Raw genomic sequence first — 72,089 nt, forward strand, 5'->3', positions numbered from 1 at the left:
ACAGTTGGGCAATTCCATTTCCTCTACTACTGGCTTCTCTCTGAATAATCCAAAAGAAGGAAATGTGGCAGAGACTCTGAGCCAGGGACAGCTGTTGACCTGATGTCCCTAAATGTTCAAAATTCTACTTAGGCTGCCTCAAGTATACAATTGCAGCAGAATTCCAGAGCCCTGGGGGGAACCTGAAAGGAGATAGAAAGTTAGCAAGGAAACGAAAGCACTTGTGTCACTGGAGCAATTGGTGTCAGACATGGCCAACAAGATGCCCAACTGACAGAAGAACAGAAAGGAAACTAACCCATATGGAAGACATCTGTCTCAGAGGCCCCCAGTGTCTGCCCTTGAAAATCTACCTAGCTGCTCCTTGGGCTCATTTCTCCCCTTGTGCCACGTGCAACACCACCCTCTGTGAATCAGTGCCATCACATTTTTGGGTTCCAGGTATCACATTACTTTGTCACACTCTATTGTAGAGATGCCAGAAATTAATCCACAACCAACTATTCTGACAAATTAGCTAGAATCAGTCCTTGGAGGAAAGACAGTCTTAAGCAAACGGTGTTGGGAAAATTGGATCTCTGCATGCAGAAGTATGATTTAAAAAACTCACAGTGGATCAGGGATATAAACCTAAGTCATGAAACCATTAAATAACTATCAGAAAACAAAGGGGAAACACTGCAAGCCATTGACATAGGCAAAGACTTCTTGGAAGAGACCCCAGAAGCACAAGCAATAAATGTAAAAATAGACAAGTTTGATTACATCAAGCTAAGAAACTCCTGCACAGCAAAGGAAACAATGAACAAAGAGGTAACCAATAGAATGGGGCAAAATTAGACATCAGACAAAGGATTAATATCTGATATATAAGTAACTTAATAAACTCAACAACAAAACAAGCAATCCAGTTAAGAAATGGGCTAAGGATATGAACAGGTATTTCTTTTCTTTTTTAAAGATTTATTTATTTACTTATTTGAAAGAGTTACAGAGAAGGAGAGAAATAGAGAGATCTTCCATCTGCTGATTCACTCCCCAAGTGGCTGCAACAGTCAGGGCTGGGTCAGGCTGAAGCCAGGAGCTTTATCCAGTTATCTCATGTGGGTGCAGGGGCACAAGTACTTGGGCCATCTTCTGCTGCTTTCCCAGGTGTATTAGTAGGGAGCTAGATTGGAAGTGGAGCAGCCAGGACTCAGATCAGTGCCCAGATGGGATGCCAGCATTGCAGATGGTAGCTTAACTCTATACACCACAGCACTGACCCCATGAATAGGCATTTTTCAAGGGATAAAATACAAATGGCCAAAAGACATAAGGAAGATGGTCAGGATCACTAGCCATCATGGAAATGCAAATAAAAACCACAGTGAGGTTTCACTTCAGCCCAGTTAGAATGGCTGTCATCCAAAAACCAAAAAATGACAAATGCTGGGAAGATGTGAGGGAAAAGGCACTCACTGTTGGTGGGAATGTAAATTAGTACAACCATTATGGAAGACAGTATGGAGATTCCACAGAAATCTGAAAATAGATGTATCATATGATCCAGTCATTCCACTCCTGGGAATTTACCCAAATTAATTGAAATCAGCAAATGAAAGAGTTATCTGTACCCCATGTTTATAGTAGCTCAATTCACAATGGCTAAGATATGAAATCAAGCCAGATGTCCATCAGCTAATGACCAGGTAAAGAAATTGTGGTTTATATACACCATGGAATACTACTCAGTCATAAAAAAGAATGAAATTCTGCCTTTCACAATAAAATGGATGCAACTGGAGACCATTATGCTTAGTGAAATAAGCCAGTCCCAAAAAGGCAAATAACACATTTTCCTGATTTGTGGTACCTAATATACAGAGTACCAAAAAATGCAATATATATGAGAGAAACTGACATTTTCAGATTTAATTATTGTTTATATTCCTTTCTAAACTACTAAGGAAGAACAGTTTTTCTACTTACTACTTGTTGAATTCTTTATTTAGTGGAGGGTTAAGCTTGTGATTATCAAATAAACTGGCATCCCATATGGGTCCCTGGTTCTAGTCCTGGTTGCTCCTCTTCCAGTCCAGCTCTCTGCTATGGCCCAGGAAGGCAGTGGAGAATGGCCCAAGTGCTTGGGCACCTGCACCTGTATGGGAAACCAGGAAGAAGCACCTGGCTCCTGGCTTCAGATCAGCGCAGCACCGGCCATTGTGGCCATTTGGGGAGTGACCAATGGAAGGAAGACCTTTCTCTCTCTCTCTGACTAACTCTACTTGTCAAATAAAAAAAAAAACTGTACATATGAAATATATGATATTTGTTCCCTTTATATAAATTCTTAAAAATCTGTTAAGAAAAATCAGAAAGTTCATAGAAAATCCACATTGTCTTTGGCACTTCCTGAAAAATTTCTGAGGCTCCCTTTTACAAAATGGGTCCACTTTATAGAACCACTTAATTAAAAAAATTATTTATCTGAAAGAGTGACAGGGAGTGGGGGGAGGGGACAGAGAGATATCTCACATATGTTGGTTCGCTTTTCAAATGCTGAAGCCAGTTTCCAGGAATTGTACCTGACTTTCCCATGTGATTGGCAGGAATCCAAGTATTTGAGCTACCATCTGCTTCCTCTCATACTCATGAGCGGAAAGCTGGATCAGAATCATGGAGAAACTGGGACTAGAACCAGGCACCCCAATATGGGATATGCACCACAACAGCCTACACCAGGCTGAAGCCAGGAACCTGGAACTCCTTCCAGGTCTCCCACATGGTGACTGGGACCAAACTACTTGGGCCACCACCTGCTGCCTCCTACGTGCATTAGAAGGAAGCTGGGGGGACCGGCGCTGTGGCACAGCAGGTTAAAGCCATAGCCTGAAGTGCCGGCATCCCATATGGGCACCAGTTCTAGTCCCGGCTGCTCCTTTTCCGATCCAGTTCTCTGCTATGGCTTGGCATAGCAGCAGATAGACAGATAAACAGTAGTAGTCCTTGGGCCTCTGCACCCGTGTGGGAAACCCGGAAGAAGCTCCTGGCTCCTGGTTCGGTTTGGCGCAGCTCCTGCCATTGCAGCCATCTGGGGAGTGAACCAGCGGATGGAAGACCTGTCTCTGTCTCTACCTCTCTCTGTAACTCTATCTTTCAAATAATTAAAATAAATATTAAAAAAAAAAAGAAGGAAGCTGGATCAGAAACAGAGTGGTTTCTGGGATTTGAACTAGGCACTCCCATATGGTAGAGGGAATCCCAAGTGGCAACTTAACCCTCTGCACCCCATGCCTGCCCCTTCCATTATTTTTGCCTCATTTACTTGAATTTCCTCTATTTTTAGAAGTAATAAAGTAAAACGATGACTCATTTCCCAAATATTGAAATGTCTCTCAATTCCCTCTCCTTCTGTGCCCTTCCACTTCCTTCCTTTTTCTGTAATAAATTTGTGATGAACACAGATTGTCCTACGTAAGTCAGTGAATAACTCCATAACACAGAAATTTACATTTTCCCAGTTCTCAGAGATCTGAGTTGTCCATGTGTCAAAAAGAGCATTTACTTTTAGAGCTGTAGGAGCCTTTTGAAATGGATAGATTTATTTCCTGGAAATGGATCAAATTTTCTCTACATAAAAGGGTTTATATGTCATCTGAATGTATTAATTCCTAGAAATATATACTACCATATCAAAGCCTGATGTTCTAGAACTGCTCATGATGAGAGAAGCTAAGACATCACGAGACTTCAGGTAACTGGTACACTTGGGCCAGGATTGGGAGCCAGGGCTTGGGGTACTGGAGCCATAATACAAACTCACTGAAGAGAAAGTAAAGTTTTCCTTTAAAAGCAGCTGAGAACATTGGGGTAAAAGGGATGGGAGAAGAGGATGAAAAAGAGCAAACACTCTACCTGGAACAGTGTATTGTAGAGGAACAGCCATAAGAAATGGTTGATTGCAGTCCCAACTGGGAAGCCTGGGAATGCTATTTCATCCAGTGCCTCTGCAAGGAGAGTTGGCTACTCAGTATACCTCCTATCCTGGGGAAAGCTTAGCTATCATGGAATTGGAGCTTGTTTTTGACTCAAGGATCTTCTATTTTCAGAACTCTGAGAAGTTCAGAATGAAAAAGTTAACCAACAGAACTCATGTTTATGAACCAAAGTCAGATGATTTGTTTTTGCTGGAAAGAGGGTTTTACACGGAGGTGTTGAAGGATTTATCAATTCTACCAGAGGGGAGAACAGCATCCCATCATCTTTGGAGGGAAGAACTGGAGGGGCACTGAGGACAATAATAGAAGCCCTGGCAAAATACCAGCAAAGAAGTCTACAAAAGAACACAGAGGGCAAATGCAGTAGCCAAGAAACAAGCTTGGCAGGAAAGTGGCAAGAGTTGAAAGTCAGAGATGGAAAAGCTCCAGGGTGCTGGTGTTGTTGAAGAATCTGCCTACTAGGTCTGTACTTGCAGAGGCGGCAGCAGCCCTTCCAGGAGAAGGCGCCTGCGATTGTCAGACCAGATGCTGCAAAGAACAGCATCAAGCATGGCACAGATTCTGAAAAAAAAAAAAAAAGTCCCAGAAGTGCAGAACTTAAGGAAGAAAAAGCCCAGGCAAGCATTTACTTTTGTTCTGGGTATAGCAGTCTTTCATACTGCTTACTGCATTAAAGTGGGCCCTTTATTTTTCTCCTTAAAATAATGTGAAGAACCAGTTTGGACCCTCTCCACTTTCCATTTAGTTCTCTGATAAAATTCTGAATTTGGTCATCTGGAATTCTATTACATGTTCCATATTTTCTCTATACTTGTATTTAATGGAATGATAGTATTAAGCTGTCTTAACAATTTGTTCACTTTAGAATAATTTTTCCATTTTTTAATTTAAAAGAGATATGAATATTTGCTTTATTATCAATGTAACTCAGTCAATAATATTTTCTTGTGTTGGTTGGGAAGGGGGTCCCATTAGCTAGCTACAATGAAATTCTAAGGAGATACAAGGCACATGGATCTAGGTTTCTAGGGATATATATTTTCATTCAGATCAACAGAGACATTAACTAACAGAAGGAAAGAAAAAAAAGGTTTACCAGACGAAAGTGGAGTTCCAGGATATGGAGGAAGCACTGCATCTGCAGGTTCACAGGCTCGCACCTGTGAGGACAGGTGGGGAAGCAGAATAACAGAGTGAATTAACTGAACATGAGAATTAGGGGAGGAGTTGTTTCCCAAATAAGAGGAAAAGCCATCATCTCAAAATAAGGAAATAAAAGATTCTGGCAGACAGAACAGCACGGGAGCTCAATGTAGTCAAATCCAAACCTTTCCTAATTAGTCAAAATTTTGCTCTTCAATAAGCTCCTTACTTACTTTCGTAGGTATCTACACTAGATGATTTAGAAGATAAACTCAAAGGTTCTGTCCATAATAGCCCAGATTTCAAAGACAATGCTGAATAGTCATCTCCCCTAGGAGATAATAATCATCTTCTTTGGGTTGTGTCTTACTGTCAGTTGTTTTTCAGAAGCACATAATTCTATGAAAAAGTAGTCCAGGGGAGGGTAATTGGTGTAGTGACTGAGACATCCATTGGGTTGCTCATGTCCCAAACTGGAGTGTGTGGGTTCAAGTCTCAACTCTGCCGCTTGGTTCCAGCTTCCCATTCACATATACCCTGAGAGATGGTAGGTGATGGGTCCCAGTGAACTATATGGCAGATTCAGATTGAGTCCCAGCTCCCAGTTTCAGCCTGATCAAGTCACAGCTATTATGGGCATTTGAAGACTCAGCCAGTGGATGGCAGATTCCAAGTGCTCTTTCATCATCTGTCTGTCGCTGTCTCTCTTCAAAATGAAATAAAAACTGGGAGGCAGCGCTGTGGTGCAGTGAGTTAAAGCCCCAGTCGGTAGCGCTGGTATCCCATATGGGCACCAGTTCAAGTCCCAGCTGCTCCACTTACGATCCAGCTCTCTTCTATGGCCTGGGAAAGCAGTAGAAGATGCCCCAAGTCCTTGGGCCCCTGCACCCGCGTGGGAAACCAAGAAGAAGCTCCTGACTCCTGGCTTCGAATCAGCTCACCTCTGGCTGTTGTGGTCATTTGGGGAGTGAACCAGTGGATGGAAGACCTCGCTTGCTCGCTCGCTCTCTCCTCTCTCTCTCTCTCTCTCTCTCTGGCTCTGCCTCTCTCTGTAACTCTGTCTTTCAAATAAATGAAATAAATCTTTTAAAAATAAATAAATAAATAAAATGAAAAAACTTATTTTTCAAAAAGTAGTTCCGTGTACAATTACAATATTACTCCCAAAAATGTCAAATAGAGAAATAATTCCTACTTCCTTTCCCCCTAGCTACACTCTCATCCAATAACCCAGTAATATTCAACCTGGGGAAGTAAGAATCTCATCTTTTAGAACAGAGAATTTTTATATTTCCTCTCAGTCTTTTATCTCATAAATAACTATTTCTTCTTCTACAGTAAGTCTTCAACATTTACTATGAATATTTTCTGAGAAAATCGACGCAAAGAAAGAAATTTGAAGTTGTATCAATTCATTTCCACTAACCTTTGTATTCTGGTGGGGGGGATTAGTATACAAAATTGCTATAATAGATTATCTGAAATGTCCAGTTTCAACTGAAGATTATTGTAGATGTTAAACAGAAATATGTGAGCCATAAATAGGAGCAAAGGAAAGCAACAGAAACTGTCTGAGAGGGACTAAATGTCTGACTTGGCAGTATTTTTTTTAATTTTTAACTTTTTTAATAAATATAAATTTCCAAAGTACAGCTTATGGATTACAATGGCTTCCCCCCCATAAAGTCCCTCCCACCCACAACCCTCCCCTTTCCCACTCCCTCTCCCCTTCCATTCACATCAAGATTCATTTTCGATTCTCTTTATATACAGAAGATCAGTTTAGCATACATTAAGTAAAGATTTCAACAGTTTGCTCCCACACAAAAACATAAAGTGAAAAATACTGTTTGAGTACTAGTTATAGCATTAAATCACAATGTACAGCACACTAAGGACAGAGATTCTACATGAGGAGTAAGTGCACAGTGACTACTGTTGTTGACTTAACAAATTGACACTCTTGTTTGTGGCATCAGTAATCACCCTAGGCTCTTGTCATGAGTTGCCAAGGCTGTGGAACCCTTTTGAGTTTACCAACTCCGATCTTATTTAGACAAGGTCATAGTCAAAGTGGAAGTTCTCTCCTCCCTTCAGAGAAAGGTACCTCCTTCTTTGATGACCCGTTCTTTCCACTGGGATCTGGGAAGAGATGTGCAATTCGGGATATGCTCAAGCTGACTTACCTCAAACGGTAGAGTTAGAAACATACCAGGGGATTCCAATTCAATCCCATCAAGGTGGCATGTACCAATGCCATCTCACTAGTCCCAGTGATCAATTTCTGTTCACAATTGATCATAATGATAGGACTAAGAACCAAAGGGATCACATAAACAAGAATAGTGTCTGCAAATACTAGCTGATAGAATAAAAAAGGGAGAGAACGATCCAACATGGGAAGTGACTTGGCAGTATTTTAAAGCAACTGTTATGAATATGTTCAAAGAACAAAAGGAGGTCATATGTAAAGAATGAAAGAAAGGCATGTTGACAATATTATCAAATATTGAATATCAATAGGAGATAGAAAACAAAAAAAATGATCCAATGGTAATCACAGATTAACACAGTATGATAATAGAAATTTAAAAAAATTTTTAAAAATTTTAGAGGGGCTAAACCCTATATTTGAAAGGGCAGAAGAAAGAGTAAAAAAAAAAAACTTAAAATAGATCAATGGAGATTATTGAATCTAAAAAGAAAATGAAAAAGAAATGAAAATGAGCCTCTGATGAACACTGGCTAACATGAAGCATTCAAATATAGACAAAATGGGAATAGCATAAATAAAGGAGAGAATGGAACAGAAAGTTATTTAACAAAAGAATGGCTGAAATTTTCATAATTTTGAGGGTAAAAATGAATCAACACATCCTAAAAGCTCAATGAACTCAAAACGGGATAGAAACAGAGAGTTTCACATCAAAACACACCATAATCAAATATTCAAAGACAAAGAAGAAATCTTGAAAGCTGCAAGTGAAAAATCAACTTATTATACAGAAAGAAACCCAAACAAGACTCACAGCTGACTTCTCATCAAAAGCAGTACAACTAACTTCACAATTCACATTATTTTTAGGAGAAGATGAAACATTTAGCAAAATTAGTCATATGCTGGGTCATAAATCTTAACAAAATCCCATATATTAAAATTATAGAATGAAATGGAGCTAGAAATCAATCATGAAAGTTTACTAGAAAACCATCAAGTGTTTATAAATTAAGCAACATATGTCAAATTCATGAAAAATGATGAAATCATAGTGGAAATGTATTTTATTTATGTGAAAATGAAAACATATTACATTAAAATAAGTGTGAGGCCCAAGTCATAGTTAAAAGGTTAAGTTCAGGGGTGTGCATTTGGCCCTGTGGTTGACATGCCAGCTAGGATGCACAGGTCCTATATCAGAGCATCTGACTTTGATAGCTGGCTCCAATCCCCATTCCAGCTTCCTGCTGAAGCAGACCTTTGGGGGCAGCAGGTGATAGCTCAAGTAGCTGGGTCCCAGCCACCCATTTGAGAAGCTTGGATTAAATTTCCAGCTCCCAGTTTTGGCCCTGGCCCAGTCCCAGCTGTTGTAGTCATTTGGGGGAGTGATTCAGGGGATGGGAATGCTGTTCTTTGGCCTGCCTTTCAAATAAAACAAAAAATAAAGTACTGGTAAAAAAAAAAAAAAGTGATTCTAAGCTTAAGGTTAAATAAAGACATTTCTAGGTAACAAAAATCAAGAGAATTCATTATCAGCAGTCTTGCTTTGCAAAAAAATAAAAAGGAAGTTCTTCAGAGTGAAAGAAAGTAGTACTAGATAGTTATTTGAATCAATAGTACAGGATAAAATAGAAGAGCAACAAGATTATAGAAAATGAAGTAATACTAAAATTCACTAGACCCAAAATGCAACTATAGACCATTCTATCCAACAACAGCAGAATATGCATTTTTATAGCAACATATGGAATCATTTCCAGAATAGATCCTATGATAGGCTGTAAAACTAATCAAAATAAGTTCAAAGGGATTGAAATCATACAAAGTATGTGTTCCTACTACAATTAATAAAATTAGAAAGCAATTACAGAAGAAAATTAGAGAAATGTATAAATATGTGGGTATTAAACAAGACAATCTTATATAATGAATGGGTCAAAGAAGAAATTACAAGATAAATAAGGAAATAGTTCAAAACACATGCAAACAAAACAGAATAGGCCAAAATTTATGGGATATAGCTAATATAGTGCTTGAAGGAAATGTTATGATGATAGAAACATATTTTTAAGAACATTTAAAATCAATAGCCTAATCTTTGAATTTAAGAGATTTTAAGAGTAAACTAAGCACAGAGAAAGAAGGAAGTAATAAATTTAAGAGTGAAAATCAACGAGGTAGAAAATTAAAAATTAATAGAAAAAGATCAACAGAATGAAAAGTTGGCATTTGAACATATAAACAAAATTAAGAAAACTTTAGCTAGCTTGTACAAGAAAAAAAGATTTCCATTATAACAATAAGCAATGAAATAATACACATTTCTACAGACTTCGCCAACAACATTTCGTCTGATACTCAAAGTTAACACAATTCTATCAAACTTCCAAATGCCATCTTTACAAAAATCCAACAAACTGGTTCTAAAATTTATATGGTAATTCAGGAACCCAGAGTAACCAAAACAGTCTTGAAAAACAAGACAAAGTTGATAGCATTATAAGACGTAGCCAGTAAAACTGTCACCCGCAACAGAGGCATCTCACGCGGGTACTGGTTTGCATTCTGGTTGCTCCACTTCCAATCCAAATCCCTGCTAATGGGACAGGGAAAGCAATGGAGGATGGCTCAAGTGCCTGGGACTCTGCACCTACAAGGAAGACCCAGAATGATGGCTCCTGGCTTCAGCCTTGCACAGCCCTGGCCACTATGGCCATCTGAGGAGTGAAACTGCAGATGGAAGATCCATCTATCTCTCTCTGTCTCTCTCTCCCTTTTGTTCTGTAACTCTGATTCAAATAAATAAATCTTCTTTAAAAAAAAAAAAAGAACATAAAGTGGTACAATCACTTCATTAAATAGTTTGGCAGTTCTTCAAATTATTGAACATACAAGTTGCAACATGACCCAGCAATTCTGCTTGTAGGTATATAGACAAGAAAAATGAAAACTTAAGTTCCACACGAAGAACTTACTTGCATATGGATGTTCATTGCAGACTTATGTACAGCCAAAATGTGGAAACTGTTCAAATGCCCATCAACAAATGAATCAATAAATAAAACATATGTCCACACAATAGAACTTCATTTAGTAATAAAAATGAATGAATTATAGGCACACATTACAATGTGAATGAACCTAAAAACATTATGCCAAGTGGGGGCATAATGCAAGCGTTATGCTTCAATGGGTTAGGCTGTGGCTTTGGATACCCCTGTTGCATGTCTGAGTGCCAGTCTGAGTCCCAGCTGCTTCCCTTCCAATCCAGCTTCCTGCTAATGTACACCCTGGGAAGCAACAGGTGAGGGCTCAAGTCTTGGTCCCCTACCATTTCCATGGGAGATTTGGATGGAGTTCTGCACTTTTTGCTTCAGCCTAGCCCAGGCTTTGGCTCTTGCAAGCATATGGGGAATACCAGCAATGGAAGATAGTTCTCTCTCTCTCTCCCTCTCTCTCTCTCTCACACACACACACTGTGCCTGGTCCTCTGTCACTCTGCCTTTCAAGTAGATGAAAATAAACATTTTTAAGACACACTTGAAAATTTAAAAAATACAATCAAAAAAGACCACATATTGCATGGTTTCATTTAAATTAAGCATCCAAAATAGAACAACATACAGAACAGAAAGTACATTAGTTATTATCTAAGCTCTGCATGAGTGGAAGGAAGGAATGATGGAATGATGAAAATGTTCTAAAATTAGGTTATGTCTGTATTAGTCTGCTTTGACTGCCAAACAAAATACTATGGACTGGGTGACATAACAGAAACTTATCCTCTCACATCTCGGGATGCTAAAAGTCCAAGCTCAGGGTGTCAGCAGGTTTGGTTACTTCTGAGACTTTGATGACCTACAAACTGCCTTCCTGACATGGTCATTCTTCCATCAGCATGTGACTGTTTCCTAATATATTCTCTTATAAGTACATCAGCCATTTTCAAGGTCTTCACACAAGTGATATTCACTTTGTGTGTGTATTTACTCACATGTGTGAGGCTGTTTCTTTCTCTCTCACATACACACATGCAAGCAAGTGCAACTGTCCCAAGAACAACTGGAGGAGTAAATTTTGCCTCTGGATCCCTAGGCCTCTTTTTATCCCTGCTACCTCCTCTGTGAAGAACCCTTCTATTCCTTCTCCCTCCCCCAATACAAATTTTACATTTATTTCTATTTATTTGAAAGAGTGACAGGGGGACAGCAAGATCTCCCACCCACTGGTTAAGTTACTAAATGAATTCAGCAGCCTGGGCTGGGCCAGGCTGAAGCCAGGAACCACAGACTCAATCCAGGTTTCCTATATAGATGGGAGGGTCCCAAGTACTTCAGCCATCACCACTGCCTCCTTGGGTGTGCATTAGCGGGAAGCTGGATGGCAAACAGAGGTGCTCTGATATGGGATGCAGGCTTTCCAAGCAGTGGCTTAGCAGTCTGTGCCACATCAGAAGCTACAACACACTTCTTTAAAACTTCAGCCCAGTGTAATGAAACAGAAAGAGATTTGACCCTTGGCAGCCTGCATTTGCTCTGGCAGCTCTAGCACTGATGGAGAGCATAAACTTGGGGACCTCTCTGTTTCTGACACTGAAGATATTCATTTAAAACATGAATATAACAGAATCATATGTTTGGATCTGGTGCTGAGGCATAGCAAGTAAAGCTGCTGCTACCTGTAGTGCTGGCATCCCATATGGGAGCCGGTTTGAGTCCCAGCTGCTCCACTTTCAATCCAGCTATTTGCTACAGCCTGGGAAAGTCCTTGGGCTCCTGCACCCATGTGAGAGATCTTGAGAAAGCTCCTGGCTCCTGGCTTCGGATCAGCCCAGCTCCAGCCATTTCGGACATTTGGAGAGTGAACCAGTGGATGGAAGTTCTCTCTGTCTCTCCCTCTCTCTGTAACTCTACCTTTCAAATATATAAATATTTTTTAAAAAATCATATGCTTCACAGGGTTATTATGAAGTTTCAATGAAAAAGTATATAAGACAAACATGAGGGCTGGCGCCGCGGCTCACTAGGCTAATCCTCTGCCTTGCGGCGCCGGCACACCAGGTTCTAGTCCCGGTCGGGGCGCCGAATTCTGTCCCGGTTGCCCCTCTTCCAGGCCAGCTCTCTGCTGTGGCCAGGGAGTGCAGTGGAGGTTGGCCCTAGTGCTTGGGCCCTGCACCCCATGGGAGACCAGGAGAAGCACCTGGCTCCTGCCATCGGATCAGCGCGGTGCGCTGGCCGCAGCACGCCAGCCGCGACGGCCATTGGAGGGTGAACCAACGGCAAAGGGAAGTCCTTTCTCTCTGTCTCTCTCTCTCACCGTCCACTCTGCCTGTCAAAAAAAAAAAAAAAAAAAAAAAAAAAAAAAAGACAAACATGAGACATTATTATTACTTCTCCCTAGAGAATGGGCACTTTAACACCTCTATGATTTTGTACCATGAAAGTTAAGTCTTGAGCCAGGAGGTGGGACAATATTTGGAGTGAGGGCAGAGAGTCTCCAAGATTCCAGCAATCAAATATGGACCAGTTCCTGATTTCTGCTTCCATGTAAGAACTCTTTCTCTCTCTCCCTCTCTCCCTCTCTCCATCTCTCCTTCCCTCCCCCATCTCTCTCTCTCTCTCTCTCTCTCTCTCTCTCTCATACACACACACACACACACACACACACACAAATACACACTTTTAATCCCTAAAGTGACTCCAAACTTTCTATTCAGGTCCTGAATATACATGTGAATGTTCATACCCTCCTGGCTGAACCAAGAAGTGGAAAATTCCAGGAAGGAAAGTCCTTCCATCAGCTGTCCAATTTCAGATTTGATAAGCAGGATAGCCCACAAGGATGGGTATTTCATTTGCTTTGCACCATCTGGTGGACTGTGCTTGGAGCTACAGGGTCTGTTCTGGAATTGCCAGAGTTACAGAACAGCCAGTCACTGCCCCAAGGCAGGAGGGGAAGAGCATGCAGTCTTAGGTGGCTGTCAGGCTACTTAGCATCAAAGAGAAGGAATAGTTCCAGAGAGAGCAACAGAAAGGACCCCCAATTCACTTTTCAAAGAAAATTTCGTAAACAACAGTAATTGAATTGGCCCCACCTTGCCCCATACCACCCAAAGGTCCATAACTACGTTATAGATGATAGTTCCCACCCTGGTTATTTGATGAGAGTGTAAACCTCCTGAGGGTGAGACTTGTTTCCTAATCATCTTTACACAATCTTGTTCCCCTTCCACTCTCATCTCCACACACACACACACACCCCCAAATGGGACTGAGGACAATGCTGATAACTCCTGATAGTTCCACTGAACTGAGTAGGATATGATCTCTTAATCCTCAAAAGGAGTTAGTCTTTAGACAAGGCTCTACAGCCACCTGAGGCTGTGCAACCCAACCTTGGAATACAAGATGGTCCTCCCTCCTCTTTTCTCATCCGCAGTGAAACAGGATGGTAGCATTGACTGACAATACCATAAGGTTACAGGCATACATCCAAGGGATAAGTATTACCCAGAATCCAACTGATCCCTCCGCAGATATTTGCTAGGCATATACTCTGTGTTGGGCCTTGTGTGACTGAGATGCTGAGGGCAAATGGGTGGACAGGTAAGAAGCAGAGAAATAAGACCACTGAGGTTCATGTCTTCCAAGAGCTTATAGCTTAATGAGGAGGCAAGATTTGTTAACCAAATATAAGCAAGCCAATAGGTGGGAACAGCAAATGGGCTACTCCACCACAACTCCATATGAGTCAGGGAAGATATTGGGGTAATCAATAAAGAATTTGTGAAAGAAATATTAAAGTGATCACCTTATAGTCTAAATAAAAAATGCTGCCACGTGTGGCACCTTTCAGAGTGGCCTGAAGGTTCTTAAAGGGACTTGTTAATGATGCCCTGAGACAAAGCATGTGTTTCTTGGAGGCCCTGTTCCTTCCTCTACAGTTTCCCTGTCTGATGTCTTCCCTCTTCCCTCTAGCTTTTCAAACTCTATTCACGTCTCCAACCCTACCTCCTCCTACACCCTGGGAAAGTCTTTCCTCATCACTTTCCTCACTGATATCCTCTCCTTCTCCAGCTGCCTACAAATCCTGAAAATCCATATCACATCATAGAGCACACACTTGTAACCTTGTTGTTCCAATTTCTCAATGTATATGCTTCATCTCAACTAGACTGTGAGCCCAGGAGGGTGGGAGAGCAGCTGTCTTCTGTGGAACAGTGATGTACATGGAAGATGTACATGCAGATCCCACCTACCGTGGCCTCCAGCAGAGAGGACAGCAGTCTCCACACTAGTGAGGGCACTGACGCAGCCTGGTTCCTTGGTAATGACTCAGAAAGTCAACCAACTCCAAGAGAAGAGGAGGCTATCCTCCCAGCTATGTTGAGATATCTGTGGCTCCTGTATCCACACTGAAAGTCTTGCACTCTCTTTAAGACATACACCCCACATCCTAGACTACAGGTTTTAGGACATTTTTAGCCTTCAAGCCAAGCCTGAATATTTACTTTACTGGGTACTCAACTGGACAGCAAAAGAGGAGAGACTTCGCTTGAGACTCGATGGTTTCAAATAACCTCCCCAAAAAGTTTCTGAGATTCATTTAAGGGCAGCTCTCCTGGAGCATGTTTCACAAAATATTGGTCCTGTTGGAATGCTAAGGACAAAAGTAGTCTCAATTCAAGTTGCTGAGAAACACTGAAATAAAGACTTCAAACAGAATTTTATTTTCGTTTGTCTCACTTGCATGAACAAAGTTTCAGAGCCCTTAATTGGCATTTTAGGGTTCTAAAAAGATGTGGGACCACATTACTCCAAATGTATTGACCACAGCACTTCCCAGGATCACTTCCCCCTGAGCACTTTAGGAAGTGCTATTCCAGATTTCTCCTTCAAGCCTCTGGAAACTCCAAAAAAAAAAGTCTGACCTGCTTTCCTGAGATGCTTGATTCCTTTCAGAAATTATAATATGGCTACAGATATGCACATGTAAAAGAAATTTTTCTGAATACCAGAGTGAGACATGGCAAAATAATTTGAAGAATGAAGAATATACAAAGCAGAGAATTTTAAATATCATGGAAAAGTGAATAGTAATTCAGTCCTTCAAGGGTCTTCTATTGAAAAAAAAGAGTTAATCCTGAAGAATTTTGCTATTTGGGGAAACCAATACTGCTTTCCCAGATAAAATCTTGCCTTTTTCTCCCATGGTAACCCAGCAGTAGCTCCTCCTCGATTTCATCTGTTGAACCCTGCTGAGCAAAGAGCACTCGCTTCCCATGTAACCCAAACATTCTTAAGTTCTCACCAAGAGCAACACTCTCAGAAATAAATGCAAATATAAAATATACATAGGTGCTTTGAACATGGAGAAATGCCACTGGGCTGGAGGAGACCTCAAGTTCCTCGGTGAGGGCTGTTACATTTTACCAAGCACTCACAAATTATGCGACTAGCACAGGTTGAGTGTCACTTATCCAAAAAGCTTAGAATCAGACTTGTGTTGGATTTCAGATTATTTAAATTTCATCAGATTTTAGAATATTTTTGGATCATAATGAGATATCTTGGGGATGAGACCCAAGTCTAAACATAAAATTCATGATATTTCAGACAAATCTTGTATACATACATAGCCTGAAGGTTATTTAATACAACATTTTTAATAATGTATACATGAAACAAAGTTTCATACTGTAAACTGTCCTCTTGTAGTGTCATGTCAGCACCTAAAGTACTTCTGATTTGGGAGTATTTCAGATTTTGAGATTAGGGATGCCCAATCTGTATTAAATGAAGCTAATTTATAGAAAGCAAAAGATTTCCAGTGTGAGGAGATCAATGGGGATTAATAAAAGTGAGAGGATTCTGAATTTTGGCTTCCTTAAGGACAACATGAAGAGTCTGAACAACACAATACCTAAAGTCAGTTTCAGTGTGAATATTTAAAATGTGTTATCTTAGAAAATGTCCAAGAGAAAATAGTACCAATGATAAAGAAAGCCAAATGTACATAATTCAGTGATTAAACTCCTCCTTCCCATCTGCCCAGAGAGTCAAGGTAAGTATTTTAAAAAATAAAGAAGCTTCCAGAGGACAACATGGTACAGACTGTGCAGTCCATGGACCAGAAAACCACCACTCTGCTCCAGACTAGTTCACCCCATGCTTGTGCTATTTTCACTATTCCAGGCCCTTCTCAACTAGCATTTGCTTCCTTTTTTCTTCCTTCCTTCCTTTTTTCTTTTTTTCTTTCCTCCTATCTTCCTTTTTTTTCTTTCCCTCTTTCTTCTCACCTCCCTCCCTGCCTTCAACAGACACTGTTTCACCCCCTAAATGCCAGCCACAGTTGGCACTAGGCTGGGCTGAAGCCAGGCACTGAGAACTCAATCCAGGTCTCCTACGTGGGTGGCAGGGATCCGACTACTTGAGCAATCAGTGTTGCCACCAAGGATCTGTTGTATCTAGAAGAATCAGCTATCAAATTCAGATACTGCAATATGGGACATAGATGTCTTAAACATTAGGCTACATTAAACACTCCATCCCATCTGTAATTTTTATCTGACTATGCAACAATTTTTAGGCCAACATGGAATAAAATATTAAATTGAATAATATGTAATTGCTGAAAAAAAAAGTAGAGAAGATAGAGGTACTCAATGATGTTAGCTATTATTGTTTTCAATAAATTACAGTATTCTAACAGAAATCAAAAATGATTTTGATTTAGTAACAGGATAATAAAGTTGGCTGTTCTCTTTATTAGGAACCAGGTAGGGTCTCCTTCAAAATCTCACCCTGGAAGGGCAAGTGGCAGGGCTAAATGATTACAGAACAACAGTCTACTATTCTGTTCTTTACATCTAAAACGCCCATCTCCAAAACCAATCCATTTTCTCTGGAAACATCTCTTAAAACAGTGTTTTATTATTTTGCTCTCTCATTAGCCAACATTTATAAATTCAGTCTCAGTGCTCATTTCAGTATCATTTCAGTCCTCAGCTTCCCTCAAGCCTACCCTATGCCATCAAATTAACTGCCTTGGGGTTGGCATTTAGCCTAGTGGTTGAGACACCTGAATCCCACATCAGAGTACCTGAATTCAGTTCCTGAACCCAACTCCTGACTTCAGCCTCCTGCTGAAGACCCTAGGAGTAATCAGTCATGGCTCAAGTCATCGGGTTCCTGCCACACATGTGGGAGCCTGTGTTGAGTTGCAGCTACTGTCTTCAATGTAGGCCAAGCCCCAGATGTCGAAGGCATTCGGAGATTAACCAGAAGACAGGAGCTCTCTCATGTTCTCTCCTTTTATGTCTCCCTCTATCTCAAACTTTAAAATGATCATATTTTTAAGAAAAGATTGTCTTAATAGAACACATTAGTTTTGATCATCTTACACCTCCTCCTAAATCCCTCACTGTTTCCAACTAAGTATAGAATTAAACCCAAACTCTTCAGATAAACACTAGTCACTCTTTGAAATCTCATATTCCAGTCCCTCCCACCTTGTCTTTCACTTTCATCCATTGATTGAATCAACTAAAGACCACCAGATAAGGTATTCCCTTGGTAAAACCCATTCTTGCAATCTTTTATGGCACAGAGCAGGCTGGAAAAGGATGGGGAGTATGTGCAAAGGAGCAAATAGAATAGCCACCACACACACAAATGTAGCTTTAGAAATGCAGACATGTAGAAAATGTGACCAAAAAGCATCTGAAGCAATAGGAGCTGATATTCACATTGTCTTGGGTTAGGCTTTTCTAAGCATGACACACAAAAAATCTCAGAGCCTGGATCCTAGCCAACGAGTTTCCAGAGACTATGCTTTATAAACTTGGATATGCAAATATATGCAAATTGATATAAAGTGCTATTTTTGGGTTATGAAACCAGTCTACTGTACAAATCTAAAAACTGTTAAACTTCAGCAACAACCAGGAATATTTAATTACATATGTGATATTATTTTAACATATCAAATTGTAAATGTTTTATATATTTATAAACTACTCTTGATCCAGGTGTTATCCAGTAGGCAGACAAAAACTGATACAACTTTCTTGGTGTTAGGCAACAAATATCAAAACCCATAAAGTTTTGTTCCCTTAGACGCTTTGATCCTAAAGAATAAATTATGAGTGCACACAAAGACTTAACTACAGAGATGTTTAAGACAGAAGTGTTTAAAATAACAAAATGTTGGGTAATAGGGCCGGTGCTGCAGCTCACTAGGCTAATCCTCTGCCTACAGCACCGGCACCTTGGGTTCTAGTCCCAGTTGGGGTGCCGGATTCTGTCCTGGTTGCTCCTCTTCCAGTCTAGCTCTTTGCTGTGGCCCGGGAGTGCAGTGGAGTATGGCCTGGGTCCTTGGGCCCTGCACCCACATGGGAGACCAGGAGGAGGCACCTGGCTCCTGGCTTCGGATTGGCGCAGCGCGATAACGTGCCAGCCATAGCGGCAACTTAGGGGTGAACCAACAGAAAAAGGAAGACCTTTCTCTCTGTCTCTCTCTCACTGTCTAACTCTGCCTGTTCAAAAAAAAAAAATGTTGGGTAATAGGTGTTTGGCACAGTTGTTAAAACACTGCTTGGGATGCTTGTATCCCATGTTAGAGTACCTAAGTTTGAGTCTTGATCCCTGTTCCAGTTCTAGCTTCCTGTTGATGCACATCCTAAGAGGCAGTAGATGATGACTCAAGTAGTTGGGTACCTGTCATGCACATGGGAAGCCTAAACTGAGGTCTGCACTACTGACTTTGGCCTGACACAGCGCTGGCTATTGCAGGCATCTGAAGTGTGAACCAGGAGATGACAGTGCTATGTCTATCTGTATCTCTCTTTCTTTCAAATAAAAATAAAATAAACAAAAACTTTAAATAACAAAATGTAGGCTATAAATTAAATACCCATAAAAAGGAAAGACTTAGGGGGCTGGGTTGTGGCACAGTGGGTTAAGCCGCTGTCTGTAGCACCAGAATCACATATGGACACAGGTTTGAATCTTGGCTGCTCTGTTTCCAATCTAGCTCCCCAGTAATGCATCTGGGAAGGCAGCAGAGAATGATCCAAGTACTTGGACCCCTGCAACCACGTGGGAAACCCAGAGGAAACTCCTGGCTCCTGACTTCAGCCTGGCCATTGCAGCCATTTGGGGAGTGAACCAACAGATGGAAGAACTCTCTCTATCTCTGTGCAACTTTTTAAAATAAATAAAATAAATCTTTAAATTAAAAAAGGAGTGGCCAGAACTGTGGTATAGCAGGTGAAGCTGCAGCCTGTGGGGCTAGCATCCCATAGGGGTACCAGTTCAAGTCCCAACTGCTCCACTTCATATCAAGTTCCCTGCTAATGTGCCTGGGACAGCAGTGGAAGATGGCCCAATTTTGTGGGCCCCTGCACCCATGTGGGAGACCTAGAATAAGCACCTGGCTTCAGATTTGCCCAGCTCTGGTCGTTTAGGCCTTTTGCAGAGTAAACCAGCAGAAGGAAGATCTCTGTCTCTCCATCTGTCTTTCTCTCTCTGTAATTCTGACTTCTTTTTAATAAATAAATAAATTTTTTAAGAAAAAGAAAAGTGGGAATAAGAGAGGGAAGAGATGTGCAATTCGGGACATGCTCAAGCTAACTTGCCCTGAACGGTAGAGTTAGAAACATACCAGGGGATTCCAATTCAATCCCATCAAGGTGGCATGTACCAATGCCATCTCACTAGTCCCAGTGATCAATTTCTGTTCACAATTGATCATAATGATAGGACTAAGAGCCAAAGGGATCACATAAACAAGACTAGTGTCTGCAAATACTAGCTGATAGAATAAAAAAGGGAGAGAACGATCCAACATGGGAAGCAAGATACACAGCAGACCCATAAAATGGCAGATATCCTAAACAGCACTCTGGCCTCAGAATCAGCCCTTAAGGCTGCAGATCTGGCTGAGAAGCCCATGAGAGTATTTCAGGCATGGAAAGCCAAGACACTCTGGCAAAAAAAAAAAAAAAAAAAAAAACCCTAAATGAAAGATCTCTGCGAGTGAGATCCCAGTGGAAAGAACAGGTCATCAAAGAAGGAGGTACCTTTCTCTGAAGGGAGGAGAGAACTTCCACTTTGACTGCGACCTTGTCTAAATATGATCAGAGTCGGTGAACTCAAAAGGCTTCCATAGCCTTGGCAGCTCATGACAAGAGCCTAGGGTGATTACTGATGCCATAAACAAGAGTGTCAATTTGTTAAGTCAACAACAGGAGTCACTGTGCACTTACTCCTCATGTAGGATCTCTGTCCTTAGTGTGCTGTACATTGTGATTTAATGCTATAACTAGTACTCAAACAGTATTGTTCACTTTGTGTTTCTATGTGGGTGCAAACTGTTGAGACCTTTACTTAATATATGCTAAACTGACTTTCTGTATATAAAGAGAATCGAAAATGAATCTTGATGTGAATGGAAGGGGAGAGGGAGTGGGAAAGGGGAGGGTTGCAGGTGGGAGGGAAGTTATGGGCGGGGGAGCCATTGTAATCCATAAGCTGTACTTTGGAAATTTATATTCATTAAATAAAAGTTTAAAAAATGAAAAAGAAAAGTTTTAGATAAATGATGATATAGCTATATGACAAAATGCTATGCAATCTTTAAATACAACATTATAATAATACATTATGATGTGGAAAGATATTCTGATATATTTATGAAAGCAGAAAGAATTCAAAAATATTTTGTACAGCGTAACATTGTTTATGATAAAATATACATTTAAAAAACCAAAAGGATAATATAAAATGTTATCAGTGGATATCTTTGGGTGATAGGATTGAAGTGATTTTTATGTATTTATTTGTGCTTATCTGTACTTTTCAAATTTTCTGCATGAAATACTTTTGTAATAAGAGAAGCACAATAAAAGCATTCTAAATTAATAGGATATTGCTTCCTTTACATGCAGAGTGATTTTGCACATGATCTTGAGCTACTATGTGATGCCACCCAGGCAGTTTGCTGCACAACTCCAGTAAGGTACATTCTTTGATAAATTTGAACTTCTTTCCAAAGAAAACATAAAATAATAATGAAAACAATCTACTATAATTCAAAGCTAACTTTCCCAAGACCAAGGAAGGGACAATAAGAGATACGTGAGTTCTTCAAATCAAAAACCAACAGCTGGAAGCTAAGGACATTGACCTCTTCATTCAACCTTCTGGGCTGCAGTCTTTGGACCCTGCTGCTTTGTAACAAAACTTCCAATGCCTATGAAATCCTTTGTGAAACTAAATCACAGAAAGAAAGAACCCTTGTCTGGAAGCTAAAGGCAATCTGCCAATTTATTTCCATCTTTCATCAAATTCTCAGTTGGCCAGCTAAGTGAAAAAGGTAACCAGAGACAGGGGAGAAGGCCACTGATAAGAAGGTAAGTAAATAAAGCATTCATAAGAGTCCAAGCTATGTGTCTCGAGCCCACTTTATGCTACTCACAGTGATTAGGGCTGTTTAAAGAATCAATGCTACATGAAAAAAAAATGGACAGTGAGGCAAAAAATAATAAGATGGATTGAAGACATACATATTATTAAACATGGACGAAGATATGCAAAGTGTATTTCTAGAGAAGAGCTGCTCCATTGCTAGCCCTGAGTCTTCTAGGACCTCTTGGGGAGAACACCGTGCTTTTGTGATTGGAAGAAAATCTCCCTGGCAAAGTGGAGACCACACTGGGTGCGGGATGCTTGCGCTGCTTTCCCAATGTGATCTACACAGACCATTTCGGTTGTATTTGCTTTCCCTCAGCACTTTGTCCAGCATTTCACAACTAGTAGTCCCTTCACAGACGTGTTTTATCAATTCCTGTCCTCATTGTGAGGAAAGATCACACGAGGCTAAAAAAATGAATTCTCCCATCTGCATTTTTCTCTATGAGTAGGCCTTTCACGGTTGATTTAGGACCTAGAGCAGCCCCCATCCCAGTCTTATCACACCCAGAATCCTCTCCTTCTAGCTGGTGGTACTGTGAAAATAATCACGTCATTAGACATCATTGCATGATGACTTGAGGCAAGTTCTTTAACTTTTTGAAACTTCAGCTTCTATATCTACAAAAACAGAGGTGGGGATAGGGGAAGAGTTTAATGAATAAAGTTAACTGATGGAATCTAGCACAGTACTTAACACACAAAAATATATGGCCAGTAAGTTTAATTGTCTTTATGTTACCCTTCTTCTTTAAAATCTCTCCATTGCATCATCAAAGATATAAATACTCCTCAAGAGGTCCTGATTTGCGTTTACACTGAGTCATAAATCATTGATATTAGATCTTTTTTTAGAACATTGCTCCTCAAGGGAAGAGGGATCTGAGGGCCATCCGGAGATGGAAATTGAAAAGGAAGAATTACAGAAGGGCGAAAAATGGGGGTAGAAAAGCATTAGAAGATAAATTTAAAAATATTAACTAGTATTAGCTTGTAGAACACCAAAAGTAGGTGAAAATTGATTTAATTTTAGGAACTAGACACCCATACTGAAGTCCAGTCATTATTCAAAATATGCTTAAGGTCAACATCATAAAAGATGTTACAGGGTTACAGGACAGGGATGGGGAGCCCTGAGTCCTTGCCCAGACTCCCTCCAGGCTGTCCTGAAGCAGTGTGTTGCACTCAGGGAAGACCTTGAACATGAGCATCAGACACTTGGAACATAATCTCCATCCTGCCATGGAAGTTGTACAACTGAAGGCAAATTTCCTTATTCCAATAAGTGTCTGTTCCCTTATATTTAAATGTAGACAATAATGACTTATTAATGAATTCTTCAATAGATAAATAAGATAATAAGCATTGAACATCTAAAATGATATCTGGCAGTTTAGATCTTCAAATAGTGGAAATCTCAGCATGGACATTTGGCTCAGTAGTTAGGTCACTGCTTGTTCATCTGTATCCCATATCAGAGTGCCTGGGTTCTGCTTTCTGCTCCACTTCTGATCCAGCTTCCTGATGATGTACACTCTAAGACGTAGCAGGCAGTGGCTAAAGGTACTTGAGCCTCTGCTACGTACTTGGGAGTCTCAAATAGAATTCCTGCCTCCTGGCCCAGACCAGACAGCTGCAAAAATCCAAAGAGTAGAACAACAGTTGGAAGATCTCCATCTGTCTCTCCCCACCATCTCTATCTGCATTTCAACAAAATGAAAATTATAATTTGTAATGCGAATCTCTATTAATGATGATCTCAGGAAGGAATTTCTTCAGTGGACATGTTTCCTTATCTATTAAATAGTGTGTAGGGAATTGGATGATAACCTTTAGGTCCTTCCAGATCCAAAACTTATTCAATTCTCATGTGAAGGCTCAGCCTTTCTCAGATCACATCTTGAACTCAGGGACAGAGCCACAGCCTGAGGTCCAGCAGCTGCTTCCATCATGCAAAGCAACAGGACAATGTGGCAAAGGAGTTCGTGAGAGAAAAAGATTCCACCCAGGCCAATTTGAAGGAAAGACTTCATCAAGATCATTTTGAAAATAAACATGACTTCCTCTTTATTTTGTGTGAGTTTTTGTTTGTTTGTTTGTTTGTTTCATGTCAAGAAACAAGGATAATATCAAACTGAGTATAGTCTCTGAAGACTTCCATGAGATTGGGTGTCTGCAGAAATGCCATTTTAACTGATGTAAGTGTGAAGGAGTTGAAACCCTGGGGATTAAATTTCTGCTGACATACACATGTTTTTTGAGGGGGAAAAATGAGCTCTTAACCCAGGGAATGCAAAGTCTTTGGAAAGCAGTTGTAGGCCTGATAGGGAGGGTATCAGATGCCACTGGCCTTTCAAGGCTCCCTCATGTTGTAGGTTAGCATGAGCTCACACCTGGCCATGCAGGGCAAGGGACACCTGTCTTAGCTTGTCTCACATATGCATGTGCATTCCCAAGCCTGGGAACTTTCCTCTCTCACAAAGACGGGTTTTATGGCTAGGCTTGTATCTTTGTGAAAATTAAAGAGATCACACATTCATCCGAGAGGAACTGAGATCTAAATAGCCTGGGAGACTCAACACCTGGGCTCTTCTGGTCTCATTCTATCAGATCTCACTTTATCCATTCACCCTGCCACGATGGTGAGCTCTCTTCTCAGCAAAGTAGGTCCAGCAGTGTGCCTTTCCAGCCCTATCATTGCTAGATCATCAGTTATCATTATTAGATAAATATTATTATCGTTATATTTGACCCTCAGAAGGTCTAGTCACATGTCATGCATATCATCACTGTATTTTCAGTGATTGTAAAAGTTGTAACACCTTCTGCTCCAAGATTGCTTGTGGAAGTTCCATGACAGAAAGTGTGGAAAGGTCTTTTATGAATATGAGGGATGAAATCCTAATGATATTAATATCAGCAGCAGCAACTATTCGTTCATAGTAAAACTACTTCTGGTTCAAGGTCATGGGAGGATTTGTGTGTGTGTGTGTGTGTGTGTATGAAGCCGTTGTACAAAATAGGAGAATATGAACAAGTATAACCCAGCTATCACCATGCTCAAGATATCCACCAACCCTGTGAGACAAACGAGGGGGAACCGAATGAGATTTTAAAGACCTCTCAATGGCAAGGTGACAAGATGTGTCCCAGGCAAACACAGGGCTCAGTACCAAGGATAGTTAGAACTAAAAAGAAAACTGGAAATATGACGTGGGGTGACCAGGAAGGCTTCATGGAGGATGTGTGGGCCATCCAGGTCCTTAGAGGACTTGGAGGACAACACAGAATTAGCCGCGGACCTGCCTCCACCCACTCACTCAGTAGTCCTGAGTAGGTGTGCAAAGAGGAGCCGAAAGAAGTTCCCTGGAAGAGCTCCCATTTTAAACCCTCCTTCCTGAAGTAGGACAAGAACCTCGTACAATTCCCACAACGTGTGTTCCAATTGAAACAGGGCTGTTGCATGTTGTTGCCAAGCCTGATGGTTTTCAGGACTGATTGGGCTGTACTGACCACCAAAAAGAGATCAGCCATCCTGTTTCCTCATGTAGGGGAGAAAGACAGTCAGAAAGCCTCAGTAGCATCATCCTCTGGGGGCCAGCGTGAGGGTGAGAGAGAAAAGAGGAGAATTGGTTTAAATCCCTAGACTTCATTTCACAGCATGTACAGCCAAAATGTTGCCATCTCCAACCCTGGCAGAAGATGGAACATTTATTCACTATGCAAATTAGATAAGCAAGCTCTGGAAACAAGCATACTCAGCACTGCTACGATCAGAAGTGCGACACAGCATAGAACACAGAGGCACTCAATAGAATAGAAGTCTCTCTAATGAGTTATGGGCTCCACACCTCCACTTTGCTCTAGGTAACTCTTAGAAGTAGCAACAAGGTCTGCAGCTCTCAAGCTGGAACCCAAGGAACCCCTCTCTAAGGAAATGACAGACTCAAGGAATGGGAAAAAAACAATACCCATAGATACTGATGTTTGCTACCAGTGGATGACCCGGATTCCTACCTGGGCATTCTATAGTGAGATCCAGCAATCCAGGAGCCCTGATTATTCATAGCTGTTCTGTTCAGTCTTCAAGTACTTTGAGCATCTGAGATCTGAGGAAAGCCCATAATACAAAAGACAGACTATAATGCTAATATAGTACAAGAAAAATTCAAATTATATTTAAAAAATATAAGGACTATAAGAGAAGATAGAACACAACATCTACACAGCAAGTATAAGGTGCTATTTAAGAAAGAAGATTCAGAAGAGGGTATTGGGAATTTAAGCATATTTTAGCAGAAAAGTTTAAAGAATTGAAGGGTTAGAAGAAAAAGTTGATAAAAATTTCACAGTAAGTATAACTAGAAGGAAAGTAGACAATAAATATAAGAAAATAAAAATCCATCGAAGAGGTTAAAAAAGATATACAATAGGAAACCTAGACAGAAAAATTGAGAAAATGGAGACAAGAAAATCACCAACAAGAAGTGCAAGAAATTTTCCTAAAACTGGACACAGCTTCTACCAACTTCTCAGGATAATGACTGATAGGAAAATCTACACCAATGTACCTTGTGTGAGATTTCCCAGTCCCAAGATTACAGAGGAGATTCGTAAACTTCTAGAAACACCAGGAATTGGAAGACAACTGTGCCAGTTACTAAGCTATTGCCTTTCAGCCCCACTCCACACACAGGTGGGACTCTGCCAATCTCTTTTCTCCTCTGCTGCTCGGTTCTTGGTAAAATCTACTAATATGTGGCACAGAGGAAGGAAGAAAAGACAGGCTGCTTCCTGTCTCCTCCTATTCCTATCAGCATCACTTCAGGAGCACCCCTCCCCTGGCTTTGCCAGTTGAGCAGCATACAGTCTAGGGTAGCTTATTCTTCTAGAATTCTGAAAGTAACGTCACACTTCCCCATCAAGAATGCAGCACCAGCTGGCAGCATCTCCTCCTTGGAGGCCTCAGACTGAATTCCACAGGTTTCCCCTTCAACCTCTTGGATCACAAGTCGCCAAGTCTTTCCTTTAGTTTCCAGCTGTTCCTGCAGTTATCATCTTTGTGTCACCTCAGTGTCCTCTCTTCAGTTCTTCAACACCCAGTTAACCTTCCCTCCATGAAATTTCCTCTTTAAAATCAACATGGTGGTTTCTGTAATCCAACTTACCCTCGTTTGATAACGACAGTTTGTGCCAGGGATGATCTAAGGAACCAATCCCTGACAGAATTCTGAGATGTGTTTGCTACCATCTTGATTCTATACTCAAACAATCACTTCAAGATGAAGGTGAAATAAACATATTTTCACACAAAAAGGGTCTCCAAAATGTTATCTGGCATGCACCCGAGAAGCTGCTGCCTTATACAGTCTATGAAGATGAGGAATAAACCTGTGAAGAAATGGACATGGAAACAACACAAGCAGAAGATGCAGGAAGGCCAGGAGGATGGCGAGGGAAAAGTCTGGGATGACAGGTAAGCCACAGGACCAGAGAACATCAGTCTAGACTGGAGCTGGAGGAGGGAAGGCTTTAGGACAAGAGTATCCTATTTAAAAAGAGGAGAATGATAGATACCATGCCATACTTATCTATACTGAGAGGAGCTTCATGGATCTGTTCAAAAGATAGGGCTGAATTTAAGGAAGTGCACCTAGAAATCTAGCAAAAAACCCAAAATCAAAAACTATCAATTTCAAAAAAACACATATTGTGTAAGAAAGGAATTGTCATCATAGGGCATTCTATGGTTCAGCTGTGAACTATATTTGCATAATACTAAGAAAACCAACACTAAATACTAATTGAACAAAATCACCCCACAAATGTATAATGAATTGAAGAAGTACAGAAGGTTGAATAATGTCCCTCAAAGTTATGTCCTAATCCCTGGAATCTGTAAGTATTACCTTATGGAGAAAAAAGAAGGTTCTTAGCAGATGTGATTAAATTAAGGGTTTCTGGGTGGTGGGGTTACTCTGGATTAACAGGTGAGCCAATGCAACTACATGTCCCTTTATGAAAGGTAGCTACAGAGAGATTTGACAGACACAAGGTTCATGAAGCACAATGTGAAAACTGAGGCAGTAATCAGTGATGCAGCTGTAAACCAAGGAATGCTGGCAACCACCAGAAGCCAAAGGAGCAAGGAACAGATTCTTTCCCTAGAACCTCCAGAGGAGCACATTTCAATATCTTGATTTTGGACAATGATACCAATTGTGGACTTCTGGTCCCCATAACTGTGTGAGAGTAAATGTGTGTTTATTTGTTAGAGAAGTCATAGGAAACTAATATAGGGGTGCTTGGGAAAACAGATGAATAGAGATAAATGCACATATTCCATGTGGGAAGTCAACAGATTTTGTCTAAAATTGAAAAATAAGAAAATAGCATTACAATCCTGTATCACTTAACTATGGGGATATGTTGTCAGTTTTGTCATTGTGCAAACTCTATAGAGTGCACTTATTCAAATCCAGATGGCACAGGTCAATTGCTCAACAGAGCCTCTGGATATAATCAAGCGACAAGTTAGGCTGTGTGCATTTAGTTTAATGCTTAAGATGTCCACGCCCCAAGTTAGAGTGCCCAGGCTTGATTCCCAGCTCTGGCCTCCCACCAGTGCAGACCTCTGGAGGTAATGGTAATAACTCAGGCACTTAGTTTCCTGGTTCTCATGTGGAAGACCTGGATTGGATTTCCAGCTCTCAGCTTCAGTCTGTGGGCATTTAGGAAGTGACTCTAAGAATGGGAACTTGGTCTGTCTGATTCTCTTTATATCTCTATCTCTATCTCTTTCTCTTTGTCTCTCAAATAAATGTCATTTAAAAAAATTGTTTAAGAAACGAGGCAAACATGAGATGTATTGGGCTACTTCCAGTGCAACATGGCTACTGCTTTACAGTCATTTTTTCATATAGGATAGTGAATATAATAATGACTTGATAAGCCAAAGAAAATTTAGACTGTACTAACTATATGGGAGAAAACTTTATCCATCCTGTTTTCAACGAGTATTTGGCAAGCCTTTCTTTCTGGATGTAGTAAAAAGGAACAAAATTAGGAGAATAAAAAATGAAAAGATAAAAGAAAAAATGTCACCAGGAATAAAGGCCCCTGCTATGTGCAAGGCCCTGTAGAAGGCATGATACAAGCATTATCACCTCTGTTCTTCACAACCCTGAAAAACAGGTATGAATTTTGGAGCTCAGGCACTGAAGCTCAGGAAAATAGAGCAAGTTTCCCCATCGTCACATTGAGTCCCCAAGGTCATACTGCTCCCGTTTGCCACCAAAGCCTGTGCTCTATTCTCCATTATCTATGCTTTGTAGAATGTAGGAGGTAGCCATAAAGAGATCTCTAAGTAACTGAACAGGCAAAGAGATTCTGCCTGAGGGGAAATTAAAAAACACAAAAGTTTCATGTAGGTTGGCCTCTTGGGTTTCATAACTATTGAGAGAGGATATTGTAGGATTTTTTTTTTTTTTTTTAGTTTTAACAGTTTACTTATTTTTCATTTTATTTGATAGGCAGAGAGACACAGACAAAATCTTCTACTTGCTGATTCACTCTCAAAATTACTACAAGAGCCAAGGCTGGGCCAGGCCAAAGCCAAGAGCCAGAAACTCCATCTGGATCTCCCATGTGGCTGACAGGGACCCAAGTATTTGGGCCATCAACTACTGCTTCCCCAGATGTGCTTTAACAAGAAGCTGGATCAGAAACCGAGGAGCCAGGACTCCATCAGGCACTGCTGAGATGTGGGCAGCCCAAAAGGCAACAATCACTCCTCCAAATATCCATCTCTGTTTTTTTTTTTTTTTTTTTTGAGTTTTTATTACTTGGTTTCTTAGAAACCTGTTAAATGCATAGGTGAAAGTTCAACATACCAGATGAATATTATTTTCACAATCCCTCCATTTTACAAAAGAGGAATCTGGCCCTGGGCAGTGGGTACTTGGCAGTGGGCACTCAGGTTATTTAGGTGGCAACCAAAGCTCAGGTCTCCAGCTAGCACATCTTCTGCTCCTTCATCTCACTAGGTACCTAATAGATACTTCCTACATTGAACTCCACTACAGAAAATTTTTGCCGTTAATGACCGCACCATGTGTGGGAGGGAAGCAGCCTAGGACATTGCTGATAGCAGAAGGAAATGAGCTCAAAAGTACAAAGGGTATCCAGAGAATTCAGATCCAAAAGATGAAAGGTGTCTTAATGCGTTGCTTCTCACTTATTCAAACTCCAATGGAGCTACAGACTCACAAAAAGACAAAAAAAAAAAAATCAGAGAGGAAAAGGGAAAGCAGAAAGAAAAGAAAAGCATTTTAAGCCAAGTCCAGCTGGGAGCAGGACAGTCTGGCGATAGGAACTGAACCACAGCCAAGAGAGAACAGAATCCGTCTCTGTCAGACGATCCACTCATTTAAATCTGATCTGCCAAACCAGGGCTCCTTCTCTCCAGTTCCAATTAACAGCTATCCTCCCAGCAACCAACGTGCTGAATCACCCTCCAGTGCCACAGCTGATGGCTCATAAAGCTTTGTGCTCATCTAATCCTTTAATAGCCTGGGGCTGTATTAGTGTCACAGTAGCAAATTCGTTCCCAAATTGGAACTTTATTATTTTACTGTACAAAAGTCAGCAGGATTCTTGAAGGAACTGCAAGCCATCTGTTAACCCTTTCTCATCTCACTTCCCTTAACCAACATCGAAAAGAGGAGTTCATCTTAGGGAGGTGCCTATGGATCAATCTCCCTGCAGCCCCGACCACCTGTGCTGGGGCACAACTGTCCCTCAATATCCACACAGGACTGGTTCCAGGTGCCCCAGGGATACCAAAGTCTGTGCTGCTCAAGTCCCTTGAGTCAAATGGCATAGGAACCTATGCACATCATTTGTACGTTCCTCACAATACTAATACAAAGTAAATGCTGTGAAAATAGTTGTTACGTTATATTGTTTAGGGAATAAGAACAAGAAAACAAACTGTGTACAAGACAAACTGACATCTTGTCATTTGATAGCCCTCGCCTATATTCCTGATGAACTATGATCTCTTAACTTCTTGCTGGTTGAACTCTTTATTGAGTGGAGCACTAAGCTTTTGACTATAAAGTAAATTAAAAATGTTATTTCAAACATTTTAACAGAGAAAGAAAGGATGTTGCACAGAGAGAAGAAGGGAGGAAGAGAAGCATCATTATATTCTTAGAATTGTATCTGAGTTACATTAAATCTGTTCTTTTTATGTTAAAAGTAGATAACTGGAAAAAAGTCTATGTGTTCAGTACAGACATATTTATAAAAGTTTTTGCAATCTCCATTTGGTTAAACCTATAGGTGCAAAACTCGTGTATACAAACAGCTGATTGTATCAGCTAGTCAATGTTGCACTGGCACAATGTGAGTTGCAGCCACATCTCTGAAAAGGCCAGTTTGGGGTCTAAAATCCCCCCTATATCATTTAGTGACTGAGGAGCCTAGGAAAAGTCCCTTTATCTCAGAGGCTATAGTTTATTACCTGCAAAAATAGCCCAATGCCATTCCTTCCAGAGGCGGCCGTGCTGGTAGGCACATACAGCATTTGCTTGCTGCAGAAAAGGCACTCCCTGTATACCTCTTTCCTCTCGGTTCACTTTAGCATTGCCATTTCCTTTTGCTTCTTGTGGAAATTCTTCACAAAAAGAAAGAAGAACATACTATTTCCTGAGCATAAATGAAACTTCAGTTCATCATTTGTCCTTGATCATCAGATGACAGTACTCGAGAGGTTTAAATGAATTCAAAGATATCTGCCAAACTAAATGTGAATGCTTTCAGTGACATCTAGCTACTGCAACCTGTGCAGGGGAGGCAGAGAAAAAGTTGAGGACAAAAGACCTTGGGAAAAATCATTCCAAACTTCATCAGGTGCATAATTTTGCCTGAATACTTCTAGTTGCAAATACCAATAGCAAGTGAGTAAAAATTGGTTAATTCAATAGAGAAAGATGCTGATTGTTTTATCTTGAATGATTGGAGTAGTGTAAATGCAGCCAGGATGCAGTATGAGCGAACAGGGAAACCAGATCCCCAGGCTACTTCATCCACACGGGAGTTTTGGATGGGTAATCTGGAGCAGAAGACATCAGCAACTTATCATGAAGTAAGTATGGGCTTGTGGGAAAGCTTAGAGAAAAGGGGTCTTTCCATTCCTTACTCAACCTAGAAATTGACAGGCCGGCACTGCAGTGTAGTGGGTAAAGCCGCCACCTGCAATGCCAGCATCCCATACAGGTGCCAGTTCAAGTCCTGGCTGCTCCACTTCCAATCTAGCTCTCTGCTATGGCCTGGGAAAGAAGTAGAAGATAGCCCAAGTCCTTGGGCCCCTGCACACACATGGGAGACCTGGAAGAAGCTCCTGGTTCCTGGCTTTGGACTGGTGTAGCTCCAGCCACTGTGTCCATTTGGGAAGTGAACTAGTGGATGGAAGACCTCTCTCTGCTTCTGCCTCTGCCTCTGCCTCTCTGTAACTCTGCTATTCAAATAAATTAATAAATCTTAAAAAAAAAAAAAGAACAAGGAAGTTCTCCTTCTTAGGAGTCACAGTATTAGGTATTAGTATTATTAGTATTAAGAGCTCATATTTACTGAGACCACAATGAATGGAAAGACAAAGTATCTCATTTCTAACTACTATCCTCTAAGTTTTGATGCTATTCTTACGTTCATTTCAGAAGTGAAGTGACTGAGGTATACAGAAGTAGAATTAAGAAGAATGTCCAAGATCACAGAACACAAAATTCAAATCAAGATTGCCTGATTTCAAAGCATAATTTATCTCTCTATGATAAGTCTGAAAAGAGAATAATTGCATATATAGAGGTGATTTGAATAAAAATACTAATGGAAAGCAACATACATCCCCAGGTAGACCTATATGGGACACAGAATGTCACAAGCTCTGGAAAAGGCAAATGTTACAGAACCAAAGAAAGATAAAAAGAAAATATATTTAATGCCATTGCAAAGACATTCTTGTTGCCACATGTGAGAGGGTTTTCTTTATCCTTGTACAGAAAATTGTTAGCAATAGGAGCTCATTATATTGTTTACGGTTATATGTGCATCTCTTTATGCTGCTAACCATTGAATGTAGGTTCAATGTCCCAATAAACCATTCTTTGATGTTATCATAAAGCCATAAATTGAAAAAGAATTACAGATATAAGGAATCTTAAGACTTTTCAGGGTGCTCCTCTGTAATTACAATACATTAGCCCCAAAACTAAAACAGCATCTGGAGAATTCACAAAATACAAAGCATAATGCAAAATTTATCCTTCCTTTTGTTCCCACTGCCCCTCTAGAACAAACTTAAACAAAAGGCTTGAGCCTTTTTAGCTTTAGAGCCAAGGCTGATTTTCATGTGAGAAGGGCATGTATACAAAAATTTAGCTCACATTACCAGTCCATTCAAATCAATAGTCAAAATGTATGACTTTGACACTTACCTGTAGAAATAAGCAAATTCAGACTCCTGGACAAGACCTGTTGTCCAGGTCTTGAAGTAGAAGCGGCTGGAGCCATAAACTGGTAGGAATACTTCAACAATAATTCTGGTGAATTTCTCAAGGTGGAACACACACGAGCTTGAGAATAAGGTCTTGGAAAAATGGTCTTAAAGGGATATCCAGAGTTGTGTGGATTGTCCATCTAGGATTCTATCAGGCCCTCATGATGAAAAGCTAAGAAAGATCTCCTGGCTCTAGAACTATACAACACTGTCAAAGAATGCTTTGAATGGGCTCATCAGCAGATTGGACATGGAAAAAAGCAGTAAATTTGAAAACAGATCAAATATAAACCTTCCAAACTTCCTTTTTCTCTAAAAGTAAAATAAAAGCTGAAAATATAGGAACCGTTTCAAAAAACATATAATACTCAGATAATTGGAATACAGGGAGGAAAAGATAGAGAGAATGGAGCAGAACTGCTTGCAATAACAGTGGCTGAGATCCAGGGTTAGACATTTGTCCTGGTGGTTAACACGCCAGTTAGGACATGTGATCTGCAATCACATACCAGAGTGGCTCAGTTCAATTCATGACTTCGAATTCTAGCTTCTGAGTGATGCAGATCCTGCAAGGCAATGATGATAGCTAAGTGACTGGGTTCCTGCCACCCATGTGGGAGACTGAGATTACCATCCTGGCTCCTGGAATTGTCCCTCATATCCATTTTGGGCATTTGGGACGTGAACCAGCAGATAGGAGTCTTTCCTTTTTTTCTCTTTCTCTTCTTTCCTTCTCTCCTCTCTCTCTCCCTCACTCTCCCTCTCACTCTCTTCTCTACTTCTCTAATAAATAAATAAAATTCCTACACATCCAGGAAGCTCAGAGAATACTAAGAAGGATAAATACCAAAACACCCTATCTAGGCATACTGTGAGTAACCTGCAAAAATATTAAACACAGAGACAAAATTTTTAAAGAAGGTTATGGTGAGGGGAGGACAAAGGAAATGCCTTACTTACGCAGGAAAAGGGATAAGAATTACAGTGGATTTCTCATCAGAAACCATGCAAGCAAGAAGATAGTGGGTGAAATGTTTAAACACTGAAAGAGGCCAGCGCTGCGGCTCACTAGGCTAATCCTCCACCTGTGGCACCAGCACTCTGGGTTCTAGTCCCGGTTGGGGTGTCAGATTCTGTCCCGGCTGCTCCTCTTCCAGTCCAGCTCCCTGCTGTGGCCTGGGAGGGCAGTGGAAGATGGCCCAAGTGCTTGGGCCCTGCACCCGCATGGGAGACCAGGAGGAAGCACCTGGCTCCTGACTTCAGATTGGTGCAGCGCACGCTGGCCGTAGCGGCCATTTGGGGGGTGAACCAATGGAAGGAAGACCTTTCTGTCTCTCTCTCACTAACTCTGCCTGCCAAAATAAATAAATAAATAAACACTGAAAGAAAACATTAACCCACCCTGAACTCTATCTCCAAAGAAATTACCCTTCAAAAAGAAGGAGTAATATATACCTTCCCAAGCAAAAAAAAAAAAAAAAAAAAAAAAAACTAAGGAAATTTGTTGCTAGCGGATTTGCCCCACAAGAAATGTTAAAAGTTCCTCAAAGAGAAGAAAAATGATAGTGACCAATAGTTCAGATCTATATAACTAAGGAGAGAGTGAGAGAAGGTATAAATGAAGATTCCAGTCTTCAGCTGTATAATCTTTCAGCACCACCAAACCTGTGTCTGCACACCATAGTACAGCCAAAGAGAGTAAATTTTGGTAGCATGTCTTACTAAGAGCAGCTTTTATTTCAGGTGTCCCTATGGAGATTTTATCATCTCCCTTCATGAGACAATTGTGTTGGAGATAGTTAATCTATATCCAAAGGGAAACTACAGAATAACAAAGAAATCTCAGATGTTACTTAACTGAATGGTACTATTGGATAAATTGGCCATATGTGATATCATTTAACAACTACATACTCAGGAACAAAAGTAAAACCCTTTAGGCAACAAAATGAGAAAAGATCAGAGAGGTTGGCTGGCCTAAGTTTACATATCTGGCAAATGGCAAAACTGGAATTCAAATTCAGAATTTAATCCACATAACAATGAATTACAAAATAGTTAAAAGAATCCAGATTTTTCCCAAGCAGACAATTAATAAAGGGACCCTCTTTAATGTACAAAGACTAGATATGAGACTGACACTTTTGTGACCTTTAAAGAATTTCTATAGATTGTCAAAGGACCTAATTCACAGCCAGGAGGAGCTCAAAAAAAGAAAGAAAAAGAAATCCGTGACAGTTGTGTCAAGCTGCTGGTCATTGAATTACAACAGAGAGTCCACTTACCAATACTCTTCTAGAAAAGAAGTCAGAGTGAGACTTTCTCATAGGAGTCAGTTTCCTAACTCCCTGGAATGGTATACTTTAGCAGTGAAGGCCTCAGAAAACAGACATAGCTACCATCCCCATGGGCATCTTTATGTTGATTAATCACAACAGCTGGATCACACCAACTGGAAAACATCCCTCCCTCCTCTGAACTGGCCTAGCTCTTACTGTCTATATCCCTCATGTGATATTCAATATACATAGTATTGGATTAGTGATGATATTTAACTGCATTATTCTAATTAATTTTTTCATCAAACTTCTAAGCTATTTTAGGACAAGGACTTAACAGCAGGATGCAAGGTGCCCTAGAGATTCTCCACCAACATGGGTTGATGGGTTGAGTGACTGCCTTCTGATGAAACAGAAGTTGTCCAAATACTCCAGAGTGGAATTGCTTTAGAGTTGGTATTTCGAAGGCATCTTGGTGAGCTACGATGAGAGCTGATGTTCCAATTAGGAAATGCAGGAAGAAACTATGGTTCTATAAGACATCTATTCCTTTTTTTCACAAACAGTTTTGCTGCTGTGCAGCACCAACCAAATGGTATATTCATATTGGTAAGAATTTAACCATTAAAAGCAGAGAATTAATCACATGTCCTGATGAGCTTCATCTTCTGTTCATATTAATGTAGCATTGCAGTCATACACCCTATAATGAAGTTTTGGTCTATGATAGACTAATAAATAACAGTGATCATTTAAGATTATGTTGCCTATCTAGACTATGAACTTGCTAATGGAAGCAACTATTCATCTATGATTTTCATTTCTCTTTTATAACGTATTTTTTTTTATTTCAAAGTCAGAGTGAGCAAGCGAGAGAGAATGATTTTCCATCCTCTGATTCACTCCCTAAGTGCCCACAACAGCCAGGGTGGTGCCAGGTCAAACCCAGGAGCCCAGAACTCCATCTGGGTCTCTCACATGGTGAATAGGGATCTAAGTACTTGAGCCATCAGCTGCTGCTTCCCAGGCTGTCACATTAGCAAGGAGTTGAATCAGAATGGGAGCTGGGATTCAAACCCAGGAAACAAGATATTGGATGAGGGTGTCTTAATAGTTGTGCCGCCATACCTACACCTGTACATTTTATTTCAAAAATATCTAATTTGCATTTGCATTTTGTTCCATTTTAATTCACAAACAACAAGCACTATCTCCCATCTGATAGAAGCTATGCCTTCAGGGCAGCTCTAAGATTCCAAGTTCTCTAACAGGAATGCAGACACCCATCAAAGACAATCCTTTTATTCACAACTTTAGAACTCACATTTTATCTAGAAAATTTTCTTTGATTTTTAACTTGATTTAACACTTCAGTATTGAACCTCTGGCCTTGCTTTCATCATTACCATCACAAGGAGCTTCAGTGTTTCTGCAGTGGTTTTACAAATGTTCTGATTCTTGAACTCACCAATGAGTTTCTGGTTCTCCCTTTCACATGCTAGCATTAAATATGCCCTTCAGCCACACCTCTTGGTTTGCTCTGATAAGATATGTGTTTAGTCATTGCCAAACACCCATGGATATAACCTTGTGACACAAACACAAGCACTCTTTCTATCAGGTAACCCCCTCGGTGCTGCCCAATTGAACTCAGTGGCAATGAGGGAGATGTCCTGTATCTGTGCTATCCAATATGGTAACCACTAGCCTTTTGTGGCCATTGAATCCCTAAAATGATAAGTTCAACTGATGAGGTGAATATATTTATGTAATTACATTTTGATTAATTTAAATGTAGGTAGCCATAAGTGGGATGGCAACTGCACTGGATAGTTCAGAAGAAACATAATACAAATGCAAAAAGACAGCATGGCAAGGGCTATGTTAGTACTGTGAATAAAGCTATAAGAACATGGAGTAAGGAAGAATTAATCTTGCTTCAAATGGTGAAGAGATTTACTAAAATAGATGGTATTGAAATTATAACTTAAGAGACAAATAAGATTTTATCAGGAGCCAGCGCTATGGCATAGTAAGTTAAGCCTCTCCCTGTAGCACCAGCATCCCATGTGGGCACCTGTTCAAGTCCTGGCTGCTCCTCTTCCAATCCAGCTCTCTGCTAATGGCCTGGGAAAGCAGTGGAAGATGGTCCAAGAGCTTGGGCCCCTAAATCCATGTGGGAGACCTGAAAGAAGCTCCTGGCTCCTAGCTTTGGTATAGCCCAGCTCTGTCTGTTGTAGCCATTTGGTAAGGGAGATGGAAGATCTCTCTGTCTGTAACTCTGCCTCTCAAATAATCTTTTAAAAATATATTTTATATTTTTTGAACAGTTAAAAATAACATAAACAAATGCTACAGAGAAAAATAAGTCATTAAAACCTAGAGAGTTAAGGAATGTAGAGACAATAGATGAAACTAGAAAAACCAGTCTGTATCAATGATTTCTAGACATGTGCCATTAAATATGGTAAATAGAAACCATATGTAGTCATTTAAGTTCTATAGAAGTAATATTATAGTATTCAATTCATCAATTGCATTTCATTTCAGAGAATCAATGGCCACATGTGATTAATGGTTACCATGTTGGACAGTACAGATATGGAATATGTACACAACTACAGAGAATTCTAATGGGTTGTTATGCTTTACAGTTTTGTTTTTGGCTTTGTTTTTATTTCATTTTAAGTTCTTAAATTAAATGGAAGGGGGAAAGATGAAGAAGGATAAAGCAATGGAAATTCCAATGGGCCAGCAGAATTTGATGAGGAGAGAATGAGTCAGAAGAGCAACTATTCTTTCCAGATAATTCCATGCCTTTCAGGCAGTATCATTGGCACTGAAGACACAACACCTCATCTTAATGAACTTTAGTTCAGTCCAGATTCTGTACTATTTGATAATAAACTTTCTAAGCAATTCAATACATATGAGGAGATGATAACCAAAAACTGTAATGGAAGACAATAATAAAGAAACAAATATTGAACTTTTTACAAGAATTGATTTAAAAAGAATGACTAGGGTTGTAAAGATTCAGGAGGGGCACAATCATCCTTTCAAGTGCACTTTTTTTCCTGTTCTTTCTCACCTATCAATTTTCAAAGGCCTCACACTGATCAGCGATTAATACATGTTCCCAAATTTCCATGAGATTTCTACTCAGAACAGCAATTTTTTGCCATATAATATCCAAAAAGAAAACACCACACATATGCATACACACACATAAATGCACACACACATACACTCTGCAGGTGAATATGTCCTCTAGCTCTCAGCAAGACTCTGGTCCCCAAATTCCTCTCTGTCTACCCAGATGAGAAAAGCCTGACAATGTGGAACCCTCAACTCATCCTTCTCCTCTCCCTTAAATATCAAAAGAAGTTTGGCGTTCCTAACTTGAGGCAGAACCCACCTCCCATTTAGTAGATGAAACATAGTTATGAAAAGGACACTTTGGGGTAAAATAGACCCCATGACAGCACTCATTTTCCCACACCCTCACCTCATTCCATGGCCAGGTCTTTAAGGTCACAGGTATTCCTCTGTCCACTGTGTGATCAAAGAACCCAAATGCTGGGAAGATGCTGATATCCTCTATTTGTTCATCTCCTTTTAAAAGAAGCCCTACAAAGCCTATATTTTTCTTACTTTTCTCTATCTTTGCTCATTCCTTTCATCCAGAAGTGCTCATGGAGTTAGAAACTCTTTCCAGGGGTCCACGATGTCTAAACTATTTTCATAGTATTACCAAGATTTACCTCATTTACCTCTCATTCCTACCCTTTCATGAATGTGTAGAGGTATTTTCTGAAGCTACCTGATGTGTAATGATGCCATTTTTTGATGGCTAATAGAATACTCATATGTGTTTTTCAGAATGTTTTAAGGTTTAGGCTAAGGAAATAAATACATGCATTTTCAGAGGTTAGTTCAGTGTGTTCTCAGGACTTGAGATTCTTCCAGCTACATTTGCTTATACCATCTATAATCTGCAATATAGTAAACTTTTTTTCAAACTTTTATTTAGTAAATATAAATTTCCAAAGTACAGCTTTTGGATTACAATGGCTTTTCCTCCCCCGTAACTTCCCTCCTACCCGCAACCCTCCCATCTCCCGCTCCCTCTCCCATTCCATTCGCATCAAGATTCATTTTCAATTATCTTTATATACAGAAGATCAATTTAGTATATATTAAGTAAAGATTTCAACAGTTTGCACCCACACAGAACATAAAGTATAAAATACTGTTTGAGTACTAGTTATAGCATTAATTCCAGCTATATTTGCTTACACCATCTATAATCTGCAATACAGTAAACTTTTATTTTAAAATCCAGAAGTTTTCCTCACACTTTTGCAAAAGCACAACAAAAATATAAATAATTTTGTTTCCTTTTGTTAAAATGTTCTTTGAACTTTTCTAAGATTCACCTAAAATATTTTAGAACTTAACAAAATGTCATTATAAGATAAATAAAAATGTGAGGCGGGTGTTTGGCATGTTCATTAATATACCCCTTGAAAGCCTATAAACAATATCAGAATACCCGAGTTTGAATCTCAGCTCTGCTCTCCATCCCAGCTTCCTGCTAATGCAGGTCCTGGGAGGCAGTTGTGATGGCTCACATAGTTGGTTCCTGCTACCCATGTGGGAGGCTTGGATTGAGTTCCTGACTCCCGGTTTCAGCCCAGACAAGCCCCAGCCATTGTGGGCATTTGGGCAGTAAACCAATAGATGAGAGCTCTGTGTGTGTGTCTCTCTCTCAATTAAACAAATTTTAAAAAGTGTTTTTCTAGAACCCAACCACTGCAAAAGATTTCATAGATCATTTCCAGGTTCTAGTGGTGACATACCAGGAGACAACTGTCATCACTGCTCCCTGACTATGGGTTATATGTCCACCATGGTAGACCGAGCTGGACCCATCTGGGCTGTTGTTTTGATATAGGTTCATTCTGTATTTGAATGTTGCAGATTACTAGAACCAATAACTCTAAATTTCTTTGACCGCTGGGCCCAATTTACAGGGGTGCCATCCACTGACAAAAATCATAAGGTTTTAGTGTTTAATCAATGCTGGAAGTTTCTACTGGTATAAAGTATCTCAAATTGCCCAGGCCCTGCTTCAAACTGTGGTCCTCACCACTGTACTTTTCTGAACCCACTTCAGAGTTTACTCAATAGCCTTGGTTCACTCCAAAATCTGCCTATACATCTGTTCTGCTCTACTTATAAGAATTCCTACTAGGTTTGCTTGACGTTGAACTCAATTTTTTCTCCCCTGCTAACTAGGATAGCAAGAGAAGAGAGAAGGAGGAAAAAAAGAGGATCTTACAATACTGTAACACACTGCAGACATGAATCATTAATTTTCTTGTATTCCATATATCAGAAATCTCCTATTTCCAATAAAGAGTATATTTGAAAAAATGCTTGAAAACAAATACAAGTGGTACTGAAATATTCAAAGTATTAAATAATTTTTAATATCTTATGTTTTATCCTAAATCAGCTGTGTTAACATTTGCATTGATGGTGCAACAGCAATGGTGCATAAAACTGCTATTCACTTAGCACACATCAAAGAAGTGGCACCAATTCTACCAGTGGTCATATTCTTCAATGCCTCATATTCACAAGGAAAAAGAAAAAATAGTCAATTTATTTAGAGAACACCCTTGATAAAGCAGGGAAAAAGTAGTAATGCTATTCAATTTTGACCTCTGAGTGTGTGACTTTTTAACTTTCAGTATGACAGAAATCAGAACCCATAAGCACATTTGCCACAGACTGAAGTCCAACAGCTGACTCAAGGGAAAGTACTTACATGATTAAGCTGTGAGCTGAGATTTCTGCTTTCATGGGGCAACATTTTTACTTGAAAACATGACAATCCATAATACTAGGGTTATTTAGATTTGTGTATTTGACAATCACTTCCTAGAAAATGTATAACATGAGTTGTAATTTAACCATCACAATTTGTGGCCAATGATAATACTTGACCTTTTAAAGGAAATAATACTAGAAAGTTATATCCACTACTATGAGCTTGATAGATTTCCAATATTTAATGATTTTTCTGATAAGGTCAGTGGCTAATGTATGTGATTATTTTTAATGAAGTCAGTCAACATTTGAAAGATTTGCATAACTCAGTGAATGAACATCTAAATAACAAATGCAGGATAAATACAGTTCCACATATGAATAAAGACATTTTGCAAGTGCAAGATAGATTGATAGGATTCGACTTCATAGAAAACAAAAAGGCTCATTGATATGGTTTGTACTTCCTTTAAAAATGTATTAACTGTGGCAGGCATTGTGGCACAGTGGGTTAAGCCACCACTTAATATGCCTATATCCCATTGTGGAGTGCTGGTGCATTTATGGTTCCTCCACTTCAAGTCCAGCTTCTTATTAGTGTACAGGTGAAGACAGCAAAGGTGGCTCAAGTTCTTGGGTCCCTGCAATCAGATGGGAGACCCAGGTGGAGTTGGCCTCAGCCTGGTTCAGCCGTGGCTATTGTGACTATTTGGGGAGTGACACAGCAGATAAAAGATCTCTCTCTCTTCAAAAAAAAAAAAGTAAATAAATCCTTTTTTAATTTTTATTTTATTTATTTGGAAGATAGAGTTAGACAGTGAGAGAAAGAGACAGAGAGAAAGGTCTTCCTTCCATTGGTTCACTCCCCAAATGGCCACTACAGCCAGCGCTGTGCTGATCCGAAGCCAAGAGTCAGGAGCTTCCTCCTGGTCTCCCATGTGGGTGCAGGGGCCCAAGCACTTGGGCCATCCTCCACAGCCCTCCCAGGCCACAGCAGAGAGCTGGACTGGGAGAGGAACAACCGGGACTAGAACTGGCACCCATATGGGATGTTGGCGCTGCAGACAGAGGATTAACCTAGTGTGCCATGGCACCAGCCTCCTCAACAGTTTCTTAAAGATTGATTGATTAATCGATTTGAAAGGCAGAGAGACAGGGAGAGATAGAAATAGGGAGACAGAAAACTAGAAGGAGAGACAGAGAGATCTTCCATCTGGTGGTTCACTCTCCAAATGGCCACAACAACCATGTTGAAACCGGATCTTTCACATGGATGGTAGGGACTCAAGTACTTGAGCCATCATATGCTGCTTCGTAGGCACATTCTTAAGGAGCTAGATAAGAAGGGAGTGCAAGTAGCCAGGACTTGGAACTGGGAATCTAATATGGGATGCAGGAGTCTCAGTGTGGCTTAACACAAGCACCCATCAACAACATTTTTTTAATAATTGGAAGACCCATTTTATCTACATCCATCTGGAATACTGCATTGAAAAACATGGAAACCAAAGTGATCCAGTATAACACAACTGATTACAACAGCTAAAAAATGAAACTATTTTTTAAGATCTGAAAACTATATACCTACATATTACATGTACATAGATAACAAGATACACATGGGTTAAATACAGATATCTAGATGGTACAAAAGTAACTGGTTGTGTGTAATAGTAGATGAGGTCCACTCCTGATATACCTCCTTAATAAATGTTTCCAGCTCTCCTCTGATTCATAATTGCTTTTATATATCAATTTCAGTTTGACATAATGCTATCCACATACGACAAAGCAGCTCTGAAGTTCCTGAAATATCATTTTTATATACAATTTCTCAGATTGGACATTCCATCTGTATATGTAATATCAAAGTATTATCACCCAAGTAGATCAAGAAAAAAAGTCCAAAAATATACTCATTTAATGCTTTTTAAATACTTTCTAGACAGTGAAAACAATCAAACCTTCTGCTAGCTTATGTACCTTCTCTCCCAGATCATAAATGAATAAACCCAGCTGATATATCCATAATTATCTTTTTTGAGGCTTCCAATGAAATTTTCTGGGTAAAAGTCTGAATCGCCTATTGATATTGTCCTTTTTGCCTACAGAAACACATTCCCAAAAGGAGGAAAACAGAAGTCCATTTGCGATAATCTCCAATATCAGAACATGCCGATAAAACCACGTTGCCCTAGACCCACCTTTCTAGTATGGGACCAGAATGAAATGATTTCCTGCGTTCTGTCACCCAGATTAATGTGATTTCTGTGAGAATAGGAGAGTCTTATGTCTTAGATATTTCACCACAACCTATTTTCATTCTCCTACAGTGGATGCTAATTTAATTCTTTTTATTTTTTAAAGATTTTATTTTTTTTAATTTTTTGACAGGCAGAGTTAGACAGTGAGAGACAGAGAGAAAGGTCTTTCTTCTGTTGGTTCACCCCCTAAATGGCCACTATGGCTGGCGTGCTGCACAGATCCGAAGCCAGGAGCCAGGTGCTTCTTCCTGGTCTCCCATGAGGGTGAAAGGCCCAAGCACTTGGGCCATCCTCCACTGCCTTCCCGGGCCACAGCAGAGAGCTGGACTGGAAGAGGAGCAACCGGGACAGAATCCAGTGCCCTGACTGGGACTAGCACCCGGGGCGCTGGCGCCGCAGGTGGAGGATTAGCCTAGTGAGCCACGGCGCTGGCCAAAGATTTTATTTAATAAATACAAATTGCATAGGCAAAGCTTTAGGAATATAGTGGTTCTTCAACCTATACCCACCCTCCCACCCAAATTCTTGTCCCACCTCCTACTCCCTCTCCCTTCCCATTCTTCATTAAGATTCATTTTTAATTAACTTTATATACAGAAGACCAACTCTATACTAAAGATTTCAACAGCTTGCACACACACACACACACACACATAAAGTAATGTTTGAGAACAAGTTTTGCTGTTAATTCTTTTAGTACAACTCATTAAGGACAGAGGTCCTACATGGGGAGTAAATGCACAGTGACTTCTGTTATTAATTTAACAATTAACACTTATTTATGATGTCAGTGATCAACTGAAGCTTTATGTCATGAGCTGCCAAGATTATGGAAGCCTTTTGTGACCACAAACTCTGTCAATATTTAGACAAGACTGTAAGCAAAGTGCAAGTTCTCTCCTTCCTTCAGAGAAAAGTACATCATCCTTCTTTGAGGGCCCTTCTTTCCACTGGGATCTCAGAGAGATCCTTCATGTAGGATATTTTTTGTCACAGTGTCGGCTTTCCATGCCTGAAATGCTCTCAGAGGCTTTCCAGATACATCTGAATGCCTTAGGGGCTGATTCTGAGATCAGAGTGTTACTTAAAGCAATTGTCATTCTATGTGTCTACTGTGTGGACTGATTCCCATGTTAGATATTCCTTCATTTTTAATTCTGTTATTATTACCAGGTACTTGATGCTATCTATATGATCTCTTTAACACTTAATACCATCTATATGTTCATTTTAACACTTAATATGATCAACTTAACAATTAAGATGGCATTTTTACCACCAATTTTAATGGGATTTAGAGTCCCATGACAAGTTTTTAAATTGTATCCTTAGAAGTAAGTCCGTAGAACTACATGCAGAACTATGCAGTTTTACAAACTTCTTCCTCTCTCTTTCTCCCTCTTATTTTTTATTGAGATCTATTTTCAATTGACTTTATATACATATGATTAGCTCTATGTTAAGTAAAGATTTCAACATATAGTATGACGAAGAGAAAATTAAAACAAAATAAAAAACTGTTCCTCAACACTCAAGACAAGGCCTGTTCAAGTCATTGTTCCTCAAAGTGTCAATTTCATTTCTACAGCTTTCTCTTAGGTGTGCTATTAGTTCCCACAGATCAAGGAGAACATATAGTATTTGTCCCTTTGGGACTGACTTATTTCACTAAGCATGAAGTTTTTCACATAGATTCCATTTTGTTGCAAATTACTGGGATTCATATTTTTAGCTGCTGTGTAGTATTCCACAGTGTACAGACTCCACAATTTCTTTATCCAGTCTTCAATTAATGGGCATTTAGGTTGATTCCATGTCATAGCTATTGTGAATTGAGTTGCAATAAACTTGGAGGTGCAGATAGCTCTCATTTCCCTTCAGTAAATTCCCAGGAGTGGGATGGCTGGGTCATATGGAAGTCTATATTCAGACTTTTGAGGTATCTCCATATTGTCTTCCATACTGGCTTTACCAGTTTACATTCCCACCAACAGTGGGTTAGAGTACCCTTTATCCCATATCCTCTCCAGCATTTGTTGTTGTTGATTTCTGTATTACAGCAATTCTGCCTGGGGTGAGGTGAAATATCATTGTGGTTTACTTGCATTTCCCTGACAGCAAGTGATCCTGAACATTTTTCCTTGTGTCTGTTCGCCATTTCGATTTCCTCTTTTGAAAAATGTCTGTTTAAGTCCTCTGCTCATCTCTTAACTGGGTTTTTGTTTTGTTGTTGTGGAGTTTCTTGATTTCATTGTAGATTCTGGTTATTAATCCTTTATCAGTTGCATAGTTTGCAAATAATTTCTCCCATTCTGTTGGTTGCCTCTTAACCTCTGACTGTATCTTTTGCTGTACAAAAGCTTCTCATTTTGAAGTAATCACATATGTCAATTTTGGCTTTGACTGTCTGTGACTCTGAGGTCTTTTCTGGGAATTATTTACCTGTGAAACATTATGCTGAGTGAAATAAGCCAATCCCAAAGGGACAAATACCATATGTTCTCCCTGATCGGTGACAACTAACTGAGCACCAAAAAGGAAACCTGTTAAAGTGAAATGAACACTATGAGAAACGGTGACTTGATCAGCCCTCACCCTGACTGTTGATGAGCAACTTAATATGTTATCCCTCTTAGTATTTTTTTTGTTTGTTCTACTTAACACTTTTGGTTGAATACTATAATCAGTACACAATTCTTCTTAAGTGCTGAAACTTAACTGAAAAGTGATCACTGTTAAATATAAGAGTGGGAATAAGAGAGGGAAGAGATGTGCAATTCGGGACATGCTCAAGCTGACTTATCTCAAACGGTAGAGTTAGAAACATACCAGGGGATTCCAATTCAGTCCCATCAAAGTGGCACGTACCAATGCCATCTCACTAGTCCCAGTGATCAATTTCTGTTCACAATTGATCATAATGATAGGACTAAGAGCCAAAGGGATCACATAAACAAGACTAGTGTCTGCAAATACTAGCTGATAGAATAAAAAAGGGAGAGAATGATCCAACATGGGAAGTGAGATACACAGCAGACCCATAGAATGGCAGATGTCCTAAACAGCACTCTGGCCTCAGAATCAGCCCTTAAGGCATGCAGATCCAGCTGAAAAGCCCATGAGAGTATTTCAGGCATGGAAAGGCAAGACACTCTGGGGAAAAAAAAAAAAAACTAAATGAAAGATCTCCACAAGTGAGATCCCAGTGGAAAGAACGGGGCCATCAAAGAAGGAGGTACCTTTCTCTGAAGGGAGGAGAGAACTTCCACTTTGACCATGGCCTTGTCTAAATAGGATCAGAGTCGGTGAACTCAGGGGGCTTCCATAGCCTTGGCAGCTCATGACAAGAGCCTACAGTGATTACTGATGCCATAAACAAGAGTGTCAATTTGTTAAGTCAACAACAGGAGTCACTGTGCACTTACTCCTCATGTAGGATCTTTGTCCTTAGTGTGCTGTACATTGTGATTTAATGCTATAACTAGTACTCAAACAGTACTTTGTACTTTGTGTTTCTGTGTGGGAGCAAACTGTTGAAATCTTTACTAAATGCATGCTAAGCTGATCTTCTGTATATAAAGAGAATCGAAAATGAATCTTGATGTGAATGGAAGGGGAGAGGGAGTGGGAAAGGGGAGGGTTGCGGGTGGGAGGGATGTTATGGGGGGGAAGCCATTGTAATCCATAAGCTGTACTTTGGAAATTTATATTCATTAAATAAAAGTTAAAAAAAAAGAAATGTCTTGCAGGGTTTCGCCAATGTTCTCAATAAATTTGATGGTGCCAGGTTGTAGATTTAGATCTTTAATCCTTGTTGGGTAGATTTTTGTGTAAGCTGTAAGGTAGGGGTCTCACTTCATACTTTTGCATGTGGAAATCCAGTTTTCCCAGAACCATTTGTTAAAGAGACTGTCTGCTCCAGGGATTGGTTTTCACTCCTTGGTCAAATATAAGTTGGCTGTAGATGTTTCAATTAATTTCTTGGGTTTATATTCTTTTCCATTGTTCTATCCATCTATTTTTGCACCAGTACCAAGCTGTTTTGATTATACCTGCCTTGTAGTATATCTTGAAATCTGGTATTGTGATGTTTGCGACTTTGTTTTGGTTGTATAAGAGTGCTTTAGATGTTCAAGGTCTCCTGTGCCTCCATACGAATTTCAGCATCATTTTTTCTAGATTTGAGAAGAATGTCTTTGGTATTTTGAATGGTATCACATTGAATCTATAAATTGCTTTTGGTAGTACAGTCATTTTGATGATATTGATTCTTCCAACCCCTGAACACAGAAGATTTTTCCATTTTTTTGGTATCTTTTTCTATTTCTTTAATGTTTTGCAATTCTCATTGTAGAAACCTTTTACATCCTTGGTTAAATTTATTCTAAGGTATTTTTGTAGCTATTGTGAATGGGATTGATCTTAGAAGTTCTTTCTCAGCCGTGGCATTGCCTGTGTATACAAAGGCTGTTGGTTTTTGTGTATTGATTTTATATCCTGCCACTTTACCAAACTCTTTTATGTGTTCCAATACTCTCTTAGTGGAGTCTTTTGGATCCTCTCTATATAGAATCATGTCATCTGCAAATAGGAATAGTTTGATTTCTCCTTCCCAATTTTTACCCCTTTGATTTCTTTTTCTTGCCTAATGGCTCTGGCTAAAACTTCCAGGACTATATTGAATAGCAATGTTGAGAGTGGGCATCCCTGTCTGGTACCAGAACTCAGTGTGAATGCTTCAATAAAACCCTGGCTGTGGGTTTGTCATAAATTGCCTTGATTGTGTTGAAGAATGTTCCTTCTAAACTCAATTTTCTTAGAGTTTTCATCATGAAAGGGTGTTGAATTTTGTCAAATACTTCTCTGTATCTATTGAGATAATCATATGGCTTTTGTTCTTCAATTTGTTAATGTGATGTATCACATTGATTGATTTGTTAATGTTGAACCATCCCTGCATACTAGGGATAAATCCCACTTGGTCTGGGTGAATGATCTTTCTGATGTATTGTTGGATTCTACTGGCAAAAATTTTGTTGAGGATTTTTGCATCTATGTTCATCAGAGAAATTGGTCTGTAGTTCCCTTTCTCTGTTGCATCTTTTCCAAGTTTAGGAAATAAGTTGATGCTGGTTTCACAGAAAGAATTTGGGAGGGTTTCCTCTTTCAATTATTTTGAATAGCATAAGAATTGGAATTAGTTCTTCTTTAAAGGTCCGGTAGGGGCCAGCGCCGAGGCTCACTTGGTTAATCCTCTGCCTGCAGCGCCAGCAGCGCTGGCTGCCCCTCTTCCAGTCCAGATCTCTGCTGTGGCCCATGAGGGCAGTGGAGGATGGCCCAAGTGCTTGGGCCCCTGCACCCACATGGGAGACCAGGAGGAAGCTCCTGGCTCCAGGCTACAGATCGGCGTAGTTCCGGCCGTTGCAGCCATTTGGGAAGTGAACCAATGGAAAGAAGACCTTTCTCTCTGCCTCTCTCTGTGTGTCAAATAAATTTTAAAAAAAAAGTCTGGTAGAATTCAGCAGTGAATCTATGTGGTCCTCGGCTTTTCTTTGTTCGGAGGGCCTTTATTACTGATTCATCACTCTGAAATGTTGTGATCTTTATTCCAGGGTGGAGCATGTTGTGAGGTGGTCCCCACAATTGAGTGTGTGTGTGAGAGGAAAACACAGCAGCCCCCTGCTTACACTCGAAAATGTAAACAATCAATATGGCTCTCCCACTGGCTGTAGGTCTGGTTGAGGAGAGGGGAGAGACACAGATGCACCGTGACATGCCCAACCTCTCCTCCCATTTCCCTACAATTTTTCCTTCTTCCCACTTGGTACTTCAAACGCAGCTCCCCAAGCTTCCCCGCCCACTGCTATCCACAGCTCTGTGGACTCACGACCTCTCACCTGGTTCCCTAGGTCGAGGGGTAGTGCCAATCTCCTTGCTGGGTCTCTCCGCTGCTCCTTTGCTGCACATCTGCCACCTCTCCTTCCTCCTTCCTTCCCCATGGTGGACTTGAGCAGTCTCTGAGGGACTCCTGGGCCACAATGCATGAACTTCTCTCAATTCTGCCTCCAGCTTGTAACCCCTCTGTTCATTAACAATACATTTTTCACCACTCGACTCTGAATGTGCCACTGCTATATCACCACCTTGGCCCCTCTGATCCCTCAGCAACTTTTTTTTTTTGGACAGGCAGAGTTAGACAGTGAGAGAGAGACAGAGAGAAAGGTTTTCCTTCCATTGGTTCATCCCGCAAAATGGCCGCCACAGCTGGCGCGCAGCGACTAGCACGCAGTGCTGATCCAAACCCAGGAGCCAGGTGCTTCCTCTTGGTCTTCCATGCAGGTGCAGGGCCCAAGCACTTGGGCCATCCTCCACTGCCTTCCCGGGCCACAGCAGGGAGCTGGACTGGAAGAGGAGCAACCGGGACAGAATCTGGCGCCCCAACCAGACTAGAACCCAGGGTGCCGGTGCCGCAGGCAGAGGATTAGCCAAGTGAGCCATGGCGCCAGCCCCTCAACAACTTTTATGAAGGAAAAGGATTCTAGGATCAAAACCTTTGCTTTGTTTGTTTTTTCAAAGATTTATTATCTGTTTAAAAGGCATAGTTACAGAGAGAGGGAAGACAGAGAAAAAAAAAACAGAGAAAGAGAGAGAGAGAGAGAGAGAGATCTTCCATCCTCTGGTTCTCTCCCCAAATGGCCACAACAACCAGGACTGGGTCAGACTGAAGCCAGGAGCCAGGAACTTCTTCCTTGGCTCTCACATGGGTGCAAGGGCCTAAGCAATTGGGCCATCCTCCACTGCTTTCCCAGTGCATTAGCAGGAAGCTGGATTGAAAGTGGAGCAGCCAGGACTCAAACTGGCACACACATGGGATATGGGCTTTGCAGGCAACTGCTTAACCCCCTACACCACAACACCAGCTCCAGATCAAAACCTTTGAGAATCACTCTGTTGGCTACCAAAAGTCAAATGTCTTTTATGTAGAATGTATCCTGACCTGAAGTCTTGCCACTGATAAGGAGAGAAAAAAAAATGTTGCCTTTTGATAGTCTGCCAAGTTTCTGAAGAGTGTCCTCCTTCATCTGCCCTTGATTTGTTATCCCTCCACTTCTCTCCACAACACTTCCACCCCTGCTGCCCTGCTCTGCACCTTCAACCCTGTGAAAATGGAAAGAGAATAGACAGGAAAGAAAGAAGGCTATCTTTTATTGCCTCAGCTCCCAGCACTGGGAATTGTATTTTCCCCAACATTTTCACTTCCATAGGCATTCTTTTGTGTTTTTTATTAAATTTTTATTTATATAAATGGAAATTTCATGTATCTCATACATAGAGTTTTAAGAACATAATGACACTTCCCACCCTATCCTCCCTCCCTCACTGACTCCCACCCTTCCTCCTACTTCCCTTTTTATTTTACTTTTAATTTTTGTGATAATATATTTTTTCTTGAGAACAAGTTTTATCATTAATTGAAGAAGCACCTCCATAGGCATTATGTATTGCTGGGACCAGTATTTACTAGAAAGGACTGGCAAGCCTAATTTCAAATCCTGGTTTCATCTCCCTCAATATCTGTGTGACTTTGGGCAAGCCATTGAATATCATGAAAACTACATTGGCCCTTCCGTAGAACAGAGAGAAGATAAACTTACAAGTCTACTGCTCTTCCTAAAGCAAAGCATGTATACAAGTATAACTCAGCACAGAGGATGCATTAAACACATTTTAGTTCCTGTCTGTCTTTCTTTCACTTGTGAACTTGAATCCCACTCCCACTTCGCAGGGAACCAAAGAGGTCAGAGAACTGGGGAAAAGTTGGATGTGTGGTCCATTGAACACCCATCACAACCATCATCTAGAATGGAGACCTCAATTCTTGCCACCATGACCCTCCCCTCCAGCCTCTGTATAGCAGAAGCTGTGCTCTATCCACAACAAACTCTAATAAAAACTACTTTTTTGGAGGAAGAAGATCCTGAAAGTGATGCCCTAGGAGGTTGTCGGCCTGAATATTCATGCTGTGGGCATAAGCCTCTCTGGATTTCATTGTGGTGAAGTAGAATGTTATTACAAGAGCATGTCAGCCTGGGACCCCGTGTTTAACTGGTTCCCTGGTGAATGAGATGAGACATTTTTGAGACAGGCATATGGTGACTCTGGCAGACCTCCAAACACATTGCTGAAGGATGTGGCTTCTATACATAGGACACCAGGAGAGATTTGTACTAACAGCACACTTTCTTTGTCTCTACAAGTTATCTGAGTATCCAACACCCTGGTGGGGACATGACCCCATTGCTTGGACAGGGCAGAACAAATTGGAAGTAGAGCTATGCTGGAGACAAGATCTCAAACCCAAGACATGAAGTCATAGCATATATGATTTCCCAGGGTGTCTGCTCCAAAACCTTGTGTTTCTGATTTCCTCTTGAAGAGCCTCTCAGGGAAAAGAGTCATGCATCTGTGTGACATTTTCCAGCAAACAAGCGGACCCTTGCTAGTGTGTACATCCTGACTCTGTACTTCTCCCCCAGGCATTGACAAATTACTTATTGAGGTGGCCTCTCTTGCCCCGGCTCTCGGTACCCCACTGAGATGGTGCTCAGAGCCTAGCAAGAATATTTTTGTTTTATTACCTCATGGATAAGCTGTGTACTTGGAAAAAACAAGTGAAACTTCAGATATCTATACAGTTGGAGTGAAGTCTAGGGAGGAGAACACTGATTTTATAAGCAATGGATCATGTCTTAACTCAGCCTATCTACTTTTCTGGATCTTTAAATTGGTTGTCCAGCAAGATCAGTATAGCTGACATTTTCTAACAGAAGTTTAACTGTCATTCAAGATATTCATAGTGGGCCGGCGCCGCGGCTCACTAGGCTAATCCTCCGCCTAGCGGCGCCGGCACACCGGGTTCTAGTCCCGGTTGGGGCGCCGGATTCTGTCCCGGTTGCCCCTCTTCCAGGCCAGCTCTCTGCTGTGGCCCGGGAGTGCAGTGGAGGATGGCCCAGGTGCTTGGGCCCTGCACCCCATGGGAGACCAGGAAAAGCACCTGGCTCCTGGCTCCTGCCATCGGATCAGCGCAGTGCGCTGGCCGCAGCGCGCCGGCCGCGGCGGCCATTGGAGGGTGAACCAACGGCAAAGGGAAGTCCTTTCTCTCTGTCTCTCTCTCTCACTGTTCACTCTGCCTGTCAAAAAATAAAAAAAAAATAAAATTAAATTAAATTAAAAAAAGGAAAAAAATATTCATAGTGGTGATTTTGGCTAACTGCTAAATGTAAAATCAAACGTGAACTGTCAGCCCCTTTGGAAATATGCTTTGTTAAAAGAAAAAAATTACATATGGCATTCTCTACCACTATCGTGCTAGAAGATACTGTATATAAAGTAGCTTAATTGAGAGTATTGTGTCAAGAAACCATTCACCTGTCTATACCCTGAAATGAGAGCCCTACATTTGCGAGGTATGGAAATCTCAGTCAAAGTTATGGGACAACCCAGACTTCAAGGGAGAACCACTGCAAGCACATGGAGCTGAAACTTTCGTAAGTACATGGGACAGCAGGGATCTCAGATCACAACATAGTACCAACCTGGTACCACAGCAGACTCAAAACGCTCCAAGGGGAGTCCAGAAGGACATGTGACAATAGGGAACAGCAGAATATCAGGAAATTGGAATTATGGAGACGAGGGAGGTAGGTAACTTGCACTATGCATGTTTCACTTCATTAACATCTTGAAGAGATTATAAAGTGTAGGGCCTTTTCTAAAGGAAAAATGGGGAAATAGTCATGCAATTATATATGCACATATACATATTTGTTTACTTTTTCAAAAAGAAAAATAGGGACAATAAGCTAGAAACTAATGACTATTATCACCTTCGGAAGATTATGGGAATGAAGTGGAAAGGATTTGGGAAGCAATCAGATTTCTTTGAAAATATCATTTTACAGTTTTGACATTTGAACAATATTAATATTCTACATTCTCTAAAAGCAAAAATAAATCACAAAGAATGAAAAAGCAAACCTCAGAACTGAATACAAATGAAAGCAAAACATCTTAACTATTATTAAAGGTACTGTACACACACACAGAGAAAAATAATTATTTCAAGCAATCTAAATACAATGGAATATAGTTTAAAAAGAATATGTGTCTGGTGCTGTGGTGTAGCAGGTAAAGCTGCCACCTTCAGTGCTGGCATCCGATATGAGCACCGGTTCTAGTCCTAGCTGCTCCACTTCCGATGCAGCTCTCTGCTATGGCCTAGGAAAGCAGTGGAAGATGGCCCAAGTGCTTGGGCCCCTCTACCCACATGGGAGACCTGGAAGAAGCTCTTGGCTTCTGGATTTGGATTGGCACAGCTCCAGCTATTGTGGCCACATGAAAAAGATACAACAGAGAAAGAAAACTACAGACCAATTTCCCTGATGAATACAGATGCAAAAACCCTCAACAAAACACTAGCCAATTGAATCCAACAACACATCAGAAAGATCATTCACCCAGACCAATGGGATTTATCCCTGGTATGCAGGGATGGTTCAACATTTGTAATTCAATGTGATATATTATATTAACAAACTGAAAAACAAAAAAAATATGACTATCTCAATGGATGCAGAGAAATAATTTGATAATAAACAACATCCTTTCATGATGAAAACCTTAAGCAAACTGGGTATAGAAGGAACATTCCTCAACACAATCAAGGCAATTTATGACAAACCCATGGCCAGTATCCTATTGAATGGGGAGAAGTTGGAAGCATTCTCCCTAAGATTCAGAACGAGACAAGGACACACGTTCTCATCTTTGCTATTCAATATAGTCTTGGAAGTTTTAGCCAGAGCCATTAGGCAAGAAACAACAAATGCTGGTGAGATGTGAGGGAAAAGCTACCCAAATCCACTGTTTGTGGAATGTAAACTGGTACAGCCACTGTGAATGAAAACATGGAGATACCTCAGAAATCTGAAATATAGTCCTACCATATGACCCAGCCATCCCACTTCTGGAAATTTATCCAAGGTAAATGAAATCAGCATATGATACAGTTTTCTGTACCCCCATGATTCTTGCAGCTCAATCCACAATAGTTAAGATATGAAATCCATCCAAATTTCTGTCAACTGAAGAATGGATAAAGAAATTATGGGATATGTACACCATGGACTATTACACAGAGGTTAAAAAAATGAAATCCTTTCATTTGCAAAAAAATGGATGCAATGGATGCAACTGGAAAACATTATACTTAGTGAAATAAGCCAGTTCCAAAAGGACAAATACCATATATTCTTACTGATCTGTGGTAACTAATATAGAATACCTAAAAGGTAATTTATAGAAGTGAAATTGACACTTTGAGATGTGATGATTTTGAACAGTCCTTGTCTCGACTGTTGAGGAACAGATTTTTTTTCCTACTCTTTGTTGAACTCTTCAGTTAGTTTAAAGTTAATCTTGTGTGTATAATAGTAATTTAAAATAGACCTTAGTGGGGCTGGCACCGTGGCACAATAGGCTAATCCTCTGCATGCAGTGCTGACTCCATATGAGCGCTGGTTCTAGTCCCAGTTGATCCTCTTCCAATCTAGCTCTCCACTATGGCCGGGGAAAGCAATAGAATATGGCCAAGCGCTTGGGCCCCTGCACCCATGTGGGAGAGCCAGAAGAAGCTTTTGGCTCCTGGCTTCAAATCAGTTCAGCTCTGACTGTTGCAGTCATTTGGGGAGTGAACCTGTGGATGGAAGACCTTTTTCTCTGCCTTTCCCTCCAACAGTGAGACAGTAATTCTACTTTTCAAATAAATAAAATCTTTTAAAAAATAAAATAGACCTTAGTAAAAAAATTAAGAATGAGAATGAGAGGAAGGAGGAAAAAGGGTGGGATTATGCATTGGAGACTGGGTAGGGTGGGAAGGATCACTGTTCCTAAAGTTGTATTTATGAAATACATGAAGTTTGTATTCCTTAAATAAAATGATTCTGGGGGGAAAAACAAAAAGGAAATCTCTTTCTACTGAATGTCAACTAGTAAATATAAAAGGATGATAAAATTATAAACTTTTCCAATAATATGATTAATTAAGGCAAAGACCATTAATATATATTAAAAAAAATAAAATCTCCATAGATTACTTATTAAACCCAGAGGATGATGGAAGAGTGGGATGGAGGCACAGAAAATTTGCTTTTTGATGGAGAGATTTGAAAGCCATTGTGTTACCCAAATAGTTAATCTGTGGATCACCAACAGTGGGACAGCTGACAATTGTGCCTTTTGTGTGACACACTGAGTGGTCATACTACTTGAATGGTATTCTTGCCATAATTGTTTGGCCTGACTCTAATCATGAGGAAACTATCAAACCAATCTTAGACTCAATTTCTCTGTTCTTCAATGAAGGCAGAGATACTGTTCGAGACAGGTAGAAAATAAAAGGAAATATTAATATTATATAGTGCTATAGTGAAAAGTTAGAGAGGACATTGTTGGGAATATTGAGGATAGACTGTAAATTGATAATATTAAACCACTGTTAAGTTTCTTAAGTCTGTTAAGGTGTGGTTATTCATGAGAATTATTTTTCCAGGAAGATGAATGCTGAAGTACTTGGGAGTGAAGCATCATGATGTCTGCAGTCTACCTGTAATTACTTTGTATGAAGGCAGTGATTTACACATGGACAATCAGAAGGTCATTGTGTGGCAAGAGAATAACTGTTGGAAAGTCTAGGTGAGGAACACACAGTGTTCCTTATATTTAATATGCTTTCATAAAATTCTCTGTGGAATTCAAATTTTTCTAAATGAAAAAGGTTACTTTTTAAGATTTTATTTTATTTATGTGAAAGTCAGAGTTACAGAGAGGTCTTCTATCCACTGGTTCACTCCCCAAATGGCCCCAACAGTTGGGACTGAGCCAGAAAGAAGCCAGGAGCTTCATCTGGGTCTCCGACATAAGTGCAGGGACCCAAGGACTTAGCCATCCTCTAATCGTCTAAAGCATATCTTAATGTGCTTTCCCAAGAATATTAGAAGGGAGCTCGATCAAAGAGTGGAGTAGCCAGGACTCAAACCGACGCCAATATGGGGTGACAGCACTGCAGCTGTCAGCTTAATGCCATAATGCTGGCCCCCAAATTTACTTTTTTAAAAACAAGTTTGCAGAGAGAGATAATGAGTGAGGAAGGAAGGGTAGAAGAAGGGAAGGAGGGAGGGAGAAGAAGAGGGAGACAGCAAGTGAGGGAAGTATTATATTCTTAGAACTGCATCTAAGAATTTTATTGAATCTGTTCTCTTTGTGTTAATATCACATTAACATGAGAACTGATGAGAAAAAACAAACTGATCTTTTAATCTCTGAAAAAAAAGAAATGATTATGTAATTCACAATGTGTATATTATGATCTTTTAACAATGTGTTTCTTTTCTTAATAAAAACTAGAGTTCCATTATTTTAAAAAAGAATAAAATATATTTTTAAATTAATTAATTAAATGCAGGCTTTCAGAAACAGCATCCAGGCATTTCCATGACCTCTCTGTACTTCATCTTTCAAAGCAAAAACACCTGTGTAACAGTATGTATGTGCTTCAGGAGAGGGATCACAGAGGACGCCATCATAAACATCCCCCAGCCCAACACCTCCCAGCACCCTTAAGCATCTTTTAGTAAACTGTAACATCCATAAAATGTTTCTGCTGGAGTATGCATCCTGTTCAAGCCTCCTATGCAATCTCTCACATACTCAGGGTGTTTTGCAACAATGCTCCATTAGCTAAAGCATCCTGGGGTATTGAGTTTTCTAGGTAATTATTATGGAAAAAAAATGTTGCAATACCCATTACCCCACCAATAATTTCCACTGTTGCAGTTTCTACAGGCTTTCCTTTCTTGTCTAGGATAAATCAGGCTAAATCTGTCCAGGAAAACTGAGGCACCAATAGGTCCCAGATCCTTCACTCTATATATTAGATTGTTCCAGTACTTGCAGGGGGCGTAGGAATAATGACCTCTGCAATTGCCCTGAAAAAGATCCTTCGTAATTAAATCCATCACAAGAATTTTTTCCTTGCCATTTCTATCTTTTCTATTAAGTAAGAGTATAGGGATTCAAACTAGCTGGTGATCTAGTTCATCAAAATTTCAGGTTTTTTAAAAAATAATATTCTCATAAGAAGGGTACTAGAATATATTCTGGCAATCACTATGCTGCACAACAGTGTGAAAAAGATGAGTATGCTTAGAGTATGGATGGCATCATGAATTTCTCATATCATAAACATGTATGGTGATCATTTAATTTGGTAATTGGATTAAGAAATATTTAATCTGAGATACTTTATAACTGTAATATAGTTTTTGTTAATGTAACAATTCAAAAAAGTGTTCAGGAGCTACTATTTCTGAGTCTGATTGTGTTTTCCTCTAATAGCTTAATATAATACTTTGCCATAAAATGTTGATCCACAAACTCAACATTTAGGGTCAAAGGCAAACCATACTGGTTATTGGCTTTGGTAAGTGAAGAATGCATTCCATTCTATTACCATAACCCAGAGTTGCTAACTGTGAGGCTTCCTATTGTAGGATTGTTAGTAGCAATGTAGGATGGTTAGTTATAGCCCTGGTCTTCAGCTACCAGATGCTTCTTCACTACAGTTGAAATGGAGACAATCAACAATGTCTCTAGAATGCCAAATATTCCCTGAGGAGCAAAATCTTTCCATATTGAGACTCACTGCTATCACTGAAATGAGAGGTCTCATTAGAAACAATGAAATAATTGTAAACTTCTAACATCTCCAGTTCTGACGACAGTCCCACTATTACATACAGAGAGAAGGTATTATCTCTGAATCATACTAAGCCATTAGAGACACGAAACCCTATCCTGACTCTGATCCTTACTTATGATGCTGGGCTTCAAGACATCCCTGAGCCTTTTAGTTCAGCATCCATAAAAATAGAAATCATGCCAGATTCACATACCTCCAGAATTGAGGGTAGACAAAGAAGATACTGTTGTGCGTGTGTGTGTGTGTGTGTTAGCCCAGACCAATATGACAATATATCACTGAAAAGGTAGTTTTTTTTTACATTTAAGTCATGCTTTTATTATTATTATGTATGAATTACCCATCATTTTAAAACTTTTTTAAACTTTTATTTAATAAAAATAAATTTCCAAAGTACAGCTTTTGGATTACAGTGGCTTTTCCCCCCATAACTTCCCTCCCACCCACAACTCTCCCATCTCCTCCTCCATCTCCCATTCCATTCACATCAAGATTCATTTTCAATTATCTTTATATACAGAAGATCAACTTAGTATATAGTAAGTAAAGATTTCAACAGTTTGCACCCACACAGAAACACAAAGTACAAAGTACTGTTTGAGTACTAGTTATAGCATTAATTCACATTGTACAACACATTAAGGACAGAGATCTTACATGGGGAGTAAGTGCACAGAGACTCCTGTTGTTGACTTCACAAATTGACACTCTTGTTTATGGCATCAGTAATCACCCTAGGCTCTTGTCATGAGTTGCCAAGGCTGTGGAACCCTTTTGAGTTTACCAACTCCAATCTTATTTAGACAAGGTCATAGTCAAAGTGGAAGTTCTCTCCTCCCTTCAGAGAAAGGTACCTCCTTCTTTGATGGCCCCATTCTTTCCACTGGGATCTCACTCGCAGAGATCTTTCATTTAGGTTTGGGTTTTTTTTTTTTTTTTTTTTTTTTTTTTTTTTTTTTTTTTTGCTTGCCAGAGTGTCTTGGCTTTCCATGCCTAGAATAATCTCATGGGCTCTTCAGCCAGATCTGAAAGCCTTAAGGGCTGATTCTGAGGCCAGAGTGCTATTTAGGACATCTGCTATTCTATGAGTCTGCTGTGTAACCTGCTTCCCATGTTGGATTGTTCTCTCCTTTTTAATTTTTTTAGTTAGTATTAGCAGACACTAGACTTCTTTATGGGATCCCTTTGACTCTTAATCCTATCATTAGGATCAATTGTGAACAGAAATTGATCACTTGGACTAGTGAGATGGCATTGGTACATGCCACCTTGATGGGACTGAATTGGAATCCCCAGGCACGTTTCTAACTCTACCGTTTGGGGCAAGTCTGACTGAGCATGTCCCAAATTGCACATCTCTTCCCTCTCATATTCCCACTCTTATATTTAACAGAGATAACTTTTCAGTTAAATTTAAACACCTACGAAATTGTGTGCTAATTAAAGAGTTCAACCAATAGTATTAAGTAGAACAAAAAAATACTAAAAGGGATAAAGTATTAAGTTGGTCATCAACACTCAGGACAAGGGCTGATCAAGTCAATGTTTCTCATAGTGTCCAATTTACTTCAACAGGTTTCCTTTTTGGTGCTCAGTTAGTTGTCACCGATCAGGGAGAACATATGATATTTGTCCATCTGGGACTGGCTTATTTCACTCAGCATGATGTTTTCCAGATTCCTCCATTTTGTTTCAAATGACCGGATTTCATTGTTTTTTATCGCTATATAGTATTCTATAGAGTACATGTCCCATAATTTCTTTATCCAGTCTACTGTTGATGGGCATTTGGGTTGATTCCAGGTCTTAGCTATTGTGAATTGAGATGCAATAAACATTAAGGTGCAGACAGCTTTTTTATTTGCCAATTGAATTTTCTTTGGGTAAATTCCAAGGAGTGTTATGGCTGGGTTGAATGGTAGGGTTATATTCAGGTTTCTGAAGAATCTCCAGACTGACCATCATAGTTGCTTTACCAGTTTGCATTCCCACCAACAGTGATTTAGTGTCCCTTTTTCCCCACATCCTCTCCAGCATCTATTGTTGGTAGATTTCTGAATGTGAGCCATTCTAACCGGGGTGAGGTGAAACCTCATTGTGGTTTTGATTTGCATTTCCCTGATTGCTAGTGGTCCTGAAAATGTTTTCATGTGTCTGTTAGCCATTCAGATTTCCTCTTTTGAAAAATGTCTATTGAGGTCCTTGGCCCATCTCTTAAGTGGGTTGTTTGCTTTATTGTTGTGGAGCTTCTTGATCTCTCTGTAGACTCTGCTTATTAATCCTTTCTCTGTTGCATAATTTGCAAATATTTTTCCCATTATATCAGTTGCCTCTTCACTTTCCTGACTGTTTTGCAGTAGAGAAACTTCTCAGTTTGATGCAATCCCAATTGTTAATTTTGGCTTTGACTGCCTGGGCCTCTGGGGTTTATTCCAAGAAGTCTATGACTGTGCCTTTATTTTGCAGGGTTTCTCCAATGTTCTCTAATAATCTTATGTGTCAGGTTGTAGATTTAGATCTTTAACCCATGTTTCATGGATTTTTGTGTAAGGTGTAAGCTTCATGCTTCTGCATGTTGAAATCCAGGTTTCCCAGCACTATTTATTGAATAGACTGTCCTTACTTCAGGGATTGTTTTTAGATTCTTAATCAAATTTAAGTTGGCTGTAGATGTTTGGATTGATTTCTGGTGTTTCTATTCTGCTCCATTGGTCTATCCATCTGTTTCTGTACCAGTACCATGCTGTTTTTTAGTACTTCCCTGTACTATGTATTGAAATCTGGTATTGTGATGCCTCTGGCTTTGTTCTTGTTGTACAGGATTGCTTTAGCTATTCGAGGTCTCCTTTGTCTCCATACGAATTTCAGCATCATTTTTTCCAAATCTGAGAAGAATGTCTTTGGTATTTTGATTGGTATCACATTGAATATATAAATTGCTTTAGGGAGAATGGACATTTTGATGATATTGATACTTCCAATCCATGAGCATAGAAGATTTTTCCATTTTTTGGTATCCTCTTCTATTCCATTCTTTAAGATTTTGTAATTCCCCTTGTAGAGATCTTTGACATCCTTGGTTAAGTTTATTCTAAGATATTTGATTGTTTTTGTGGCTATTGTGAATGGGATTGATCTTAGCAGTTCTTTCTCTGCCCTGGCATTGTCTGTGTATACAAAGGCTGTTGATTTTTGTGCATTGATTTTATATCCTGCTACTTTGCCAAACTCTTCTATGAGTTCCAATAGTCTCTTGTAGAGTTCCTTGGGTCCCCTATATAAACAATCATATCATCTACAAAGAGGAATAGTTTGAGTTCTTCCTTCCCAATTTGTATCCTTTTAATTTCTTTTTCGTGCCTAATTGCTCTGGGTAAAACTTCCAGTACTATATTGAATAGCAGTGGTGAGAGTGGGCATCCCTGTCTGGTACCAGATCTCAGTGGAAATGCTTCCAACTTTTCCCATTCAAAAGGATGCTGGCTGTGGGTTTTACATAAATTGCTTTGATTGTATTGAGGAATATTCCTTCCATACCCAGTTTGCTTAGAGTTTTCATCATGAAAGGGTGTTGTATTTTATCAAATGCTTTCTCTGCGTATATTGACATAATCATATGGTTTTTCTTCTGCAGTTTGTTAATGTGGCGTATCACATTGATTGATTTGCAAATATTGAACCATCCCTGCATACCAGGGATAAATCCCACTTGGTCTGGGTGGATGATCTTTCTGATGTGTTGTTGCATTCTATTAGCCAGAATTTTATTGAGGATTTTTGCATCTATGTTCATCAAGGATATTGGTCTGTAATTTACTTTCAATGCTGCATCTTTTTCAGGCTTAGGGATTAAGGTGATGCTGGCTTCATAGAAAGAATTTGGGAGGATTCCCTCTTCTTCGATTGTTCTGAAGAAGATTGTTCTGAAGAAGATTGTTCTTGAGAAGAATTGGAGTTAGTTCTTCTCTAAATGTCTGGTAGAATTCAGCAGTGATTCCATCCGGTCCTGGGCTTTTTTTGTTGGGAGGACCTTTATTACTGTTTCAATTTCTGCCTCTGTTATGAGTCTGTTTAGGTTTTCTATGGCTTCATGGTTCAATTTAGGTAGGATGCATGTGTCTGGGAATCTATCCATTTCTGATAGATTTCCCTGTTTGCTGCCATACAACTCTTTGTATTAATTTCTGATGACTCTTTTTATTTCTGTGGAGTCTGTTGTTACGTTTCCTTTTTCATCTCTGATTTTATTGATTTGGGTTTTCTTTTTTTAGTTAGTTGGGCCAATGATGTGTCAATTTTGTTTATTTTTTCAAAAAACCAGCTCTTCTTTTGGCTGATTTTTTTGTAATTTTTTTTATTCAGTCCTATTGATTTTATCTCTCATTTTAATTATTTCTCTTCTCCTACTAGTTTTGGGTCTTGTTTGCTGCAGGTTTTCTAGATCCTTGAGATGCATTGAAAGCTCATTTATTTGGTACCTTTCCAATTTCTTCATGTAGGCACCTGTTGCAATAAACTTTCCTCTTAACATTGCTTGTGCTGTATCCAATAAGCTTTGATATGTTGTGTTGTTATCCTCATTTACTTCCAGAAAGTTTGATGTCTCTTTTGATTTCTTCTATGATCCAGTGTTCATTTAGGAGCATGTTGTTCAGCCTCCGTGTGTTTGCATATGCTTTAGGGATTTCTGAGTTGCTAATTTCCAACTTCATTCCACTGAGGTCTGAAAAGCTACATGGTATGATTCTAATTTTTTTCAATTTGCTGAGACTTGCTTTATGGCCTAGTATGTGGTCAATCCTAGAGTAGGTTCCATGCACTGCTGAGAAGAATGTAAATTCTTTAAGTTTAGAATGAATAGTTGTGTATATATCTGTTAGATCCATTTGGGCTATAGTGTCATTTAAATCTACTGTCTCCTTGTTGATCTTCTGTCCTGTTGATCTGTCTATTTCTGAGAGTGGAGCATTGAAGTCCCCCAGTACTATTGTATTGGAGTCTAAGTCTCCCTTTAAGTCCCTTAACAAATCTTTTAAATAAACCAGTGCCCTTTAGTTAGGTGCATATACATTGATAATTGTTATATCTTCCTGTTGAATTGATCCTTTAATCATAGAGTGTCCCTCTTTGTGTCTCTTAACAGTTTTTGTGTTAAAGTTTATTTTGTCTGATATTAAGATGGCTACACCTTCTCTTTTTTCATTTCTGTTGGCATGGAATATCTTTTTCCAACCTTTCACTTTCAGTCTGCATGCATCTTTGTTGGAAAGATGTGTTTCTTGTAAGCAGCAAATAGATGGGTTTTGTTCCTTAATCCATTCAGCCAGTCTGTGTCTTTTAACTGGAGAGTTGAGGCCATTAACATTTAATGTGACTATTGATAAGCAGTAACTTTGCCCTGCCATTTTCCCAAAGATATTTCTAATATATGCTTTGAACTTCCTGTGATTTTTACTGGGATGTTTCCTTCACTTACCTTCTTTCATATTGATGGCCGTGTTTCTGTGCTTCTGTGTGTAACACATCTTTAAGCATCTTTTGCAGGGCTGGATGAGCAGTGACAAATTCTTTCAATTTTTGTTTGCTATGAAAGGTCTTTATTTCACCTTCTTTCTCAAATCAAAGCTTTGCAGGATATAATATTCTGGGCTGGCAGTTTTTTCTCTTAGTACCTGTGCTATATCTTGCCACTTCCTCATAGCCTATAGGGTTTCTGATGAGAAGTCTACTGTGAGTCTAATTGGAGATCCACTGAGAGTAATCTAACATTTCTGTCTTGAACATTTTAGAATCTTCTCTTTCTATTTCACTGTGGTGAGTTTGATTACAACGTGTCATGGTGAGGATCTCTTTTGGTCATGTTTATTAGGGCTTCTATGAGCTTCCTGTACTTGGATGTCTCTGTCCATCTCCAAACCCAGGAAATTTTGTGCTAGTATCTCATTAAAAAGGCCTTCTAATTCTTTCTCTCTCTCCATGCTTTCAGGAACTCCTAGAACCCGAATGTTGGGTTTTTTTAAATAGTATCCTGTATGTTCCCAACAATATTCTTTAGATTTATAATTTCCTCTTCTTTTCTTTGGTTTGACTGTATACTTTCCTGTGCTCTGTCTTCTAAGTCCGATATTCTCTCTTCTGCCTCACTGATTCTGTTTTTAAGGCTCTCCAATGTGTTTGTCATTTGATTTATTGAATTCTTCATTTTATTTTGTTTTCTCTTCACTATCACAGTTTCATGTTCTACTAGTTTCTTCATTTCATTTTTATTCCTCCTTAAGATTTCATTTTCATGAGAGGGATTTTCTACCCTGTCCAGTAAGGATTTCTGTAGTCAAGAATTTGTTTTTGAGAACTTCTAAATGTTCTTATCATAAATTTTTTGAAATCCATATCTTGAATTTCTTCATCATCTTCTTAATCTTGAATTGGAGTGTCTTGTTCATTTTGGGGCATCATAATGTCTTCCTTCACTATTTCCTAGGTTTCTGTGTTTGTTGCTTGGCACTGTGGAGATATTCTTTGGTTTTTTCTTCTTTTTTTTCCCCTCACTCTGGGTGCTTTTCTCATTATACTATGACTTTAGATTAAGTGAACTATCTGCTTTTGATGGATCCTTAGAGGCTTGTGATTGGTGTGACCAGAGAGCTCTGTTTGGTTCTTCAGGGTTAACAGTGTGCCAAAGGTGACACACCAGGTTACACGTGGTAAATCTTCTCTCTCTCTGTTTTTTATTCAGAAGGGAAGTAATTCCGCACAGCTCCCTTTCCAGTGCTGTTTTAAAAATAGACATTTACTTCTCACAGTTTTGGAGGCTGGGAAGTTCAAGTTTAAGGTACTGACCTACTCAGTTCCTGGTGAGGGCTCTCATCCTGACTCTTAGACAGCTATCTACTCCTTGAGTTCTCCCTTGGAGGACAAACTCTCTGGTGATTTATAATGGCACTAATCCCATCATGTAGGCATCACACCCATAACCTCATCAAAATCTATTTGCCTCCCAAGACCCCTACCTCAAAATACCATTATATGGATAGCTGGGGCTTTCATTGATTGAATGTTGGCTATATGCTAAGCAATTAAGGATTCTGTTTAATTCTTGCAATATTCTACAGCAATGTCATTTCTCCTGATTTTGCAGAGTAGGAAACTGAGGCCATGGGAAGTAACATTCCCAAGCTTGCAGTGTTATAAGTGGCAGCAGTTGGTTTGAAACCTTGAGCATCCAGTCCCTCTCCCCTCCAGGATTCCATGCTTCTTCCTGTGAAGCATTGTCATCATCAGGAACCAGTTGCCTTTCTGGAGAACTGTATTATAAGGTGACATAAGTTTTCACTTAGTTGATATTTTAAATATGTGTAAATGTTACATAGGTGTGTTAGGTACAGTATATATTTTTATTTGGGACAAACAATTTGTCAATATTCTATCTTGACAAGTCATGATGTGTTTATCCTCCCTGTTCTCTTTTCTTATACCTATTCCCCACCCTTGATTCCTTTCTAACACTATTTCAACTAAAATAGATTAGATCCCAGTTTTAATATATTCAACACAAAAACTGATATATTTTAATATATATGCATATAATCCAGATAGAGAAATATTAATTCTTAGGTACAATTCTGGAATTATTATACATAAAGATCCCATGATTTAAACAACTTAGAAGAGAAGTCTAATTTTACCATACTCAGATGCTTGGATCAAACTTTGGGATTTTACTGCTTTGGTGTGTTGACATAAAGAGACTAAAATACACATGTACTTACACATATACACACAGACATCACTCCCCGAAAGCAAGTATTCCACACACAGAGCCAAAATGTAACCAGGAATCAAGTAATAAAATAGGCCCACAATATGAACTGCTGGTAAGATACCAGGGAGAGGGAGACAATAGTTGCCCTTGTCTGCTTTTTTCTTATTGAAGCCAGTGTAGGGAAGAAGGGTGATGAAATGCCAGAGCCCAGAGAGTGATGGATTTCCATAATCACAAAGAGACATCAGCCTCCAAACTGGGTACCTGGGTTTCAGCATTCTCACAGAACCTAGAGGTGACTGTACTGAACCACAGCCTGATAAGGAGGGAGCCATTATTCCATCAGGAAGCAAGGGGGCCAAATGTAGCTGTTGTACCGCTGACCTTCATCTCATGTCAATGCATCTTCTCTTGTAAAGTGCCAATTTCTCCTCCAGGTAATCTCACCCATGAGCAAGAGTATGAATTCCCAGTTCATTTCCATGAGCTAAGGAATGTTTCTGACAACAAAGCAGTGGTCTTCCCCAACAATTTCTCTGCTTCTAAAACTTGACCTGCTTAAATCTATATTGGTTAAATACCTGAAAATCTATTATTGGACACTCTTCCTAAAACCTCTACTAAATGTTATACTCCAGGATAGATTACAAAATGAAATCATTAACACTTTTCAGTGCATGAGTATATTGGATTCCAGGAGAGATTCTGAGCATCAAAACAGTGGTTGTCATGAGAGAGTGAGAAAAGCAAAGGGAGGATGGGTGAGAGGCACAGCTGGCATTGAAATAGCCCACCCATATGGGAACCATTTAGTCCCAGTTCCAGTCCAGCTCTCTGCTGTGGCCCAGGAAGGCAGTGGAGGATGGCCCAAGTGCTTGGGACCCTGCACTCGCATGAGAGACCAGGAGGAAGCACCTGGCTCCTGGCTTCAGTCGGTGCAGCGCTCCAGCCATAGCAGCCATTCGGGGGTGAACCAACAGAAGGAAGACCTTTCTTTCTGTCTCTCTCTCTCACTGTCTAACTCTGCCTATGTAATAAGAAAGAAAGAGAGAGAGAGAGAGAGAGAGAGAGAGAGAGAGAGAGAGAAAGGAAGGAAAGAAAGGAAGGAAGGAAGGAAGAGTGAGCAAGCCTAACTAGCAGAATGGAGGAGTCAGTGGGGTCTTTTCCAGCACAGTTCTATGCCCCATCAGAGTGATCAGGTCCCTCCTGAGGATGCAAGATACTATCCCAGTGCAATAGAAAAAGCTGTGGCTTTGAGGACTGGAACTTCAGCATCCTCAACCCACTGCACTGATAATCTATTTGTTTGACCTTAAGTCAAATCACTTTACTCCTGGGATGAAGTTCTTCCATCCCTTAAATAGGCATATAAGATCATATGTAAAAGTTTGACAATATGTTTATCCTGTTCTCTAAACCGCCATACTCTCAACACGACTACACTGGCTCTTCCCTCCTGTCCTCCGCATTGCTGCATGCAATGGTGGCATGTACATTGGATTGCAACATCTGCTGAAATCAGCACTGATCTCCCACAGCCTGTAAGCTCTTTGAAAGCAAGGCCCTCACTTTATTTCTTTTTCTTTTCTTTTCTTTTTTTTTTTTTTTTTTTTTTTTTGACAGGCAGAGTTAGAAAGTGAGAGAGAGAGAAAGGTTTTCCTTTTGCCGTTGGTTCATCCTCCAATGGCTGCTGCGGCCAGTGCGCTGCAGCCAGCGCATTGTGCTGATCCAAAGCCAGGAGCCAGGTACTTCTCCTGGTTTCCCATGCAGGTGCAGGGTCCAAGGACTTGGGCCATCCTCCACTGCACTCCCGGGCCATAGCAGAGAGCTGGCCTGGAAGAGGGGCAACCGGGACAGAATCCGACACCCCGACCGGGACTAGAACCCAGTGTGCCGGCGCCACAGGCAGAGGATTAGCCTATTGAGCTGCAGCACTGGCCATATTTCTTATTTTCCTAGTACAGCATGAAGATTAAGTGGACAATCCATGATTGTTGAAGATACATTTTAAACTAAAAAGTTGGACACAAAACTAGATGCTACAACATATGATGGAGCTATTTCCCAATAAACCCATCATAAGTTGAAACTAACATTAGCCAAAAATTCATATAATATGCCTAAACTACTAAACATCATAATTTAGCCTAGACTACCTTAAATGTGTTCAGAATACTTATAATAGCCTACAGCAGTGGCAAACCATCTTGTATAAGCCTACTTTATAATAAAGTATTGACTATTTCATATCATTTATTGAATACTGTACAAAAAGTAAAAAACAGAATGGCTGTGCTGCACACATTTGCACCATCATAAAGTTGAAAAATCATGTTGGACCATTGCAAGTCAGGGACTGTCTGTACATGATATTTTTATCCTTTCCACCTTAAATAGCTGTGGGCTGCCCTTGCCAAGGCCTTTCATGGATAGTGTGGGAAACTGAGCTGAAAATTCAGCCCTTGCAAAACCTGTTTGGTTATTTTCTCTTGTAAAAGAACATATTATCTTTATTTTTTAAGCCATGAATGAAATAAAAACTCTTTCTCAAGTCCCCATCTAGAATTCAGTGCAGAGGTAACTAAATTAGTTTGCAAATACTAAAATCAGACCACAAAACCAAAGCTACATCTGTGATGGGAGAGGTAGGGTGGATCATATAATCAGCTACCCTATTCCCACTGCAGCCCCAGTCACACCCATCCCTGTGCTTTCTGGCCCAGAGTTCTTATGAGGCTTTCACGACTCAGACTGTCACATAAACAATTGTTAGGGAAACCTGCTTTCAGGTGAGCTGCATTTGAGTTTTTGCAAAACCAGAAGCTTGGGGCCCTGTTCCAGGGTAGGCTGAGCTGAAAATGATCAACCTTCTACCAACTAGCCTCTGCTGTGCAGTCAGTTTTAAACAACCCAAGAAATTTTTACAAGGTCATTTCCTAGCAAAATGAAAATAGCCAGGTGACTGACCAGCAGTGAACAAGAGCCATAATTAACAATAGCAGAGTCTTCAAGCATGAAAGTTTGCATTAAGTTCAGATAATCATCAAAAGTTGAAAGACATTCTCAAAACCTTGTGGGTTCCAAATTTAGACTGCCACTTGGCTGAGAACAAGTTGAGTGACACTTCCTTGGATGGAAGCTATAGTTCCTATTCCAGACTGGATCCAAAGATAAGCAAAAGATAAAGAAAAAGGATAAACCCTACTAAGTAAGATTGAATAGATGAATTCAACAAAAATTTGGATAGATGGACAGAGAGATAGAGTGATAGATATAGATAGATAGACAGACAGACATACAGACTAAATAGAGAGATAGATGTCTTTATTTGTGTGGCAGTCAGCCATTCTGAAACATTCTGGTTTGATAACAAGGAGGAAAGGTAGCTTTTGCAGCAGAAAGATTAATTTGGATCAAGAGCCTCAGCCATGATGAGAGAGAGAGAGAGAGGGAGAGAGAGAGGTACGAGTGTGTGTGGATGAATAGATTATAGATAGATATAAATGTAGATATTAGCATAGATATAGATATGTGTGTATCTACTATATATATATATATATATATAGAGAGAGAGAGAGAGAGAGAGAGAGGTTAGAGAGGGTTAGAGAGAGAGAGAATTTTCCCATGGCTAACAAGACTTGCTCATCCCCAGAAGGTTAAATCACAGTGTTACCAAAGATAGAACTATCATCTATGGAAGCCACTCATAGCTCAACACCCAGTTGTTGATCATGCCCCCTCCTAATCCTGATACTGACCGTTACCCTGGAGCAACAGAGCTCCCAAAGGAGGGAAACACTCACGTAGCTGCATTTTTTCCAACAGAATAGGACTGGATTTTGTAGTATTTATAACAAACAAATACTTTAATATAGCTTTCTTGACCCAGCCACCCTATGAAGCAAGCAGAGGTTTCTATTGTTTGTTAGGTTTTTGTTGCTCCCCCTCTTCGTGGAGGAATGACACAGGACCCTGCGCTGTTCTTTTGTCTGCTCGGCCCTTCCCGGGTTTGCTGCTGGTCCTTCCCGGGTTGGCTGCCGATCCTTCCACCTCTGTGGAAGGGCGGCTCCCCCTGCCACTTTCCTCACTTCCGCGGGGGAGTGGCACACCACCGGCTGGCTCTCTCGGGGGCTGCTCAGATGTTATCCGGATGTTCCCCTTAGATGTTCCTGGTGCATGGTGTCTCTCTCCTCCTTTATAGTCCTCTTCCACCAATCCCAACTCTGCTACCCACACGCCGAGTACGCTGCTCTCCTCCAATCAGGAGCAGGATTAGCTCCTGCAGGTTATTGGTCGAACTGGAGGCAGCTGTGTAAAAGTTGTTTACTCCTCTCCCAGCGCCATATTGTGGGAGAGCAAATGCATAGAATAAGTCTTAATTCCAGTAACTTAGTCTAGTCCGAGTTGCTCCCCACAGGTTTTTTTTATTTATTTCTTGAACTGTTTCTCATTTAAAAAAAGACAAATTAATTGCTAAGGAAACCTTGAGTCAGGCCACACAGCAAGCAGGTTACAGGTTACAGATAGTTAGGATTGTAACTGATCCTCAATCTCAGTCCATCTCTTTATTCATCAAACTATGCATTTTTCACATACCAAAGACTCAAAGAAATCCACAGAAGACAATGTTTAGAAATATTACACATGTTCCATGTTCCATTATTCCATTGCTGAAAGCCAGGTGGCCACATGGCCCAACCACCGGTGTCAAGCTCCACCCCCATCCTAATGGGATTCGCTGCTCCTGCTTCCCTGCCCCTCCGGCAAAATTTTAAAAGGACCTCTTCCTGAACACGTGGCTCTCTAGCCTCCTCTTCTCCTCTCTCACTCCCCTCTCTCCTCTCTTCTTTCCTCTTTCTCTCTTACTCTCCTTTTCCCTCTTCGCCCCTTCCCTCCGGTCTGCTGGGTTTTCCCCCAATAAACCCTTTCTCTTAAAAAAAAAAAGAAATGTTACACATTGCATGCTTAGGAGGCTTTTGTTAAGTATGCTTACATTTGTTTTGCTTGTTTGCTTGAATGTTTTATTCTTTTCTTTTTTTTTTTAACATGCTATGCAGTCTTGATCCAGTCATTTTTTTTGCTGAGAGATTTAGGCTTCTTTTCCAGCTACTTCTGCTAGACTAACCATTTAACTCAACACTGTAAGTGTGAGGAAAGATATATATTCTGCCTTTAGATTCACATTCAAAATCAACTCATGTTTAGTGAATGTGAACTACAGGCTATTTTAAAAAGTTCACCCAAAAAATGGTATTAAATGATAAGTTCATTTTGGTGCAAAAAAGTTCTTGAAATCCATTCATAGTTTTTCATAATATGCATGTTCCATGAATTTTAAAGCCCTTAATGTATTCCAGGTATTAATAAATATCTTTATTATTTGATCTCTACAATGATCTTGAGGTGTAGACATTATTTTCACTATTTAAAGAGGAAGAAACAAATATAAAGTAGTAACTTGCCTCACACAAAATACCTACCAATTACTTTGTATGGTTAAATATTGGGGTCAAATGAATGGAAATGATACCACATTCTACAGAAATTCAAAAAAGGTGAATTCATTTCCACTTTGAGTGTGTGGGAAATAAGTACTCAGTACTGAAGAACTACAGAGGCATCCCCTACTAATCTGAAAATAGTGTGACAAAGATTATGTCTCCCCTCCTTTGTTTTTTGTAGAAGAGGATGGCATGCCCAAAAATGCTTCTGAATATTTTTGTGCAAATGAGGACAAAGTGGCCCCGGATATGGAA

This window comes from Oryctolagus cuniculus, chromosome 2, assembly GCF_051225735.1.
Source record: "Oryctolagus cuniculus isolate XC-2025 breed Fujian yellow rabbit chromosome 2, ASM5122573v1, whole genome shotgun sequence".
NCBI classification, from domain to species: Eukaryota; Metazoa; Chordata; class Mammalia; order Lagomorpha; family Leporidae; genus Oryctolagus; species Oryctolagus cuniculus.